This window comes from Musca vetustissima, unplaced genomic scaffold (assembly GCF_032173495.1).
Source record: "Musca vetustissima isolate MV318-11 ecotype Yass unplaced genomic scaffold, APGP_CSIRO_Mvet_v1 utg580, whole genome shotgun sequence".
Classification (NCBI taxonomy): Eukaryota; Metazoa; Arthropoda; class Insecta; order Diptera; family Muscidae; genus Musca; species Musca vetustissima.
In genome coordinates this window covers 192,872-264,960 of record NW_026882109.1, presented here as the reverse complement: position 1 = coordinate 264,960, position 72,089 = coordinate 192,872, and the positions used below count along the sequence as shown (strand labels likewise).

The window sequence follows — 72,089 nt, the reverse complement described above, 5'->3', positions numbered from 1 at the left end:
TGTTAAATCTTGGAAATACCAAAAATACAGAAATACCTTTATATGAGGATTATACCAAAGTATATAGTCCCCAATATCTCTATAAACATCCTCAAAATATTGACAATGTCTATAAACATCTTCAACCTTTTCATAACTATTGCGACCTTCAACGTAACGAACTTTGAACCCGATAACTTTCTTCTATAGAAAAAACACAGTGCCGAAATTGCGTAAAGTGTGGAAAAACAACTCTTATAGTTAGAAACAAATGTTTTCAGGGGGTTTTCTATACAAAAATCTCAGGCCTGATCCTTCAGACTCCTGTAGATTTTTTAAAGGACATCAGAGGCACACCATTTGACATTTAAATTATCATTTTCAAGTCCCATTCGAAATCGCAGTTTGAAAAAATTCAACTATGGCAGACCTTAAGAAAATATAGGTTGATCGGAGAAATGGTCGAAAAGTTGACAGGTGTGTTAGCAGTTGTAGCATCGCCCAGGACCATAAAACTTTATTCAACCATTTACAGAATATTAGATTAAAAAAGAAGCTCGTTGTTTGTGTGCCACACCAATTAACAGAAAAAATAGGATGGATCGAATTTCCTTGGCCAAACAGAATGAGATAGCACCATTTCTTAAACGGATGGTGACTGGAGATGAGAAATTGATCACATACAATAACCCTGTGCGAAAACGATCGTGGTTAAAGACCAGGCCAGGAAGGTTTTGCTTTGCCAGGAAGGCCAGGAATGTTCTGCTATGCATTTGGTGGGACTGGAGGAGGATTATTTATTATGAACTGCCTCCATATGGCCAAACGCTAAATTCTGATCTATACTGTCAACAACTGGACTGTTTGAAGATAGCAATTGATTAGAAACGGCAAGAATTGGCGAACAGGAAAGGTGTCGTGTTCAACCAGAACAACGCTGGATCTGCAGTGACTCGCCAGAAACTTCGGGAGCTTGGTTGGGAAGTTGTAATGCATCCGCCATATAGTCTGACTTGGCACCAAGCGGTTATCATCATTGTCTTGCATTGAAAAATTTATTTAATGATAAAAATCGACTACTAGAGTTTTTGCAAATAGAGACAGGACTTCTATGACAGATTCACTATGAAGTTACATTTAAAATGACAACAAATCATACACCAAAACTGTACATATTTGGCCCAAATCAGTCATTCTGAAGAATGTTAAATAAAGTCCTATAATTCATATAAAAATAATGGATTTCTTTTTCCCCAACCTATATTAAGTATTTTCTGTGTCCACTATGAAATGGACCAACTACTTTATTTTGTCTGTTTTTGCTGGTCGTTCTAGAGGCCACAGTTATGACCCGAAGATCACGAAATTTTAACAGAGAAAGGATTCTGATCATGGAATAAGCATGACTGATGAAAATCGGTCAATATTTAGCTGGTGAAATGGACCCCGAATTCTAAAAAAATATATATATATATATTCTATGGCGCATATATTTACTCCTGAAATACATAAACCCCAGAAGTTTCCAAGATAAGCTTTGAATTGATACCAATAATGATCATTTACGTACTCTAATTTGGGTGTTATACGTAAATACAAACCGCGGTCTACTTATTTTGATATTGATTAATATTACCATTGATGCTGGCTGATGGCTTTTGCAGGCGTTCCGATGTTTAACGGACCACGGCTGTATTTCGAAATCTTTAAACAATTCGTTTTAAAAAATCTTCTGGAAAACTGGTGCGGCAGAGGATCCCTTTAATCCAAATGAAAAAAAAAATTAATTTAAAAAAAATAGCTTTCTAGCTGTGAAAATTTTAAATTCCAAAAAAAAAAAAAAATAATTTAAAAAGACATGCTTCTGGCTGTGAAAATTGTTGGAAAAAATCTACGCCTCTGGCTGAGAACATTTTTGAACAAATCCACGCTTCTAGCTGCGAAAATCCTTAAAAAAACTGTACTTCTGACTGTGACAATCCGCGCATAATTGTTTTAAATAATCCAATATTCAGACTGTGTCCTTGAAAAAATTCCTTTATATCGGTGTCCTTATAAAGACTTATATTAAAAATTTATTATTTTGACTGTGATAGCCCTTGAAGAAAATCTTTTTCAAAATTAACGATTCTAGCTGTGATTGTCCTTGACAAAATTCGTTTAAAAAAATCACGTTTTTGGCTGTAACATTCCTTTAAAAAATCCACGATCCTGTTGATGACTATCCTCTGAAATGCCTTTAAAATATTCCTGCTTCTGGCTATGACAGCACTTCGAACCCCCCAATTTTCTGGCTGAGATAGTTCTTGGAAACTTGATAATTTTTATATATCTACGTTTTTTATTGATACTCCATATAAGGATTCCTTTAAATATCCACTCCTCTGGTTATGAAGTCCTTGGAAAAATTCTTGATTTTTAAAATATCTCCGCTTTGTATTGGTCCTTGAAACATATTCGCTGACAAATCCTTGTCTAGTTTTGGTCCCTTTCAAAAATATTCTTTACAAAAACACGCCTTCCTTTGATCCTTTACAAAAATGTTATTTAAAACATCCATACCTTGTGTTTGACCTTTTCCAAAATATTCTTTAAAAAATCACGCCTAATCCGGGTCTTGTATGAGTCTTGTATGAGTCCTTGAACATTTTCGTTAAAAAATGCATGTATAGTATTGGCCTTTGAAAATTCCTTTTAAAAATACAGGCCTATAGTGGTCTTTGAAAAAAAATCCACATAAAAAATCCACGTCTAAAATGGTTCTTAAATTATTCCTTTTCAAAAATTTTCACCTTATGTTGGTCTGTGAAAAATTCGTTGTTGAACATCCGCACCTTGCCCAGGCATAGATAATTTGTAAAAGATCCACGTCATGTTGGGTCCTACATTATTATTCTTGAAAAACCCACACTACCTGGTATGGTCCTTGAAATTGTTTCTTTTGGTTAGGGAAGCCAAATAATTATGTTGTAAAATTTCCAATTAATTTCGCCCCCCATTAACCCACTATTATGAACATCTCCCCCATTTTTGCCAGTAGCCAACATCATTCGACAAAATCCCTCTGACCCCAAAAACAAAATGTTGATTGTTACATTCCAATCCAATATTGAGTGGGTTTACCGAATAACAATTTATTTTGATTTGATTTTATTTTTAACAAAAGTAATAAATCCATAATTCCACTATAGCTTATCGGAAATTGAAAAAAAAGTAACGTCGATATCGATATTGAAAATGTGAATATTTTTCAATTGCAAAAAAAACCAAAAAACGAACGAAGAATCTGGCGTATTTTACAAGCAAATAATTGGGATTACAACCAAACATCGTTCAGATATGAATATTTTGTTGTTGTTGGAAAAATGATATTTATTTACACAAGGTAATCTCTTCAAATTTTCACTGATATTTTATTGTTCACATTCATATTTATTTGTGAGTGTCTTTGTGTGTGTTTATGTGTTTGTATTATTATTTTTATATAAACAAACATTGTAAATTGTATATTGTTATGAAAAATGGTGGGCAATTACAGGTATTTGAACTATTCAGAGGAGGAAAAAACACAAACCCTTCGAAAAAAAATCAGCAAATGAAAACAGAGGATTGTAGCGAAGCTCATGCAAAATGCCCTAAAGCCATGTAAAAAATTCAGTTCAATTTTCATTGAAGTATTTAAATTTCTATCAACTGAAAAAGCAACAACAAAAACAACACACACCAAACATAATAATAACAAGAACTACGAAATAAAAATATTTCAATTTTTTTCATCCTGGCCATTTTAAGAGTGTGTATGTGTGTGCGGGTGGGTTATGGGCCATCGTTAGCCACTGCATGAATGGCTAGATGGATGGATGGTTAGTTGGTCGGTCGGTTGGCTGTGAATGTATGAATGAATGTAAAAAATCCACAAGGGAAAAATAATAGACTTATTTCCTACCATTTCATTTGCCATTCTATTTAAATAAATAAAAAATTGAGCTATAAAAACAGTGTTTCCTCTATAAAAAAATAAACAACTGACACCGACACACATACACTCTCAAGCCAGAGAATATAGTGCAGAAAATAAAAACTCATCAAAACTCTGAAAAAAAAAACGAAAAACTATATATCGGCCAAGGCAATATAGTGCCTGAATGCCTGACGAAACAAAAAAATAGCAGCAACAACAAACGAATGGACAGAACATGAGCTGTTAAATTGAAAATTCAAATAAAAGCGAATCGAGCATTAACAACCATTGGCCAAAAAGGACAGACAGACAGACAGCTGGAGAGTCAGTCGAAGGTACCATTTGTTATTGATTTTCTGTTTATTTGAAATCACACCAAAAATGACACACGCAAAAGGAAGACGAATAAAAAGCAACAATAACAAAAACAACAAACTGGACACAAATAGTTAATATTAAACACAATGGGTAGAGAACAGAAATACAACCAATCCACGCCTCGAATACAGTTTGAAAAAATATTTTTAAAAAATTCACTCCTTGAGAACTACATCCAAGCCTTGTTTAGGTCCCTGAAAAAATATTTTTTTGAAAAATATTCTTTAAAAAATCCACGCCTTGTGTAGGTCCCTCAGAAAAAACAAAAATTCTTTAAAAAATCCTCACCTTGTGTAGGTCCCTCAGAAAAAAATTCTATAAAAAATCCAAGCCTTGTTTAGGTCCCTGAAAAAATATATTTTTTTAAAAAATCCACGCCTTGAGAACTACATCCAAGCCTTGTTTAGGTCCCTGAAAAAATATTTTTTAAAAAATCCACGCTTGTTTATGTCCCTGAAAAATTATTCTTTAAAAAAATCCACGCCTTGAGAACTACATCCAAGCCTTGTTTAGGTCCTTGAAAAAATATTTTTTAAAAAATCCACGCTTGTTTATGTCCCTGAAAAATATTCTTTAAAAAATCCACGTTGATAGGTCCCTGAAAAAATATTTTTTAAAAAATCCACGCCTTGTTTAGGTCCCTGAAAAATATTCTTTAAAAAATCCACGCCTTGATAACTACATCCAAGCCTTGTTTAGGTCCCTGAAAAAATATTTTTTAAAAAATCCACGCCTTGTTTAGGTCCCTGAAAAATATTCTTTAAAAAATCCACGCCTTGTTTAGGTCCCTGAAATAATATTTTTTAAAAAATCCACGCCTAAGATAGGTCCCTGAAAAATATTCTTTAAAAAATCCACGCCTTGTTTAGGTCCCTGAAAAATATTCTTTAAAAAATCCACGCCTTGTTTAGGTCCCTGAAAAATATTCTTTTAAAATCCACGCCTTGCTTAGGTCCCTGAAAAATATGCTTTTAAACTCCATGCCGTGTTTAGGTCTTAAAAAATATTCTTTTAAAATCCACGCCTTGTTTAGGTCCTTGAAAATTTTTCTTTTAAAATCCGCGTCTTGTTTAGGTCCTTGAAAAATTATTCTTTAAAAAATCCTTGAAAAAATATTCTTCAAAAAATTCGCGCCATCAATCATGAAAAAAATATTTTTTCAAAAATCCACGCCATCCAACCTGAAAAAATATTTTTTCAAAAATCCACGCCATCCACCCTGAAAAAATATTATTTAAAAAATCCACGCCTTGTGAGTACTAAAAAAATCACCTTTTGTGTGTATCCATGCCTTGTGTGTATCTTATCCTTAAAAAAATATGCTCCCATGGAATACCGTGAGACTTCAGATCGTCTATTAAGACCCCCTGAGGCTTCAGCTCGACTATTAATTGAGGCTTCACCTCGCCTTTTTAAACGCCCTGAGCCTTCAGCTTGTCTATAAAGACTCCATGAGGCTTCAGCTCGTCTGTAAGGACTCCCTGAACCTTCAGCTCGTCTATAAAAACTCCCTGAGGCTTCAGCTCGTCTACAAGGACTCCCCGAGGCTTCAGCTCGTCTATAAAGACTACATGAGTGTTAAGCTCGTGTATAAAGACTCCCTGAGCCTACAGCTTGTCTATAAACACTCCCTGAGGCTTCAGCTCGTCTATGAAGACGTCCTGAGGCTTCAGCTCGTCTATAAAGCCTGCCTGAGACTTCAGCTCATCTATAGAGACTACCTGAGGCTTCAGCTCGTCTATAGAGACTACCTGAGTCTTCAACTCGTCCATAAAAACTCCCTTATGTTTCATCCCTTCTATAAAAACTATCTGAACTTAAGCTCATCTATAATGACTCCCCGAGGTTTCAGTTCCCTCCTGAATCTTCAGCAGGACTATAAAGACTTCCTGAGCTCCAGCACGCCTATAAAGACCTCCTGTCTTCAGTTCCTTATACATACTACCCGAACTCCAGCTGGCATATAAAGACTCCCTGAGCTCCAGCACGCCTAAAAGGACTCCTTACCACCGACCATGAAGACTTTCGGAGCTCCAGCACCCTTGTAAGGACTCCCTGAGGATCAGCTCGCTGTTCTCTCTATTCTCTACTCTCTATTATCAGCTCGCATATAAAGACTTCTGTAACGAATATTTTTACTTAATTTCGCCTATAGGGTGGCGTAGGGTGCCTAGAAACAGCATATGACCGTTGCCCTGGCCATGACATTAAAATTCTGCTAGGTGATTTTAATGCAAAAATCGGAAGGGAAAATATCTTTGGCCCCACCGTCGGAAAATTCAGCCTCCATGAAGAAACATCAGGCAACGGCATGAGGTTGATTGACTTCGCGGCAGCAAAAAACATGGTAGTTAGCAGCACCAGATTCAAGCATCTCGATATACACAAGGCCACTTGGATTTCTCCCGATCGAACAACGAGAAATCAACCTCAGCATCCTGTGTCCTGTGCAAAAAAAAGGAGACAAGACGATATGTGCCAACTATAGAGGAATAAGTCTCCTTCACCCCATCGCATATGAAGTGCTATCCAGTGTACTGTGTGAACGACTGAAGCCAATGGTCAATGACATCATCGGACCATACCAATGCGGCTTCAGACCTGGCAAATCCACCATTGACCAGATTTTCACTCTGCGCCAAATCCTGGAAAAGATCCACGAAAAACACATCGACACATTTCATATATTCGTCGACTATAAAGCCGCATATATCAGTTCAGAGCTGCCTCAAAATTAATTCAGCTATGCAGGATAACTTTAACAGGCACAAGATCAGCAGTTAAAGTCGGAGCCCTTTAATACCGAACGAGGATTCAGACAAGGTGATAGTGTCGTGTGACCTTTTTAACATCCTGCTGGAAAAGGTCATACGAGAGGCAAAATTGTACAGTGTTCAGACCACTGTACACTCAATAGCAAGGCCACTTCTCGCCAGACCAAACTCACACTCTACAATACGCTGATATTATCCGTGCTGTTGTATGGATCTACAGCATGGGAACTTACGCAAGCAGATGAGGCAGCTCTTGGAGTATTTTAGAGAAAAATTCTCCGAAAGATTTATGTGCCGATCTGCGTTGATGGTGAATATCGCCGTCGAATGAACCATGAGTTGTACCAGCTATTCTCGGACATCGGCATTGTTAGACGTATTGAGCTGTAGCGACGACTACGTTGGCTAGGTCATGTTGTGAGAATGGATGAAGATGCCCCAGCCCATAAGGCATATAAAAGCGAACCAGCTGATGGTTCACGCAGAAGTGGAAGGCCAAGAATACATTGGAAAGATCAAGTCGAAGACAACATCGACGAAAATGGTCTTTCAAATTGGAAAAACTGCGCAAAAGTCCGTCGCGCCTGGAAATCTTTTCTAAGCTCGGCTTATGGAACGAAAGTTCTATCACAAGCCAGCTAAGTATGTAAGTAAGTAATTTCGCCTATAAAGATTGTCCGACATCTAGCCAGTGTACAGTAGACCACGGATATAAGAACATCTTATATAAGAAAAACACGGACATAAGAAAAGGTTACACCCATATAAGAATGCGGTTTATTATATAAAATACATTCATATAAGAAAAACCCGCTTATAAGAACAAATTTCTCGATTTTTTGGATGTTCTTATATCCGTGGTCTACTATATAAAGACATTCTGAGCTTCGCCTCTTAAGTCTCCCTGGCTTTCAGCTCGCCTATAAAATCTTCGTGATCTATAGGCAGACACTCGGAGCTTTGGTTCCCCATAAAGACTTCTATAGTATTCTGGTTTCTTCCTGCAGTTCTCCCTCCCATTGTGCGGGTTTGTCATGATGCCAGTCGTCGGCAAGGACACAGAAAAATAAACAGAACAAGCAAACCGAATGTAAAACACGACAGGAGCGAAAAATAAATTAAATAAAATCGTGTTAGTATTTTTAATAGCATTAAACGAAAGAACGAAAGCGTGAAATGAAATTGACATGAAACGCGAAACAAAAGCGGACTATGAAAGAAAAAAACGAAACAGAAAAAACAAATCAAACAAAACCCAAGGAAGAACAACAACTACAAAAAACATGGCCGATATTCAATGTAGCAAATTTAGCCAAAGTGTGAGTGAAGAACAAGCTTGAATAAGAGGAGCCACCGCCGCCGCTGCCATCAAGGCAAATAGCCAGCTCACGCAATAAATCGCTACCGAGTGGCAAAACAGAAAGAAAAAACAATAACAACGTTATGTCGAGTGTTAATGGTCAGCAAAGTTTCGTGTTCGCTTTTTTTGTCGAACATTTTCCCCCTTCGATTTAGTCCATCGATATGTATGGACGCGTGTCAAACCGACTGAAAGAGAACGAAATGAACAGAAATGATAATATTTATTATTTTAATTGGAGCGCATCATTTTGCTTTTATTGATACATGAATATATTTTCTGTTTTTTTTTCTGGTGTCCTTATGAATTCAATGAATGAATGAATGACTGCCCCAATAATACCTTCCTGCTTAATGTGCAACATATATGTGCATGTGTGCGTATGTGTATGTTGCCAATCCGTGGGAATTTTTTTGGCCGTATTGACCACACTGGCCATATGTGAGTATTAAGTGAATTTAAATAATTAATTTAAAACTCTCATCGGATGTTATTTTCAATGAAAAATTATTGAAATGTACTTTCGAGCGTATTCATTATTGCAATGCAACGTTAAGGGGTTGCGAGATCCTGGCATAATTAAGGTGGGAGGCTTTTTTGGGGTTTTCTCCAGAGTATGCCATGACACAAATTATAATTTTTGGCACGTATTTTTTAAATTTTTTCTTTTCAATTTTATTAAATTACAATTTAGTAGCTATTGTATTGAAAATTGGTGCAATGTTCTTATCAACTTACTTATATGGAATTCAAAAAAGGGTTCACATACCTGAAAAGAAAAAACAAATACTTATATTAATATGTTTTGCTAGCAGAAGAGTAATTTTTTAAAGCCTTAACAAGGTGTATATTTTTTAAAGAACATTTTTAAGGGACCTACGCAAGGCGTGGATTTTTTAAAGAATATTTGGTCAGGGACCTACACAAGGCGTGGATTTTTTAATAATTTTTTTGAAGGACAAACACAAGGCGTGGATTTTTTAAAGAATATTTTCTTTAGGACCTACATAAGGTGTGGATTTCTAAACGAATATATATATATATATTTTTTTGAAGAATATTTTTTCAGGCAACTACACAAGGCGTGGATTTTTTAAAGAATATTTTTTCAAGCCATTACAAAAGATTTTTGTCAAGCCATTACAATAAATTTTTTCCAAGGCCAAGCAAGGCGTCGATTTTTTAAAGAATATTTTTGCAAGCCATTTCAAAAGATTTTTTTTTCAAGCCATTACAATAAATTTTTTCCAAGGCCTTGCTTGGTCTCGATTTTTTAAAGAATAATTTTTGTCCAAGCCCTAGCAAGGCGTACATTTTTAAATAATTTTTCTCCAAGTCGTAGCAAGTCGTAGATTTTTAAATAAGTTTTTCCAAGCTCTAGCAAGGTTTAGATACAGACAGCGTGTTGAGGATATGAAAGGAGCATTTTGTAAGGCTTCTGGTATCAAATAGTGGCGGTGAAGAAGATGCCGCAGAACAAATAAGAGATTACGGTATAGAGTGTATACCACCTAGCCAAGATGAGGTCAGATGCTGGTCGGGAGCAAGCACCAGCTGATTAGTACAATTGACTAGAGGAATGCTTGCCCAATGATTGAAACTTTATATTCCTGTGTCCCGTGCACAAAAAATGAAGCAAGACGATATGCGCCAACTATAGAGTAATTAGTCTTCATACCATCGCAAGTGATATCCAGTGTGCTGTGTGAACGACTGAAGCCAATGGTCAATGACATTATTGGACAATACCAATACGGCTTCAGACCTGGCAAATCCACCATTGACCAGATTTTCACCCTGCAAAAGACCCACGAAAAACACATCGACACATGTCACTTATTCGTCGACTATATGGCGCATTCGACAGCCCTATCCATTCAAATGCGTTTAAAGTCATGTCTGCGTTCGGCATTCTTGCAAAATTAATACGGCTATGCATGATAACGTTAAGTGGCACTAGGTCAGCAGTTAAAGAAGGAAAGGAACTATCGGAGCATTTTAGTAACGAACGAGGATTCAGACAAGGTGACAGTTTGTCGTGTGATATTTTTAACATCCTGCTGGAAAAGGTCATACGAGAGGCACTCTGTACAACTAACAACACATCTTACTCGTCTATGCCGATGACATCGACGTAATGGGTCGAACATTGCGAGCAGTAACAGCCACCTTTGAACAAATTGAGGAGGAGTCTGCCAATGGGAGTCTGGCAGTAAATGGCGAGAAGACCAAGCTGACGGTATCAATGCGCAAGACGTCCAATAGACTCGGACCAACTGTGGAACTTGAGAACTACAGCTTTGAGGTAGTTAAAGATATTTATGGCTTGGTACCGCCATATATAAAACGAATGACATCAGTTTTGAAATTCGGAGAAGGATGCTACTATGGTCTGAGTAAGCCACTCAAAAAGAAGGCCACCTCCCGCCAGACCAAACTCACACTTTACAAGACGGTGATACTACCCGTGGTGTTATATGGATCTGAAGCAAGGGTACTTGTGCAAGCAGATGAGGCAGCTCTTGGGGTGTTTGGAAGAAAAATTCTACGAAAGATATACGGGCTGATCTTTGTCGACGGTGAATATCGGTGTCGAATGAACCACGAGCTTTACAATCTATACGTTGACATCGACATAGTCAGTCGTATTGAGCTGCAGCGACTACGATGGCTAGGTCATGTTGTGCGAATGAAAAGGCAAATAAAAGCGAGCCTACTGATTGTTCACGCAGAAGGGGAAGGCCACGAATTAGATGGAAAGATCAAGTAGAAAACAACATATCGGAGCATGGTCTTCCAAATTGGGGGAGATGTGCACAAGACCGTCGCGCTTGGAAATCTTTTTTAAGCTTGGCTTATGGAACAACCGTTCTGTAACAAGCAAGCTAAGAAGAGCAAGCGTAGATTTTTAAAGAATTTTTTCCACGCCTTAAACAAGGAGTAGATTTTTTAAAGAATATTTTTTTGAGGTCTTAAGCAAGGAGTAGATTTTTTAGATTTTCCAAGGCTTAGATAATGCTTGGATTTTTTAAAGAATATTTTTCCGAGGTCTTAAACAAGAAGTAGATTTTTAACGATTTTTCAAGCTTTAACAAGGCGTACATTTTTTTAATGATTTTTTCAAGTCCTAACAAGGCGTAGATTTTTTAAAGAATATTTTTCCAAGTCCTAACAAGGCGTAGATTTTTTAAAGAATATTTTTCCAAGTCCTAACAAGGCGTAGATTTTTTAAAGAATATTTTTCCAAGTCCTAACAAGGCGTAGATTTTTTAAAGAATATTTTTCCAAGTCCTAACAACGCGTAGATTTTTTAAAGAATATTTGTTTCTTATTTTTTTTTTCTGAAATTTATGATCAATGTACTGGCATTCAATATTAATATGTATGCATGTTTATGTCAAAATAATATCAATATTTACGACTATAATTAATAAGAGTTCCATTTGCGATTTTATTTCGGTGTGGCAGATAGAGAGGCTCATAAAGAATGTTTTCCATTTTTGTTGGTGTTCGAATTTTGTTCGCTTCCCAAGACTTATACACGTGTTTATTGAAACTTAATTCCTGCGTGGTTGTATTTTATTCGCCCTGTCGTTCTGTCACTCGCGCTGTGTGTAATTTATCATTTTCTTGTTCATATTCAACAAATGACACATAACTGCGAATGCCACTGCTACTATACAACTATTTTGATTGTAGATAAATAAATATGTACGTTTGTTGCTTGGTTGGTTGGCAGATAGAAGATATTAAAAACTTTGTTGCCATTGTTGTAACTGATGGGGATTTATTTATTATCTAGTGGTGTTTTTTTTGTCCCTGTCCCGCTGTTGTCAGTGTTTTTTTGTAACATTTTTTGATAGGACACAGGTTTACAGAGATTTTTTTTTTTTTTTTGCAAGCTGGAATATGTGACTGTGTCAGACCCACAAATAAATATTAATTACTTGGATATAGACCTGTTGGAAGACGAAATTCAGATTTCTGGCCAGAAGATTTTAATACAATTTTTTTTAAATGTATTCTTTGAAGAAAACGTCAAATCCCATGGCTTTCATTTCTGAGACGTCTCCCATGAATTATAGGGACAATAAATTGGTTAACTAGTGTAATTGTCATAAAAATATTGCCTGCAAGGTGAAATATAAATTAAGTTATATCAGATTCATAACGCTGATTTTTTTGCTCTCCTAGTTTTTATTCTGCTGATGTTTTTTTTTTTCTGTTCTCTTAAATCAGCTCTCAATGAATTTTCATTTTGCATTACAACGTCCTCAGGCCATGTAATCAATTTATAAAAATTGGGTTAACAATACAATTTTATGAAACATGCAACAAAAACAACAATGCATTGATGGAGTGTAAATATATGCGATTACTTTGTATAAAAATATATTGCATATTACATAGCTACGTAAATATCGACGTTATAAAAATTCATTAGCAACATTTATTAATAGACAACAAAAAAGGGGAACCAGGAAAAAAACAACAACATATTAGCTGACAAAATACTATTAGTTATAAAATAAATTGTTAATTGATATTAAGGATAAAAACAATGTTTTTAGGGAATATGTATATAGTGTAAATGAGTTTTTGACAATAACAAATTTGAGCGTTCAATTATTACGTTTTATGGAGTTTTTTTCGTTCAAAATTAAGTTGGTAAAGGATGTGGCAGTAGGACAAAAAGCTTTATTTAAAAATATGCAGTTTTTAATTTAAAATCATAATAACAACTAATTCTGTATAAAATCCAAGCCATTTGTAAGGCCTTGGAAAAATATTCTTTAAAAAATCCACGCCTTGTAAAAAATATTCTTTAAAAAATCGACGCCTTGTAAAAATATTCTTTAAAAAAACCGACGCTTTGTAAAAATATTCTTTAAAAGATCGACGCCTTGTAAAAATTTTCTTTAAAAAATCAACGCCTTGTAAAAATATTCTTTAAAAAATCCACGCCTAAGATAGGTCCCTGAAAAATATTCTTTAAAAAATCCACGCCTAAGATAGGTCCCTGAAAAATATTCTTTAAAAATCCACGCCTAAGATAGGTCCCTGAAAAATATTCTTTAAAAAATCCACGCCTAAGATAGGTCCCTGAAAAATATTCTTTAAAAAATCCACGCCTAAGATAGGTCCCTGAAAAATATTCTTTAAAAAATCCACGCCTAAGATAGGTCCCTGAAAAATATTCTTTAAAAAATCCACGCCTAAGATAGGTCCCTGAAAAATATTCTTTAAAAAATCCACGCCTAAAAAATATTCTTTAAAAAATCCACGTCCCTGAAAAATATTCTTTAAAAAATCCACGCCTAAGATAGGTCCCTGAAAAATATTCTTTAAAAAATCCACGCCTAAGATAGGTCCCTGAAAAATATTCTTTAAAAAATCCACGCCTAAGATAGGTCCCTGAAAAATATTCTTTAAAAAATCCACGCCTAAGATAGGTCCCTGAAAAATATTCTTTAAAAAATCCACGCCTAAGATAGGTCCCTGAAAAATATTCTTTAAAAAATCCACGCCTAAGATAGGTCCCTGAAAAATATTCTTTAAAAAATCCACGCCTAAGATAGGTCCCTGAAAAATATTCTTTAAAAAATCCACGCCTAAGATAGGTCCCTGAAAAATATTCTTTAAAAAATCCACGCCTAAGATAGGTCCCTGAAAAATATTCTTTAAAAAATCCACGCCTAAGATAGGTCCCTGAAAAATATTCTTTAAAAAATCCACGCCTAAGATAGGTCCCTGAAAAATATTCTTTAAAAAATCCACGCCTTAGATCGGTCCCTGAAAAATATTCTTTAAAAAATCCACGCCTTAGATCGGTCCCTGAAAAATATTCTTTAAAAAATCCACGCCTTGTCTAAGGCTTGAACAAAATGTTATTTAAGAAATCCATGCTTTGTAATGATTTGGAAAAAATATGCTTTAAAAAAACTCCACTCCTTACCTAAGTATTGGAAAAACACTCTTTAAAAATCCACGCCTTGCGTTGGTCCTGAAAAAAATATTCTTTGTCAAACCCACGCCTTGTGTTGGTCCCTAAAAATATTCTTTAAAAAAATCCAAGCCTTGTGTAGGTCCCCAAAAATATTCTTTTAAAAATCCATGAAATTCGTGTTTACAAAATCCATTCCCATTTTAAATCTATCATCGTGTTAATGAATTACCATTGTTTATTATCGCGCATTCCCATTTGAAATCTGTCAAATAAATAAAGTACTGTTGTTTATAACAAAAATCCGACATTCACATTCGTACAATTAAATTTTTCTCACATTTATTAACCGACACTTAACATTCTAGTTTGCCAACGAGCGAAGAAGAACCAGAACAATTAAACAAGCTTAACTTCGTTTAAGTACTCGAAGAGGAAGCCAATAATTCATAAGTAACTGGCGGCAAACGTCCCACATTAAAACAGCTAAACAGAACCCTCGGCGAGTCTTCTTACCTTAGTTAGGTAACTCTAACTACATACCGATCATCCGGCCATCATCGCCTCATACCCGAACGAACGACTCATTCGCATTTGTGATTTGGTCTTCTTCTTCTTGTTTTTCCTCTTCATTTATTTTCTTAATTTCAAACATTTTCTTTTTTAATTACTGTTTGTTGGAAATTTATTGCACTTTTTAGTTGAAATTACTTCTTTAGCTATTTCGCTGCGAAGCTATTTCGAAGACCTGGGCTGTGAATGGCATTGGTAGTTTAGATGAAGAGAGACAGAGAGGAGAGCAAAAAAAAATAGAAAAACAAAAACCAAAACCGTTTAAATGGAAAATCGTTTTGTGTAACTCCCATCCAGCCAGCCAACAATCTTCCTCTGGCCTGGCTTTTGGAATCGCAACTCCAATAGCGCTATTAACGCGCGGTAGATATTAGGTCACCGTTAAAATCCTACGCGTGGTATTTAGTTTATGACCATTCTCTCTCTGACATTCAAACATTAATTTACACAACAACAACAAAAATAGCATAACAGGGATTAACAACACTGATACGAGGAGGAGCGTATCGTTATTCGATGGGGCCATGGGATGTGTGGAGTGGTGGTATCTTAACATTTAATATTAGAACATAAAAAAAACACACACACATACATTCATCCAAACGTACATGAGAACATTGGCCATAACCATAATTCTTGGTATTATTTATCAACATTCAGAGAAAGCACGCAAATGTAATGAACTCCAAAGAATCTTATAATGACACGCAGGATACAGTGCAGTGACGATGGAAAACAACTTTTTATACCCTTCACCACACTGTGGTACAGGGTATTATGTCTTTGTGCATATGTTTGTAACAGGCAAAAATAATCGAGATAGACCCATGGTTCCTTTTGAGAATATGCATAGAATCACTTTCTGAATCGATTTATGCATGTCCGTCCGTCCGTCCGTCTGTCCATGTTAAATTGTAAACAAAGTACAGGTCGCATTTATGATCCGATTTGGATGAAATTTAGCACAGCTCATTTGTTTGGCCCAAGGACGAACCCTATTGAAATTGGGAAAAATCGGTTCAGATTTATATATAGCTCCCATATATAGTTTCGCCCGATTTACGGACTTTAGACCCTGAAAATCTTTCGATTTGCACGAAATTTGGCATAGCGTACTGAATTGAGCCACGAAAGATGTGTGCCAAGTTTCGTGAAAATCGGTTCAGATTTAGATATAGCTCCCATATATAGTTTCGGCCGATTTTTGGTAAATGGCGTACCAAAGTCCCTATATATCTTTCGATTTGCACGAAATTTGGCATAGCGCACTGAATTAAGTCTAGAATGATGTGTGCAAATTTTCGTGAAAATCGGTTCAGATTTAGATATAGCTCCCGTATATATCTTCCTCCGATTTAAGGTAAATGGTGTACCAAAGTCCTTATATATCTTTCGATTTGCATGAAATTTGGCATAACGTACTGAATTGAGGCTAGAATGATGTCTGCCCAGTTTCGTGAAAATCGGTTTTTAGATATAGCTCCCATATATAGTTTCGTCCGATTTCATGTTAATGGTGCCCCAAAGTCCCTATATATCTTTCGATTTGCAGGAAATTTGGCATAACGTACTGAATTGAGCCTAGAATGATGTCTGCCCAGTTTCGAGAAAATCGGCCCAGATTCAGATATAGTTTCGCCCGATTTCATGTAAATAGTGCACCAAAGTCCCTATATATCCTTCGATATATTTGGATAGAGCTTCCACATATATTTTCGCCCGATTTTAAGTAAATTGGACATCAAACTCTTCATGCTAGTCAGGTTGACATCAAATTTTGCACAACGTACAAAATTGAGCATAGAATTACGTAGTTGCGTTTTCTAGAAGTACAGACATAGCCCAACAGATAACCGATTTATATTTGATTGAAGTCGATTTATATAACTTATGGATATATAGGTAGATTCACATTTAGATAAATATTTCATATTTTATTTCATCCAATTTCATGTTAATAGTCCTGTTTAATATACCCATAGTGGTGAAGGGTATCATATAGTCGGCCCCGTCCGACTTTACTACTTTCCTTACTGCTTTGGTTTGAGGAAGGTTAGGGAGACTCTGATAAAAAAAAACCTTACAAAAATACTGAGTAGCAATAACGGGTTTGTGCGAAATGTTTTGAGTGGCGTGAATTTTTTAAAGAATACAAGGCGTGGATTTTTTAAAGAATATTTTTGAAAAGGCCATAGACTAGGCGTGGATTTTTTAAAGAATATTTTTCGAAGCCCTTGCAAGGCCTAGATTTTTTAAAGAATATTTTTCCAAGCCCTTGCAAGGCCTAGATTTTTTAAAGAATATTTTTGAAAAGGCCTTAGACAAGGCGTAGGTTTTTTAAAGAATAATTTTGAAAAGGCCTTAGACAAGGCGTGGATTTTTTAAAGAATATTTTTGAAAAGGCCTTAGACAAGGCGTGGATTTTTTAAAGAATATTTTTGAAAAGGCCTTAGACAAGGCGTGGATTTTTTAAAGAATATTTTTGAAAAGGCCTTAGACAAGGCGTGGAATTTTTAAAGAATACTTTTAAAGGGATATAAAAAATGGCTTGAGTGGGTTTTAAAGGGATAGACAAGGCGTGGTTTTTTTAAAGAATATTTTTAAAAAGACCTTAGACAAGGCGTAGATTTTTAAAAGAATATTTTTTAAAAGACCTTAGACAAGGCGTGGTTTTTTTAAAGAATATTTTTAAAAAGACCTTAGACAAGGCGTAGATTTTTAAAAGAATATTTTTTAAAAGACCTTAGACAAGGCGTGGATTTTTTAAAGAATATTTTTGAAAAGGCCTTAGACAAGGCGTAGGTTTTTTAAAGAATATTTTTGAAAAGGCCTTAGACAAGGCGTGGATTTTTTAAAGAATACTTTTTTAAAAGACCTTAGACAAGGCGTGGTTTTTTTAAAGAATATTTTTAAAAAGACCTTAGACAAGGCGTAGATTTTTAAAAGAATATTTTTTAATAGACCTTAGACAAGGCGTGGTTTTTTTAAGAATATTTTTAAAAAGACCTTAGACAAGGCGTAGATTTTTAAAAGAATATTTTTTAAAAGACCTTAGACAAGGCGTGGATTTTTTAAAGAATATTTTTGAAAAGACCGGCCTTAGACAAGGCGTGGATTTTTTAAAGAATATTTTTGAAAATGCCTTAGACAAGGCGTGGATTTTTTAAAGAATATTTTTGAAAAGACCTTAGACAATGCATGGATTTTTTAATGAAACGACCTTAGACAAGACGTGGGTTTTTTAAAGAATATTTTTGAAAAGACCTTAGACAGGGCGTAGATTTTTATGAATTTGAAGTACTGTGCCTTCATATTACAATCACATTTACAGTACCATCTATAAAATATGCCAACTGAATAGAGCGGTATAGATAACCGTAACTCAATGATGAAAAAACTCTATATTAAAAACTTTTCCAAATGATACATCGAAAAAACGAAGTAACAAACCAGGAATTGAAAAACAAATAAAAATTCAATATTTAGCTACCGCTGGAAGAAAGGTGGCGGTTAGGTTAGAAGAAATAGCTACAAGAAAAGAAAAAAACTAAGGCAACAAATTACAGCAGCTAGCTAGCGGCATCAACAGAAATGGTTAAGATATTTAGCAGAAAATTACCAACAAATATTACCGGTAAACCTCGGTGATGGCATGTCGTAAAGTGGCTAAAGAAGCAATGGAAACCCAATGACGACAACTGAATATTGTTGGAAGATTTTTTCTATTATTTTCTTTCAAAGACAATTGTATAATCGTCATAACTTATGAAATTAACAACGACTAGAAATGAAATGAACAAACAATCAGCCACGAAAAAAAGATTCGACACATTTGAAATGCACACACAGAGGTACAGAGAAAAACAAAGACATAACTAAAGAAAAGCGGGCCACAATAACAATAACAAAAAATAGAAAACAATCATCTAATGCTCCACTCCAAACGGACATGAAACACGCATCAGCCACAGATTCCAACAGATTAGTTCACATCGCCAAGAGATCGCCAAGCTAAGCAATGGCAACACATTGCCCCAACGTCTGACTACCCCCGTCCTCATTGCACAGCATTTTCAGTCATCATCATAAATACAATTTGATGATGAGTTCGGGAAATTCTTGGATGATGATGATGAGGAGGAGATGACGACCACGAGACGTTGCTGACGATGGAAATGGATTTTCTGTTGTGTGATGTGATTTGATGTGAGAAGATGACGAAGAAGAAGAAAGCCTCGAGTTGGAATGAAAGAATATCTTCCATAATTAGTCATTGCAATGCATTGCAGTGCAGTGCAAAGTTTTATGGTTTATAACCAGACAAATTACTAAGAGAAACAATTGCCTTGGCGTGAGGAGGGCGAGAGTAAAGGGGAAGAGATTTACAACAACAACCACAACATGTTTGGATGCTGGATGGAAATATTTCAAAGACATGTAACCGACTTGAAAGAGCTCATTCAGAAGCTATGCTATCAATATATATTCTGGTCAGTGATATAAGATTGAATTTATGAGACACAGGCACAGTGGTTTCATGTACAAATTGATAACCTCCATTTCCTGATGGAGCATCCCGCATATAAGAGTGAATTTTTAAAGAATATTACTGAAGAATCAACAGACCCATAATCATGGATCCTTAAAGAATATTTTTGGAAGGACCAACAGATCCAAAAGCGTGGAATTTGAAATAATATTTTCTGAAGGGCCAAAGAACTCGTAAGCGTGGATTTTTAAAGAATATTTTTTGAAAGAACAACAGAATTTCAAGCGTTAATTTTTTAAGAATATTTTCTGGAAGACCAACAGAACCTCAAGCATATTTTCTGAATGACCAAACGACCCATAACTGTGAATTTTTAAAGAATATTTTCTGAAGGACCAAAATAATCTTAAGCGTGAAATTTTAAAGAATATTTTTTGAAGGACCAACAGAACCTCAAGCGTGGATTTTTATACTAACCGCAAAATTTTTCTGAAGGACTAGAAAATCTATAAGCTTGGTTTTTACGGAATATTTTAGGTCACTCTTTAAAACTACCTTTTCAAGGATCAGCAAACAAAAATATTGGATTTGCCTATATTACAAAATTAACCTATAAGAAACATTTCGGCTAGGTATAAGCATGGACTTATATAGAAACATTTCTGGAAAGAATACCTAAATTTGTAGTACCATTAAATGGAGAATATGCCAAAATATGGACCCTTTTCTAAAACTTTTTTGAACATACCCCCCAAGAACTTCAACATATCGAAAATGCAATGAGAGGCTATGTCACACCATGGACTTATATTGATCATTTTTGTATGGATATATTTCAGCCCTCATAAACCAGGAATTTTAAATTTAAAAAATATTCTTTAAAAAAATCCACGCCTTATGTTGGGCCCTTGAAAAAATATTTTTTAAAAAATCCACGCCTTCTATAGACCCTTGAAAAAATATTCTTTAAAAAATCCACGCCTTCTATAGACCCTTGAAAAAATATTCTTTAAAAAATCCACGCCTTCTATAGACCCTTGAAAAAATATTCTTTAAAAAATCGACGCCTTTTTTGGACCCTCGCAAAAAAATATTCTTTAAAAAATCCACGCCTTCTATAGACCCTTGAAAAAATATTCTTTAAAAAATCCACGCCTGTATTGGACCCTTGAAAAAATATTCTTTAAAAAATCCACGCCTTATATATGGACCCTTGAAAAAATATTCTTTAAAAAATCCACGCCTTATATATGGACCCTTGAAAAAATATTCTTTAAAAAATCCACGCCTTATATATGGACCCTTGAAAAAATATTCTTTAAAAAATCCACGCTTTCTTTGATTTTTTTCTTTTTAATTTATCCATCCTAAACCCCAGTCTTGCCTGTTGTAATCTGCAACTACTACCGTCAAATTGCCTGCCGGGTTATTGCCGATTTTATTCTGCTGCTAAATTACTGTTGATGAGATTTTTCTTTAATACTGACATTGTCGCTTCTGCAAGTAACCATTGATGACATTGTCGAATCTTTGCAACGGAACGAGGGTAGATTTTCTTACTTTAGGGAAATTTAAGAAAAAACTGGGTCGGCACTAAATCCTGGGGAAGTTTTCAATAACCTAAGTGGCAGAAATAAAATCTATGTATTTACAAAAATTCCCAATTTTTCTGTTCAGTTTCTTTGTTTTTCTTCCCAAAAATTCCTTTGCCATCCCTCGTTGTAATAACACAAAACTGATTTGCCAAGGTCCATAACTCTTTACGGAGAATTTCTTATTTTTCATTTTGCAATAATTTTACCGAAGATTGTCTTCTTCTTCATTGTTCGCATGCAACTCGTGCCGGGCAATGTTTCCCCTGCATCTTCCATTCCCCCGTCGAAGAAGAGCCCGGCATCCGTACATTTATCTATTGACTGTAGAATATTTATTGTTTTAGATGATAGCGGAACAAATCGATGGATTTAAAAAGCGTAGCACACACACACATTGATTTCAGGCGAACACACACAGATCCCCCTCTCACCCCATTTAGGAATGAGAGTACGGAAGAAAAAAAAAAACAAATAAAAATCGTAAAAATTATAATGAAAGCAAAAAATGAAATTCTACGGATATTAGATTGAATAATGAATCATAACAATCGGCGTCGTCGTTCAAGTGTTTCTAAGAGGAGTCCGAACAATGGCTCACAAACACTTTAAGGGGCATCCGAGCAATAAAAAGACAATGACATTCAATTGAACAGCAGCAACAACAACAACAACCAGACCAACAATGAGCAGACGAAGAAATTGATGAGGAACAAGAACATCAGCGGTGGCAATTTTTAATGTGGATAAAAATTACTATGGACATGGGTTATTCGGGAAGTAATCATCCGCATACATTCATCTATCCAACCAACCAGTCATCCATCCGACGACGACGATTCCCAACATTTCAAATATGTTTAAGCCATCATCATCATCGACGACGACGATTACTGCTCCTGCTGCTGCTGTCGGTTACTTTCATATTGAACTCTTGCATTGAACTGCTACTCATCGCCAAAGCTTAAAAGCTCATTAAACAGCATTAATTACGTGCTTCTACTCAATTATCAAGGATTGCGTTGAGGATGTTTTTTTTCAATTCGTTTTGTTTTGTTTTTTCTTCTTCTTTAATTTTCATTGGAAGAAAAAATGGACTCACTCTTCTTCTTTTCAGGAACTTTAATCATTTTCTTAATGCAATTTACTTTGTCGCTGTCGTTTCTTTCCATTTCTTCCCTTTGTCGCTACTTTCTTCACATTTCTTTCATTCATTTGCCTAGGGTAGGAGGGGGCTTGAATATTTTTCTCTTTAAGTAAATTTTATTTAATTAAATTTCATATAAATCTTATTGACTTAAGAACGCTTAATAACAGAACTGTAAGTAATTCTGAGGAAAAAAACAAAAATCGTAAAAAATGCCATTCATCGCTGCAAGTATGTGGCGATGTAATTGAAATAAAATGCCAATTACTTTCTGCGGAACTCAAAAGAGATGAAAAGGTAGGAGTTAATTTTCTTAATAAGGTGTATGGATTTAATATCAAAATTAAATATGAAGAAAAAATATAAAAAAAAACTAACACAATAATAAAAATTCAATTTGTATTAATATACAATTTAAATTGAAATTTAATTCTATAAGGTCAGGGGTGGGCTTTGAATATTGATCCCCTTAGAAAGTAATTATGCTAATGTTTAGAATAATCTATGTTGCATTTTAAAACAAGGAATATTTTATTGAAGCAAGAGCAGAGGACATATAGATACATAATCATGGATTTTTTCATATTTTATATATATATATATATATTGCAAGAACGAGCAGAACAAAAGTTTTTAACGAAAATTTATCAAGGACAAACGGATTCAGAAGCTTATTTAAAACATAGCAATTTTAATGAAATATTTCTGAAGTACCATCAAATCCATCAGCGTGGATGTTTTATGGTATATTTTCTGAAGGACTGCCAGAGCTATAATTGTGAATTTTTTAAATAATATTTTTATCAAGGATTACCATATTCAGGAGCGTGGATTTCAAAAAATAAATAAATAAACAAAAATATTTTAAAAACTACAATTCAAACATAAATATATATTTGGCTTTTAAATTCCACTTTCTGAAGACAAAGGGTGACCAAAGTCTGAATTTTTTGAAAGAATATTTTTGAGGACGAGGAGAACCTGAAATTCGTCTTAATATTTTCTGAAGGTCGAGAATCGTCGATTTTCTAAAGAATAGTTGTTAAAACTAATTAAGATATAGACCTGGATATTCAAAGATTATTTTCCAAGGGCCTTTACGCTATAATGGATTTTTAAGAATATGTTCTTGTTGACGAAGAAAGATAGATACATGGATTTTTTAAGAAGATTTTTCTGAAGGTCGAGGAGATGCAGAAGTGTGCATATTTTAAGTACAGTGCTGTGGAACGAGAACAAGCAGAAATGTTGATTTTTTAAGGATATTTCTGAAGAATGAAGAAAATCAGACAAATGAATTATTTCATAGACAATTTTCTGCAGGTCGAAAGGAGCTGAAGATTGGATTTTTAAAATAGTAGTTTTTCAGGACTATTCTAGTTGTTAATGTCTTTTTTTAAATACTGTAAAATTTTCAATAATAGAAATATTTGGATCAAATTTTGAGGAATTATTCTTGATGGGTTTTTGCTCATTTTCGATGAGAAAATTGTAATATTTCCATATATAAGTTTTAGAAGTTTCTAAAATTATTACCTACGTAGATGAATAATCTTGGTTTTCCTTCGGTATAAGGCGACTAAAACAATGATTATTCTCGCCTGTGGCTTTGAACCCCCTTATTATAAATCCACTTTTTTGCTGATAGTTCTCAAGGCTTATAGTTTCGGTAGTTCAGAAAATATTCTTCAAAACATCAAAATGTATGCTATATATCACATAGTCCATGAAAAATAAAATAAAAAATACTCGCTCAAGGATCGGAGGTTGCATTTATTTTCATGTTTAAATAATATTTCCTAAAGGGCCATCGGAGCTGTCAACTTGCATTAGAACTACCAAAGCCAGAGGTATGGATTTTAAAATTTCAAATCCAAGGTAAAATTCGTTTTTCCTATGCCCACCTGTCGTTATAGCTAGTATAGAGATTTTCATAGACATATCGGTCCTTGCCCAAATAATCTTTATAAATTCAAGACTTTTATAGACCCTAAAAAATAATCTTTAAAAATTCAAGAATTTTGTAGACCCTAAAAAATAATCTTTTAAAATCCAAGCTTTTTATAGACCCTAAAAATAATCTTTAAAATCCAAGCTTTTTATAGACCATAAAAATAATCTTTACAAATCCACGCCTCCTATAGAACCCCAAAAAAATAATCTTTACAAATCCACGCCTCCTATAGAACCCCAAAAAAATAACCTTTAAAAATCCACACCAAAAACTAACTAACCAAAAATTAACCATATTTGCTGATATTTGAGTTCTTGAATGATATGATTACCTTTATTATAGAATTTTTTGTATTTTGATGATCGTAATTGATGTGACTTTCAATACGTAATTCAGATTTTCATAAAATAACAGACAATGTCCCGGGAGCTGTTCAATACAGGTCGATGTTTGAAATATACCCCATATAAAAATTACAACCCATTTTCCAAATTATATAGTCCTGTTTAGACAGATCTTAAATTTTTAGATCTCAAATTATTTTTAATCTGGGTCCGTTTTAGACATTTTGGTGACTCTATATGGTTTTCCCAACCGAAAATTTTTTCATGTCCGCATTTTGACATAGATTTATGTAGGATCTACGTCAACATATTCCGACCTAATTTAGACATGTGGCACCGTAAGTATTGAGTGGTCAGAAAGAGCTAGCTGTTTTCTCCAAACAGTGTTTTTGCGAATGGCGGGCACTATAACTCAAAAACTAATAACACAATCGATTCCAAATTTTTACACGTTTCTCTGTGAGCTTTTTTGGGCCTTTACACTCAATGGTTTCATTTTAGTTCTTCACATTGAGAAAAAATGTGGCCTCAAATGTGGGCATTAAATTTAGTAAATACATTACAAGATCCCATGTGCGGATTTTTCCAATACTTAATTCCATTTTTATGACCCTGTAGTCAAGCAGAGAACCATGTATCTCTATGTCACCACCTATTTTATAGCAAAAATGGTACTAGATAAAATGTCAACAACTTCCCTTTATTGCGGGAGTATGTAAACGTTGTAGACTTTATCTGTAGTGTATTTGTGGCAACATTGTCAACGATCGCGTCAACAGTTTTTTACCGTTAGACTTTGATGTCAATAGATACACATTTTTTGATGTTTGCTTTGCTTCTCATTTCATTAGTTTCTTTTGTGAAAAACACACGTGTTGCTTGAAATTGTGCATTGTGCGAAAAATATTGTTGGAGTTATTGTGCGAATAAGGTATTTAAAGTGATTACAAATAAAAAAAATTATAAAATATGAGTAAAAGACAAAATATAAGTAAAAGACATTATAAAAGACTTGTTAAAAAACAAGCCACAATCTATATAAACAGAAGTGTACAAAATGAGCAAGAAAATGGTGAATGTGAAATTCTAGAAGACCATGAAGATTTTGTGGAGAATTCGGAGGATTGTGCTATTCCGAAATTGACGTTGCGGGACAAATTGAGGAAGTGGTACATCGCAACAGCTCCTTCTAGGAAATGTGCGGAGAAGCTGCTATTAATACTAAATGAGGAAGGTCTAGATGTTCCACTTCGTATAGAAAGTTTGTTGGGAAAAAAAGCACAGGTTTTGGTGAGAAATGTTTGCCCTGGAAGCTACTGCCACATTGGAATTGAAACGCAGCTAAAGAAGTTTGAACACGTTTTGCAAAACTACGACGAGGTCGTTTTGGATATAAACATTGACGGGATTCCCCTGTTTAAAAGCTCGCGAGTCCAATTGTGGCCAATTCTTTGTAAAATAGTCAACATAAAAGAAAAAACTCAACCTTTTGCTGTTGGTATATACTTGGGAACCACTAAACCGAGTTGCATTAAAGATTATTTAAAAGACTTCGTTAAGGAAGCAACTTCATTAAAGGAAATTACGTTAAATGGAAAAATAATGAAATTAAAGTTTCGTTGCTTAACATGCGATACTCCAGCCAAAGCTTTCATTTGCGGCGTTCCTGGGCATACCTCAAAGTATGGTTGTACGAAGTGCACACAGGTTGCGACAAAAGTGAACAATGTACTGACATACAGTAGCGCTGTTGGAACTTTGATATCCGATATTGATTTTACTTTGAGAAAGTATCCCAACCATCATTCTGAACTGTTTAAGAAAGAGAGAAGTCCGCTTGAAGAAATAGGATTTGGCATGGTATCACAGACTCCGTTAGATAGCATGCATCTTATTGACCTTGGAGTCACAAAAAAAATGCTTGTTAGAATAGTGAACAACAAAACACAAGAAAAGACTCAAAAAAAAAAAAAATATATCAGAAATATCTTCTGACCTAGTGAAACTAAAAAAATGTATTCCAAAGGAGTTTCCTAGAAAACCTAGGTCTTTAGATGACCTTCATCACTGGAAAGCGACTGAATTTCACCAGTTCCTCGCATATACGGGCATAATTGTCCTTCATAATAAAGTACACCAGGATATATTCTACGAGTTTTTAACTTTACATTGTGCTTATCGGCTACTTAGCTCCCCGCGACACGTTGCTGAAAATATTAAACAGTCTAATGATTTGCTTCAATTATTTGTCGAGAATTTCTCAACTGTATTCGGGCCAAACAGTGTTTCTTTTAATGTTCACAATCTGCTGCATTTGGCTTCTTGTGCAGAAAAATACGGCCCCCTTATTTCGTTTTCTGCATACGACTTCGAAAACAAATTGCAGATTTTGAAAAGACATGTCCGAAAACCCTCATTAATCCTTCAACAAATTGTACGAAAAGAAAAACTCGCAGCCTATATTCAAACTAAAAACGATGACATTAAATACGAACGAGATATAATTGTAGGAGCTTTTGTTAATGACTGTTACATATCTTGGAAGGAGCCCGATAATATTTGTTCCACGACTTCATTTACTGCCATAAAAATTGAAAATATAAATCAAGTCGATTAAGTTTATATTGAAGGTCGGGCATTGCTGCTCTTAGAGAGTTTTTACGATGAACCCGTAAATTCTTGCGAACTAGGCATCTTCAAAACAAATTTAGCTTTGGGCGAAAAGCAAAAATTTTCAATTAGAGATGTGCAATATAAATTTGTATGCCTGCCATTTCACTCGGATTACGTAATAATACCCATTTTACACTCATGCATTCCAGAAAAAGTACAAGCCAATATTCCAAGATCTTCCAGTAAATAGCACATTGTTAATATTAATTTTGTACACCCGCTCTACACAACAATGTCTGACGAAAGAGCAATACCATCCAAGGGAAAAATGAAATATTATTCTTCAGAAGGTAAGTTTTAATATAACGAATTCGCATTACCGAAATTGTATTCATTACAACATTATATATTTTTCCAGCAACTTCAAAGTATACTTCGTGTGAAGATATAGGAAAAAAAATGGACACGATACTGCAGATTTTGGGCGAGCATAAAATTTTGCTAGATCGCATTGGTTCCCAAAACTCGATTGTGCAAAACATTATGGCCATCTTCCCAATAAACACGGACGAAAGTCTAAAGCAATTAGAAGACTTATTAGCAACTCAGTCAGACCCATATGTAAGCTTTTTGTATTCAGGAAATAGAATGTATAATTAATTAATAAAATTTATAATTATTCTTGCAGATTCGCCAAATGAAAAATCTCATTGGTGGCAACGTCGCACGCAATTTACACCTTGTATTTGGGAAATCTATTATAATGAATTACAATGTGGATGGAACTTTTGGCAAGAAAAGTTTATCTAAATATGGAAAAGTCCATGCAGCAATAATAGGTACAAAGCCAAAAAACCTTTCAAAAATACCAATAATTAAATTTAATCTTTTTGTTTCAATACTTAGATGTAATATCAACGTACGACAAGTGTGCAGACAAGGCTCTAAGAACAGCTTTTCAACGTCAAAAAAAGAAATTCTTTAAAGAAAACAGCCGCAGGAATGCAGAAATAAATGATAAGACCAAAGAAAATGAATTTAATTAATTTAATCTTTATGTACATATATATTTTTGCCTTGTGTTTTTTCTATTGTAAGACTGAAGAAAATGAATTTAATTAATTTAATCTTTCTGTACATATATATTTGTCCCTTATGTTTTTTAATTGTAAGACTGAAGAAAATGAATTTAATTTATTTATTCTTAACTGTAAAGCTGAAAATGAAATTAATTGATTTAATCTTTATCCAGATATACATTTTTCGCTTATGTTTTTAATTGTAAGACTGAATTGAATTGCTTTAATCTGTGTATTTATTTAATAATATATATATTTATATATATAGAATAATTAATGACATTAAATAAATCATATGAATTCATAACTAATTTTCTTTTCAATTTGAATACAATGTCGTTGGTAATCTACTACAATTCACAATAATATTGTAGACTCAATCTGCTAAGAAGTACTAGTGAATCTTTGGTGTCAATGTCGCCATATGGCGTCAAAGTTAATACCTAGTCAGTAGAACTTCTGTCTACTGGTGGATTTCCTATGACATGGTAATGTTAATTGTCAATAGAAGATTACATTAAGTTGGGTACACTTAGTCAGTAGTACTAACGACAATGTCAGTATAAAATTACTACAATTTTACTATTTCCATTCCCTACAGGGGAGATTTGATAACATTCAGAGAGGGGTCTCAGAAGTAGAAGCTTGGTTACAATTTTTTTTGATTTGGAAATTTGTGTTCAAAATTGATTCAAAATTTTAACAATGTGTTGGAGGATGATCTGTAGTCTCCATCTCTATAGCTCTATAGACCACAAAAAGAAATCATTTACTCTCTTCGAGAGATTTCGTGGTCACCTGCCAACCATATTTGTAAATTGACTCCAACTTATCCAAAGAAACATGGGGTCTAAATCCAATATTTTGATGAAGCACATTTTTCTTTTGCAATGTGTAAATGCCCTCATTAGCAATAATATGACATTTACATTAGAACTTTTTACCGGGTTAACCTACTTTATGAGGTTTTATTTGGCATATATTCAACGGAATTGAAAACTTAAACCCACTGGGTTAACCAAATCCGGTTCAATGTAAACGACCTTTAAGGCTGATGGTATTAAACATATTTGAGATTTATGAATTTCCCCATTTATTGTCAAATTCCACCACGATATTGTCCATCTATTGGGTGGTCTTCTGTCAAAACCAAAATATCGTAACTCCACTATAACTTCGAAAGAAAATTGACCGAAATTCATCTTCAATAGAATTTCACTTTTGATTTTACCCCATATGGGCGTTATCGCACGATTTGAAAATTTTTAAAACGGATTTGCATTTATTTGTCATTATATTTATCGAATAGCCTACAATATGCATACATATTGATATTATCTCAGGCTATCTTATCGTATATTTCGAAGTTTTCATCATACAATGAATTGCTTAATATCATGTAGGATATGAGAGTTTAAAGCTCGTTTTTCCATCTTTCAGTTATTTAGTTATAATTTCTAAATGACTGCGTCAAATACCACACAATGATGCAGTTATTTGAAATTTGAAAAAATAAACATGATAAGCAATTCATAATCATTGAATAACCCAGCGGGATTTTGTGGTATTTATGTGTTTAACGTTGTAGACCGTTTTGTACGGGATATTTAAATTGAAAGTATTAATAAAAAATCATTTTTATTTTTTTACTTCTCAGCACGACAATTTTGTAGTGTGTGTGTTTCTTTTAAGAAACAATGAGTGTTTATTTTATTGTGGCTGTTGTATTTCTCATTGACTTTGCCCCATGTGACATGACAAGAAAACAAAAAAAACTTTGATCGATTTCAGCTAAACTTTCTTTTAACAAGACACATTTCTGTCGTCTCGCCTCATTTGAAGAAATTAAATAAATTTTCTTGCTTCACCCCAGCCAGCCAGCCCTCCAGACAGTCAGTCACTCGCTGCCAGCCGGCTGACTGCTTTGCAGGAACACTTAATGTAACTAATTAATTTTCACACAAACAAATTCACATCCATTCAGAAGAGACAAATTGAATAGTCTTGTCGCGAGGTTTCAATGGTTAATAGGACTGGAATGTAGCAATCATTTCAATGTCCCCCCTTTTTTTGGTTTTTGTCAAAAATAGAAATTTGTCATGTCATACTTGTCATCTATTAGTTCTACCCAAAAAAATAAAATGTTGAGTAAAATATATTTTTAAAAACATTATGTAAAATTATAGTACTTTGAATGATTAAAGGTTGGGCGTAGATATTTCTTGGTAAAAATATAAATTGTTTTAATAATTTAGATGAATGGGGGTAATATTAAGTTGATTAATTAAATTGACTGAATTGAATGACAATCCAAATATTATAGAACAAAATATAAAACCAGTGAGTGGAGTAGTATAGTCGGAAGGGATCGACCATATGATACCCTACACAACTACCACAAAAAGCAAACTTTCTGCGGTTCTATATTTTGATCCTGGGCAATATTTCGTGATATTTGCACCCTTTTTACCGATTATAGATCAATAACTCCAATTTCTAAGCTTAGCATATTTTCTTTCTTGAAGTGATTTTTTTCGCCATAAAATAAAAAATTGGTCACTTTAGGTTTTGGTTGATTTGACCCTCGGAATATTGACCGATCATCATCTAAACAGCCGCTCTAAGTATTTGGTCAGATCCCCTTCACCTTGTAAAATATGCGATGTTCTGCACATATGTTCTGCATTGCCTCAGGAGCGACTAGAAAATCTGACAAAATTAAAGTTTTCGGTTCAATGCACACCCTGAATGAAATCTCAACTTCACCGAAAAGTATAAGCGTCGTCCTTGACCATAATCGGAACTTCATGTAAAATTTCAAAGAGATCAACACGACATTTCCGTCTGCTAATGGAATAAGAGTAATACTATGCACATAGTCACCTTTACCTAATTACGTATAACTGCCACATCGGAGTACATACAGCCATATAATTAGTATCAATTTGAAGGTCAAAAGCACCTCTTGGATATACTATCAACTTCCAGGGTATATGTCCTTCAGGAGCAAGTATATACGCCCCAGAATAAACATTTTGTAATTTTTCACACAAAAGTCAGTGTCCATTTCACCCGCTAAATATTGGCCGATCTTTATCAAAACAGGCATGCTTATTCTTTGGCCCGATCCCCTTCTCCATGTAAAATTTCACGATGTTCGGACCATAATTGTGGCCTCTGGAGCGACCAGAAAAACCGACAAAAATTAAGTATTTGGTCCATTTCATCCCCTAAATATTAACCGATCTTTACCAAAAACAATATGGTTTTTACAAATTGTATGGTGTTTACAAATTATAATGGACAGACGGACGGACGGACGGACACACATGTCTAGATCGTCTCAGCTAGTCGAGATATGACGATTGGTATACTTAAAGGTGGGTCTAGGACTAATATTTCGCGGCGTTACAAACTTTTGGGGCTGCACAAAGCTACAATACCCTGACAACATAGTTGTGTTGGGTATAAAAATTAAGTTTTCGGTCCACTTCATTCCAAAATTATTATCTGATCATCACCGAAAATTATAGCCGTTGTCCTTGACCATAACTGGAACCTCATGGAACATTTCAAAGCGATCAGCGCTATAGTTCCGCTCTCCAAAGTGATAATGGGTTACTAAATAATATACGAATACGGAGATACCTGTAAATATTTAGATGTAACTCTCACATTTGAGCACATACAACAATATAATTGGTCTTAATTTAAAGGTCACCCAATCCTCTTGGATATAATATCAACATCTCGGCTCGATGTCCTTCAGGAGTAAACATATACGCCATAGAATACAAATTTTGTAATTTTTAACACAAAAGTCGGGGTCCATTTGACCCGCTAAATAATAACAGATCTTTATCAAAACATACATGCTTATTCTCTGCCCCGATCCGCTTCTCCATGCAAAAATTCGCGGTGTTTGGGCCATAATTACGGCCTCTGGAGCGACCAGAAAAACTGACAAAAGTAAAGTTTTTGGTCCATTTCATCCACTAAATATTAACCGATCTTTTCCAAAAACAATAGGGGTCATTGGCCAGAACCCATCCTACATGCAAAATTTCGTGAAGATTGGTCCATAACTGTGGCCTGTGTCGTGTTTACAAATTATAATGGACAGACGGACGGACGGACACACATGTCTCAGCTAGTCGAGATATGACTATCGGTATACTTAAAGGTGGGTCTAGGACCAATATTTCGCGGCGTTACAAACTTTTGGGGCTGCACAAAGCTATAATACCCTGACAACATAGTTGTGTAGGGTATAAAAACACGCCTACATAGTTGGTCTGGAAAAATATTAAACCAGTAAGGAAAGTTCAAAAGTCGGGCGGGCCGACTATATGATGATACCCTTCACCACTTTGGGTATATTCAACAGATGAATCCTAACAGACGTCGAATTTTTGTAGGATCATTAACATGAAAATGTATGCATAAGCATGTCATTCGGCAACCTATACAAGTTTTTTCATTGGGTCAGATATACGGTTGCTTCTTACAATGGGACAAAATTATCTAAATCAAATGAAATAGTTGTGCATATCGGCTACATTTTGAGTTCTTGGCGCATCATGTACTTAAAATCGAGAGAAAATATATATAGGAGCTCTATCCAAATCTGAACGGATTTCAAAACTTTCCACACGCTAGGTTATATTAACTTTAGTGCGTTGTGCACAATTTTGTGTCATTTACTTAAAATCGGACGAAACTATATATGGGAGTTATATCCAAATCTGAACCGATTCTTACAATACTTAGCACACGGTACGCTATACTAAATTCAGTACATTGTGCCTAACTATGGGTCTTTGGTGAACCATTTACTTAAAATCGGACGAAACTATATAGGAGCTATATTTAAATCTAAAGCGATTTCAACTAAACTTGCCACACGTTATGTTATAGTAACTTCAGTACGTAGTGCAAAATTTTGTACCGATTGGACCCACCTTGGTAAAGCATTTATATCCAACTTCAAGGTTAAACTACAGTTCATTGAACAAAATTGTGTGGCAATTGGACAAATTTCGGGTCTTTAGTGCACAATTCTTTTGGAAGAAAAAATATGTAGGATATATTTCTAAATCAGAACCGATTTCCATAAAACTTATCACACATCATTCTGGGCTTAAGGGGACACCCCCCTTCTCGGGGTCAACATTTTTTTTTTTTTTTTTACTTAATTCGAAAATTTCAAGTGAAAATCTCAAGAACTCTTGAAGATATAGCCGATTTTTTGTGTCAGCATCAAGTGACGGCTAAAGGGCTTCTCAAACTTTAAACGCGTTTTTCTCTTTTGCGAATGGCGGGCACGATAACTCAAAAACTAAAAACCCAATCGATTCCAAATTTGTACACGTTTCTCTGTGAGTGTATAGCTATCGTATGAACTAGGATAAAGCCAATCGGTGAAGATCTTCCTTATTTTTTAACTTATTTTGTGGTCAAAAATCGGCGATTTTTCTAAAAATATTTTTTCAAAGGTCCGCCATTCCCTTAATTCAGTATGTCATGCCTAATTTTGTGCAAATCGAAAGATATATACACAATTTATATTAAATCGGACGTAAATATATATGGAAGTTATATATAAATCTGGACTGATTTTCATGAAACCAAACACACATCATTCTAGACCTAATTCATTGCGATATGCAAAATTTCGTGAATATCGAAAGATATATAGGGACTTTGGAACACCATTTGCCTTAAATCGGACGAAAATATATATGGGAGCAATATCTAAATTTGGGCCAATTTTCAGGAAACTTAACATCATTCTAGACCTAATTCATTACGCTATGCCAAATTTCGTGCAAATCGAAAGATATATAGGGACTTTGGGGCACCAATTACATTAAATCGGACGAACATATAAATGGGTGTTATATCACCAATTTCATTGAATTGGACGAAAATATATGGGAACTATATCTAAATCTGAACCGATTTTCCCAATTTCAATAGGGTTCGCCCTTGGGTCAAAATCCGACGTGTACGAACGGACATGCATAGATCGACTCTGAAAGTGATTCTATGCATATTCTCAAAAGGAACCATGTGTATCTCGTCCCCTTTTGCCTGGTACAAATTTATGCACAAAGACATAATACCCTGTACCACAGTGTGGTGAAGAGTATAAAAATCCACGCCTTGCTAGTTAGTCCAAAACATATATTTTTAACCAGTGAGCGGAGCAGTATAGTCGGACGGGACCGACCATACGATACCCTACACAACTACCACGGAACTCAAATTTTCTGCGGATGTTTATTACGAGACTGGGCAATATTTCGTGATATTTGCACCCTCTTTCCCGATTAGAAGTAAACAGCACCTCTTCCTAACACTGACATATTTTCCGAATATTACGAGTATTCAGTACAGCTATTGTCCAGATTCCCTTCACCGTGGGTTGTGTTGTGATGTTCGGCTTTCATTTGAGGTCTATAGATCGACTCGAAAATAACACAAAAAATTAAGTTTTCGGTCCACTTCATTCCAAAATTATTATCTGATCATCACCGAAAATTATAGGCGTTGTCCTTGACCATAACTGGAACCTCATGTAACATTTCAAAGCGATCAGCGCTATAGTTCCGCTCTCCAGAGTGATAATGGGTTACTAAATAATATACGAATACGGAGATACCTGTAAATATTTAGGTGTAACTCCCACATCCGAGCACATACAACAATATAATTGGTCTTAATTTAAAGGTCGACCACTCCTCTTCGATATAATATCATGTATATGTCGGGTATATGTCCTTCAGGGGTAAATATATACGCCATAGAATACAAATTTTGTCAATTTTTCACACAAAAGTCAGGGTCCATTTGACCCGCTAAATATTGACCGATCTTTCTCCAAACAGGCATGCTTATTCTTTGGCCCGATCCGCTTCTCCATGCAAAATTTCACGATGTTCGGACCGTTGTTGCGGCCTCTGGAACGACCAGAAAAACCGACTAAAAATTAGTATCATCCCCTAAATATTAACCGATCTTTCCCAAAAACAATAGGGGTCTTCATTGGCCAGAACCCATCCTACATGCAAAATTTCGTGAAGATTGGTCCATAACTGTGGCCTGTATCGTGTTTACAAATTATAATGGACAGACGGACGGACGGACACACATGTCTAGATCGACTCAGCTAGTCGAGATATGACGATTGGTATACTTAAAGGTGGGTCTAGGACCAATATTTCGCGGCGTTACAAACTTTTGGGGCTGCACAAAGCTATAAAACCCTGACAACATAGTTGTGTAGGGTATAAAAATCCATGCCCTGCTAGTTAGTCAACAAATATTTTTATTAAAACAACTATTTATTAGTGGGGAAAGTATGCCATTGTCCATCGAAACATCTTCGTCCTAAATATTCCTCTCTTCTCGAATATGACATTTGACAAAAACTTGCACATTCTTGCCATATTACCAAAACACTTTGACAAATCTTCGAGTCATTCCTTTGCCAGTGTCTGTCCTTTTGTCATTAGTTTTAGTGTTTTGTTATGTCTTTGAATCTCGGTGAAATAGTAGCGCACGGACGGATGAATTGACAAATTCGGCGTAACAAAAAAACTGCCATCAGTCCACCACAGTTGAGTGAAAGTAATGATGTTGTTTTTGTTGGAATTGCCGTGCTGCTGCTGCTATGCTGTGACCATGTTGCCTTGCTACATTAAAATTTCTATGCTCATTTACCAACAACTAATTGGTTTTTAATGGGCCTTTGTATAACCACACAACGAAATTCAGCAGCAACAGCATCATTGGTCTCAACACGAAGAAAAGTAGCCACAGTACCGGCATTCGCGGTAGAGCGGTAACAGCAACAAAATGATATGTGTGTTAAATGTCTCTGAGAGAAAAAATCGTGTTTAAATATTAATTATAAATTACAGTGGACCCAAAAATACATGATTGAAAATAGGGGCTTCGAGGGTACAAATTCCGAGGGAGAGAAATCTGATTTACCATCCACTGAGCCACTGTACAGACAAACAAAACTCCACGGGTGGGGGAGGTCTGTGTCATAACTTCACGCTGTGGCAACATTAAATGAAACATAACGACACAAACACACGTACATACGCACAGACGACATATCATATTTATAATTTTTTTGTTAGTGTTTATTTTTTTGGACTTTTCATTTTGTGGTAAATATTTTATAATAGTACAATAACTCATAACTCTTTAACGGATTGTATGTTTTTGTTGTTGTTGTTGTTTTTTCTACAGCTTCTATACTAATGGTGCGTATTTTTCCTCCAATCCCCTTGCCCTGCTCACACACACACATTGAGTCAAGAATTTTAATGAAATGTGTTTTGGTTTTAATTGACCCTAAAAAAATAAAAAAATAATATGAATCGGAAAAACAGTCAACGACGTGACGAGAGGAATGTGAAACATATTTGTGGGGGCATGTGAAAAATCGTGCTGATTGAGGGAAAAAATTATGACCAATTAAAGTGAAATGAAGTGTAACACTAACATTCATACATATTTTATACAAATGCGCGTATGTGGGGTAGTAGTGTAGTCGAGAGCAGGTCGGTCATCAACCTGATGTGCTAATGGCAGCACAGAGTTTAGTTAATAACGTTAAAGAGGCTATAAAAATATATATATGTACACGATATGCTTAATTGAATATGTGTTACAGCTTCCTGTGTGTACCTTTCTCAAGCTTAATGATCAGAACTATTAAAATTGTGTTGATAATAAATACAAGATTTTGGAATTGTCTTGGAAGAAAGAAAATATCATGCAAGGGGTGAATTGAAACATCTGAGAGGTTATAAAATTTGTTAAATTTTTTAAAAATATTTTTTTGGGTTTGTATGGATTTAAAAAAATATTTTTTTTTTGCCTCACTAGCAAGGCCTGGATTTTTTTATAAATATTTTTTGACCCACTAGTGAGGCTTAGACCTTATAAAAGTATTTTTTTCACACACTTCACCACATTGTGGTACAGAGTATTATGTCTTTGTGCATATGTTTGTAACAGGCAAAAGGAAACGAGATAGACACATGGTTCCTTTTGAGAATACGCATAGAATCACTTTCTGGGTCGATCTATGCATGTCCGTCTGTCTGTAGATGTTAAATTGTAAACCAGTGAGCGGAGCAGTACATACGGACGGGGCCGACCATACGATACCCTACACAACTACAGCGGAACTCTAAATTTCTTTCTGTCTGTGGATGTTTATTCCGAGCCTGGGCAATATTTCGTGATTAGATTAGATGTCAACAGCACCTCTACCTTACACTGAAATATTTTCCGAAAATTACTAATATTCAGTACAGCCCTTCAAATTACTTGTCCAGATTCTCCTCACGGTGGGTTGAGTTGTGATGTTCGGGTTATATTCGATTAGACAACATACAAAGAAATTAAGTTTTCGGTCCACTTCATCCCAAATTTTTATTCAGATCATCACAGAAAATTATAGGCTTTGTCCTTGACCATATATTTCCGCCCTATAATGTGGTAATGGTTTACTAAATAATATCTGAATACGTAAGCACCTGTAACTATTTAAGTGTAACTCCCACAGCTGAGCACATACGACGATATAATTGGTATTAATTTAAAGGTCAACCACTCGTCTTCGATACACTATCAACTTACCGGGTCTATATCCTTCAGGAGTAAATATATAAGCCATAGAATTCAAATTTTGTAATTTTTCACACAAAAGTCAGAGTCCATTTGATCCGATAAATAATGACCGATCTTTATCAAAACAGGCATGCTTATTCTTTCGCCCGATCCCCTTCTCCATGTAAAATTTCGCGATGTTCGGACCATAATTGCGGCCTCTGGAGCGACCAGAAACACCGATAAAAATGAAGTATTTGGTCTATTTCATCCCCTAAATATTAACCGATCTTTACCAAAAACAATAGGGGTCTTCATTGGCCAGAACCCATTCTAATGGACAGACGGACGGACGGACACACATGTCTAGATCGACTCAGCTAGATATGACGATCGGTATACTTAAAGGTGGGTCTAGGACCAATATTTCGCGGCGTTACAAACTCTTGGGGCTGCACAAAGCTATAATACCCTCACAACATAGTTGTGTAGGGTATAACAACGTACAGGTCGCGTTTATGATCTGATTTGGATGAAATTTGGTACAGCTCACATATTTGGCCGAAGGACGAACCCTATTGAAATTGGGAAAAATCGGTTCAGATTTAGATATAGCCCCCATATATATGTTCGTCCGATTTAATGTGAAGGGTGTGCCAAAGTCCCTATATATCTTTCGATTTGCACGAAATCTGGCACAGCGTACTGAATTAAGTCTAGAATGGTTCGTGCATAGTTTCGTGAAAATCGGTCCGGATTTAGATATAGCTCACAAATATATTTTCATCCGATTTAATGTAAATAGTACACCAAAGTCCCTTCGTATCCTTCGATTTGCACGAAATTTGGCATAGAGTACAGGATTGAGTCTAGAATGATGCGTGCAAAGTTTCGTGAAAATTGGTTCAGATTTAGATATAGCTCCCATATACATTTTAATCCGATTTTAAGTAAAATGTGCACCAAAGTCCCTTCATAGCCTTCGATTTGCACGAAATTTGGCATAGCGTAATGAATTGAGTCTAGAATGATGTGTGTTAAGTTTCGGAAAAATCGAAATTTGGCATCGCGTAATGAATTGAGTCTAGAATGATGTGTGTTAAGTTTCGGAAAAATCGGTCCAGATTTAGATATAGCTCCCATATATATTTTAATCCGATGTTAAGTAAAAGATGCACCAAAGTCCCTTCATAGCCTTCGATTTGCACGAAATTTGACACAGCATAATGGATTAGGTCTAGAATGATGTGTGTTAAGTTTCCTGAAAATCGGTCTAGATTTAGATATACCTCCTATATATATTTTCGTCCGATTCTATATAAATGGTGCACCAAAGTACCTATATATCCCTCGATTTGCACAAAATTTGGCATATCGTACTGAATTAAGTCTAGAATGATGTGTGCCAAGTTTCGTGAAAATCGGCTCAGATTTAGATATAGCTCACAAATATATTTTCATTCGATTTTATGTAAATGGTACACCAAAGTCCCTTCGTATCCTTCGATTTGCACGAAATTTGGCATAGAGTATAGAATTGAGTCTAGAATGATGCGTGCAAAGTTTCCTGAAAATCGGTTCAGATTTATATATAGTTTCCATATATATTTTCATCCGATTTGAGGTAGAAGGTGCACCAAAGTCCCTTCATATCCTTTGATTTGCACGAAATTTGGCATAGGGTACAGAATTGAGCCGATAATGATGCGTGCAAAGTTTCGTGAAAATCGGTCCAGATTTATATATAGCTCCCATATTTTTTTCGTCGGATTTTATGTAAGTGATGCACCAAAGTTCCTATATGTCCTTCGATTGGCACGAATTTGGGCATAGCGTAATGAATTGAGTCTAGAATGATGCGTGGTAAGATTTGGGAAATCGGTTCTGATTTCGATATAGCTCCCACATATATATATATATATATATATATTCATGCGATTTTACCTAAATGGTGCACCAAACTCCTAATGTTTGTATCAAATTGAGATTTGAATGACGTTATTGGGTTTTGTTGAAATTGGTACGCAGACGATTCTAAATATGCTCGAATGAAATTGAATTTATCAGAGGTTGTAGAAAGACATGAGTATGTTCCTTCGTGGGAACACTGACATGCAATTGTAAGGATACATTTGTACAATATACCCAAAGTGGTGAAGGGCACCATATAGTTGGCCCAGTCCGACTTTACTGCTTTCCTTACTGGTTTAAGATTATTTTTTCGACTAACTACCAAGACGTGGATTTTTAAATTTTTTTTGCGAATAACTACCATGACGTGGATCTTTTCAAATATAGTTTTTTGTCCCCCTCGAAAATATATACCAATTTATTGCCGAATTTTTTTCCATCCTGTCGTTTCTGCCTCTATTACCTCATTTTAAGTGGAATCGAAAATTCAGGCCATAATAATACGGGATTGGCCTACATATTGTATTCGGGGTATTTATTCCATTTTTATTTTCTTTCTCCTTATTAAATTTTAACGAATTTCAAACTTTGAATCCTCATATATTCAACGAGAGCAATCAATAAACATTTAAGGATTTAAAAACGAATACAAATAAACAGCCAGTAATACCAAATAAGGACATAGACCTTTTGCGATGACCCTTTTACACAAAAATAAGTTGCCGAGTTGCTACTGTTGCTGCTGCAATCGCAAAGTTTAAAACAAAAACTAATAAAGGCTGGCTGTATGTCTGTCTGTCGGTTCGTTCGGTTGGTTGTTTATCGTTTTGTTGGGACATAACAAAATATGACGTCAATATTAAATATTATTTAAGCCCACCATCATCATCGACAGCGGCAACATAGCCACCACACAAGTCATTATTATTGCCAACATAAGCGAACGACAGCGACAGCAACTTGTTCCCCTACCATCACGATGGAGTATGTGCGTTGACCACGATGGAACGGCTTTGTCTTCACAGCATAAGTAGGCTATTCTGTGGCAAAACTTGATTAATATTTAATATTGGCGGTTATTATTGTGAGGTCGAATGAATTGTTCGGTGGCAGTAACCGAAATAAATAGCCTTGGTCAAGTCTTGGTTGCATAAAGACAGACAGAACTGAAACTAGAAGAGATTGTCCTACAAAAAAAAAAAAAAGGCGTGGATTTTTAAAGAATATTTTGTCAAGGCCTTATACAGGCGTGGATTTTTTAAAGAATATTTTGTCAAGGCCTTATACAGGCGTGGATTTTTTAAAGAATATTTTGTCAAGGGTCCAATACAGGCGTGGATTTTTTAAAGAATATTTTGTCAAGGGTCCAATACAGGCGTGGATTTTTTAAAGAATATTTTGTCAAGGGTCCAATACAGGCGTGGATTTTTTAAAGAATATTTTTTCAAGGGTCCAATACAGGCGTGGATTTTTTAAAGAATATTTTTTCAAGGGTCCAATACAGGCGTGGATTTTTTAAAGAATATTTTTTCAAGGGTCCAATACAGGCGTGGATTTTTTAAAGAATATTTTGTCAAGGCCTTATAGAGGCGTGGATTTTTTAAAGAATATTTTGTCAAGGCCTTATACAGACGTGGATTTTTTAAAGAATATTTTGTCAAGGCCTTATACAGGCCTGGATTTTTTAAGGAATATTTTGTCAAGGCCTTATAGAGGCGTGGATTTTTTAAAGAATATTTTGTCAAGGCCTTATACAGACGTGGATTTTTTAAAGAATATTTTGTCAAGGCCTTATACAGACGTGGATTTTTTAAAGAATATTTTGTCAAGGCCTTATACAGGCCTGGATTTTTTAAGGAATATTTTGTCAAGGCCTTATACAGGCGTGGATTTTTTAAAGAATATTTTGTCAAGGCCTTATACAGGCGTGGATTTTTTAAAGAATATTTTGTCAAGGCCTTATACAGGCGTGGATTTTTTAAAGAATATTTTGTCAAGGCCTTATACAGGCGTGGATTTTTTAAAGAATATTTTGTCAAGGCCTTATACAGGCGTGGATTTTTTAAAGAATGTTTTGTCAAGGCCTTATACAGGCGTGGATTTTTTAAAGAATATTTTGTCAAGGCCTTATACAGGCGTGGATTTTTTAAAGAAGGTTTTGTCAAGGCCTTATACAGGCGTGGATTTTTTAAAGAATATTTTGTCAAGGCCTTATACAGGCGTGGATTTTTTAAAGAATGTTTTGTCAAGGCCTTATACAGGCGTGGATTTTTTAAAGAATGTTTTGTCAAGGCCTTATACAGGCGTGGATTTTTTAAAGAATATTTTGTCAAGGCCTTATACAGGACCAGACCAATCCAAGCCTTGCTAGCAACCACGAAAAATATTTTAGAATTTGAAAAATATTCTTTAAATATTTTAAAAATGTCACAAATGTATATATGTCATATACATGTCAATTTTTGTGGCCCAACCATCCACGATGCTATATCGCAACTATTAACCACATAACCAAAACATTCAACTACTACAACTACTACCATTCACATCAGACATTCAGTCGTATAGTCACATTAAAACTTGACGGTTACTGTTGCACCCCATCCATCCATCCATTCATCCATCCGACCCGACCATCCATCTAGGCATCCACTACTCCGGCAGCATAACAGCGAGTCGAAACAATATGAAAGACGCCTGCATGTATAAGTAGTATATAATGCTAATTTATGTCATGTATGTTTCATAATAAGATTTAACTACACATACTATAACTCTGGCTGTTGGACTGACTGCCTGACTCACTCACTGACAGACTGGCTGGTAATATTCATCGCCATCATCATAGTAGTAATTCCTCCAGTATGTGAATATTTCGTTATTTTCATGGTTTTTATTTCTTTTTTTGTTTTTCCTCATTTCATATCTCATGGAATGGAAACCGCAGAAAAAATTGAATTTCTCAACGCCACAAACGCATGATGTTGTTTTTGTAGTAGTTGCTAGTTATTGTGATGCCGCTACTGCTGCTGCTGCTGGTGATGAGGATACGCGAGTTGATATGAACAACATTAATAGCATATATTCCGCTGAAGAAATTATGAGGCAAATACGAGGACCCAATTGGAAAAACATACAATTCTGTCAAGGCCTAGAATATTTTTTAAAGGCCTACATAAGGCGTGGATTTTTAAAGAATACTTTTTAAGACCTAACGACCTAAAGGCGTGGATTTTTTAAAGAATATTTTTTCAAGGCCTTTCCAAAGCGTGGATTTTTAAAGAATATTTTTTCGAGGCCTAACAGAGGCGTGGATTTTTAAAGAATATTTTTTCATGGCCTAATAAAGGTCTGGCGGCAGGTGGCGTTGTTTCTAAATTGCTTACTTAGACCATAGTAGCATCTGGTGGCCATCACAGTCCTTCTCCGAATTTCAAAACTGATGTCATTCGTTTTATTTATGGCGGTACTAAGGTATATAAAATCTTTAACTACCTCGAAGCTGCACTTCTCAAGTTTTACAGTTGGTCCGAATCTACTGGACGTCTAGCGCGTTGATACCAACCGCTTCGTCCTCACGCCGTTTACTGCAGGACCCACTTTGGCAGACTCCTTCTCAATTTGTTCAAAGGTGGCTGTTACCGCTCGCAGTGTTCGACCCATTATATCAATGTCATCGGCGTAGGCGAGTAAAATCACCTTGTCTAAATCCTCGTTCGGTATTGAATGGCTCCGATAGGTTCTTTCCGAGTTTAACAGCTGAACTTGTGTCACTTAAAGTTATGCCGCAAAGCGGTATTAATTTTGCAGGAATGCTGAACGTAGACATGACTTTAAACACCTCTGAACGGATAGGGCTGTCAATTGCGACTTTATAGTCGACGAATAGGTGGTATGTGTCGATGTGTTTTTCGTGGGTCTTTTTCAGGATTTGGCGCAGAGTGAATATCTGGTCAATAGCGGATTTGACAGGTCTGAACCGCATTGGTATGGTCCAATAATGTCATTGACCATAGGTTTCAATCGTTCACAGAGCACACTAGATAGCACTTTATATGCGATGGGAAGGAGACTAATTCCTCTATAGTTGGCACATATCGTCTTGTCTCCTTTTTTGAGCATGGGACACAGGATGCTGAGGATGCCCAATGATTGGCATGCATTCCTTTAGCCAAATTGTCCTAATCAGCTGGTGCATGCTCCTGACCAGCATCTGAACACCAGTCTTGAATAGTTCGGCTGGTAATCCATCGGGGCTCCTGCTGTAGTGTTCTTAAGCCGATTAATTGCTTTTATGACCTCATCTTGGCTAGGTGGCATACATTCTATGCCGTCATCTCTTATTGGTTCTGAGGTATCTTCTTCACAGCCACTATTTTATACCAGAAGCTTTTCAAAATGATCCTTCCAGATCCTCAACACGCTGTCTGTATCTGTCACCAGGTTTCGTTCTTCATCTCTACCAGAGGATGTGCCTGTACCAAAACCTTCGGTTTGGTGTTTTACTCGTAGGTAAAATTTCCGGACTTCATTCTGACTCCTGTACATCTCGATTTGCTCACGCTCACGTTTTTCTTGTTCTTTCTTCTTTTTTCTGAAAACACGTTCCTCTTCTCTCCTTCTCTACCGATAATTCTCCATCACATTACGTGTTGCTGCAGGGTTGCCCTATACGCTGCTTTTTTCACATCAGTAGCATTACGACACTCCTGATCGCACCATGGGTTTCTTGGTGATGGTTTTTTGTACCCAAGTGTTGCTTTTGCTGCAGTTTGTAGGGAGTGTGCCCAATTCTTTGCCATTGCTCTTCTATACTATTATCGGGATAAGGAGTGCTTTCGTCAAGCAGATGGGTAAGTTGAGCGGAGTAGGCCTCGTCTACCTGTTGTGTTTGCAACTTTTTGACGTCGAGTTTCCGTGTTGTATTAGATCGAACCTTTGCTGCAGCATTAAGACGAGTGCGGACCTTAGCTGCTACAAGGTAGTGGTCCGAATCAAGGGGTATATAAGGCGTCAATTTTTAAAAAAATATTTTTTTAAGGTCTAAATAAAGCGTGGATTTTTAAAAAATATTTTTTAAAGGCCTAAATCCAACCTGGATTTTTAAAGAATATTTTTTCAAGGCTTATATAAGGCGTGGATTTTTAAAGAATATTTTTTCAAGGCTTATATAAGGCGTGGATTTTTATAAAATATTTTTCAAGCCCTATATCAAATTTGAATTTTGAAGAATACTTTTTCAAGTCCTAAATCAGGCGTGGATTTTAAAAAAAATATTTTTTTCAAGGCCTAAATAAGGCGTGGATTTTTAAAGAATATTTTTTCAAGGCTTGTATAAGGCGTGGATTTTTTAAAGAATATTTTTTCAAGGCTTGTATAAGGCGTGGATTTTTAAAAAATATTTTTCAAGCCCTATATCAAATTTGAATTTTGAAGAATATTTTTTCAAGGCTTATATAAGGCGTGGATTTTTAAAAAATATTTTTCAAGCCCTATATCAAATTTGAATTTTGAAGAATATTTTTTCAAGTCCTAAATTAAAACATGGATTTTTAATGAATAGTTTTGTCTCAGGTTCTTTTTGTGGATTGTCTTCCCATCCCATCCTCGTAGTTTTGCCTTTTTTTATTTCATGAAAATATCTTGAGCATAACTGATGATGATTACAATAAAAAATAATAATACTCTGCTGTTTCATAAGATTGCATACATTAAAAGTCGGCTTTTGTATAAGTTACTGTTACAATATGTAAGGACAGAAAAACAACAACAATAAAAGAATGCCAGCAGGAAGGAACTACATATACAACTACAACATAGTTGTGTTTTAAACCAAATACATAAAAAATGTACAACAAATAAAACTACATTCATATGGTTATTTTTTGTTGGCCTAGAAAAAATTCAAACTGAATTCTTACCACCATCCACCCACTCTCTGCTAGTAATACAACACAAAAAACTGAACAATTTACAATATCCTTGTTATAATCCTACCAAATAAAAACAACACACACACAGTTAGTCACACATAATACCCACATGACCATTATTATTAGGCCATCTATTCTAATGTTTGTTTATATGTTTGACTGTCTGTCCGTCTGTGATTTTTTGTTGTTGTTGTTGTTGTTGTTGTTGTTTTGTTCGCCTACACAAATATTCAGTTTTGTAATAATATTTGGCCACTTTTGGTTGACCTAGTTTTTTATTCCAGAAATGATTTAGACTACTACTCCACATAACTATATATCTGCAATAAAATAAAGTCATTTGGTAGAGGAAGTTCCCCAAAAGACCCACCCCCCTCTCTTTCCAACTTGTATAAATAATTTTTCATAGACTTATCAATAGAAATGAGTACATCAATGGCTATAACTGTTATTGCCAAAGACAGAGAATTATCATATGGAAGATAGGCTGGTGATAACTTCACAGACATACTACACTACTACTTTTGGGTATAGTCAGTCGTCGAGTCCAAATCTTTAATATTTTATACGACAAACATGAATATTGGAATACTTCGAATACATTAGCATAGAATTGTCATTATTTACATTTTTGGGAAATTAATACCAATGAAGTAGAATAAGAACAAGAAGAAGAAGCAGAAGCTTTTTGTTATGATGTTGTGTGACAATATTGTGGTCGTTTGGATCATCATTCGATATCGGGACAACATAAGACATAAGGCATACAAATGTATGTATATGGATGGATGTGTGTAGGTGTGGATGTGTGTGTCTGTGGCTGATGAAAGGAAATGGAATTTTTCATGTCAAGGAAGGATTCAGTAATAAAACGGAAGTAATAAGGATTTTATATTGAGCTGGAATCACTTCATCTATTGAAAGGGAGAATAGAAATGACTTTATTTTTGGGATTCATAAAATCAATAGAGACATAAAATATTGAGGAATAACTTGACACAATTTCCAAAGGTATTTTAAGGATACAAGGAATTTCTATTCAACATTTTTTGTAATAAACCAACACATATATAAACATATAACATTTATTAGGACCTGGAAAAATTATTCATCAAACATCCATGCCTTCTATAAAGCCTTGAAACAATATTCCTTAAAAATCCATGCCTTCCATAAAACCTTGAAACAATATTCCTTAAAAATCCATGCCTTCCATAAAACCTTGAAACAATATTCCTTAAAAATCCACGCCTTAAAAAAATATTCTTTAAAATGTCTATAGACCCTTGAAAAAATATTCTTTAAAAAATCCACGCCTTCTATAGACCCTTAAAAAATATTCTTTAAACAATCCACGCCTTCTATAGACCCTTGAAAAAATATTCTTTAAAAAATCCACGCCTTCTATTGACCCTTGAAAAAATATTTTTTAAAAAATCCACGCCTTCTATTGACCCTTGAAAAAATATTCTTTAAAAAATCCACGCCTTCTATTGACCCTTGAAAAAATATTCTTTAAAAAATCCACGCCTTCTATAGACCCTTGAAAAAATATTCTTTAAAAAATACACGCCTAAAGAAATCCTTGAAAACTCTTTTTTAAAAATCCAAATCTGATACAGTTAACACCCGTTTAAATCCTCGAATCAAAAATCTGCCTTGGTAAATATTTAATTGAAATTCAGTGAGAAATGGGTGCTGCATAACCACAGAATAACACTTTTTGTTAGTTTATTACTATTTTTTGCGAGTTCGATTGTTAAATGTGCGCAAGCGGGTGTGTGTATGAGTGTACGTAAGAATTTTATTCAAATGTTTGCCCGCACATCCGCTTAGCATATCACCAAATTTATCTGAAAATGTATTTTTTTTTTTTTGGTATGTAACCATACCACAGCCACTGGCAGGATGCAAGCTATGGGAGATGAGTGGTGCATCAATGCAGATTTTTGACGAATGAAATTTTGTCAATATTTTATGAAACTTTCCAACAAAGTATTCCATTTTTTGTGTTCATCGTTTTTCCTATTCACACTCATAATATTGATATGCCGGCATATAAAAATATGACGATATCAAGAGTTGCACAAGATATATACATATATGGGGTAATACAGAATGATAGATACCAATGAACGGCTATGATTAGCTTTAAAAGGCAAAACGCATGCATATCTTGGTCCCTCTTTCATTTCAATTGTGGACACTGACCTCTCCGGGGTGTCACCTGGGTAGCTATTTTAAACACCCATTGGAATAGTGAGCTGATATGGGCCGCAAGTTCACCCATTAGAACTATAAAAAAACGGTTGGAGGCGTCGGGGTAGTTGCTCACACTCGGAAAACACCACATACTATGGACAAGCAACGAAAAAGAAAACAAAACATCCCTAATATTTGGCTGCGGATTTATGGTTAACAGGTGAATAAAAGACCTCGTATCCAGATTCACTACAGTAGATGAGCGAATTGCTACAATCCGTATAAAAGTGAAATTCTTCTACATCAGTTTCATTTGCCCACATGCTCCGACCGAAGACAAAGATGGAAGGACCAAAGACATGTTTTACGGGCACATAGAAACAGCATATGATCGCTGTCCCGACCATGACATTAAAATTCTGATAGGAAATTTTAATGCAAATATCGAAAGGGAAAATATTTTTTTGACTCCACCGTCGGTAAATTAAATCTCCATGAAGAAATATCCGACAACAGCAAAACACATAGTAGTTAGCCGCGCCAGATTCAAGCATCACGATATACTCAAGGTCACTCGGATTTCTCCCGATCGAACAACGAGAAATCAAATCGATCAGGTTGTGATAGACGAAAGGCATCATCCAGTGTTTTAGACGCTCGATCGATCGAGGAGCGAATATCAATTCGGAACACTAACTTGTATCGGCCAAAGTTCGTACTCGTCTTAATGTAGCACCAAAGGTGCGATATAATGTAACACGGAAACACGACGTCCAAAAGCTGCAAACACAACAGTTAGCAGAGGCCTACTCCGCTCAACTTACCCACCCGCTCCTGTCCCGATAATAGTATAGAAACCCAATGGCAAAGAATTGCCCACTCCCTAGAAACTGCCGCAAAAGCAAACCTTGGGTACCAAAGACCACCATCAAGAAATCTGTGGTACGATCAGGAGTGTCGTAATGGTACTGATGTGATGGCGTATATGGCAACCCTACAGACAGTAGCAACACGTAATGCGATGGAGAAATATCGAAAGAAAAGGAGAGAGGAGAAACGTATTTTCAGAAACAAGAAGAAAGAACAAGAAAAACGTGTGAAGTCCCGAAATTTTACTAACGAGTAAAACACCATACCGAAGGCTTTGGTGCAGACACATCCTCCTGCAGAGATGAAGATGGAAACCTGGTGACAGATACAGAGAGCGAGTGTTGATGATCTGGAAGGAACATTTTGAAAATCTTCTGGCATCAAATAGTGGCAGTAAGGAAGATACCCCAAATCCAATTGGAGATGATGGTATAGATAGCCAATATGAGGTCAGAATAACAATTAATCGGCAGAAGAACAATACAGCAGCAGGTGCCGATGGATTAGCAGCCGAACTATTCACTACCGGTGATCAGATGCTGGCCAGGAGCATGCACCACTGATTAGTACAATTTGAAAGAGGAATATGTGCCATCTATAGAGGACGATATGTGCCACCTATAGAGGAATAAGTCTCCTTCCCATCGCATATAAAGTGCTATCCAGCGTGCTGTGTAAACGACTGAGGCCAATGGTCAATGACATTATTGGACCATACCAATGCGGCTTTAGACCTGGCAAATCCACCATTGACCAGATTTACACTCGCCAAATCCTGGAAAAGACCCATGAAAAACACATCGACACATAATACCTATTCGTCAATTATACCGCCGCATTTGACAGCTATTCGTTTAAAGCCATGTCAGCGTTCGGCGTTCCCATAAAACTAATACGGCTATGTACGATAAATTTAACTGTTCAGCAGAAAAATCGGAAAGGAACCATTCAATACCGAAACAGGATTCAGACAAGGTGACAGATTGTCGTGTGACCTTTTTAACATCATGCCGGAAAAGGTAATACGAAATGCAAAGGTGAACAGAAATGGGACTCTGTACACCAAACAACACATGTTACTCGCCTACGCCGCAGACAACGAACATTGCGAGTAGTAACACTTACCTTTGAACGCATTAAGAAGGAGTCTGCCAAAGTGGGTCTGGCAGTAAAAGGCGATGAAACGGTGTTACTACCCGTGCTGTTGTATGGATCTGAGGCATGGATACTTGTGCAAGCATATAAAGCAGCTATTGGGGTGTTTGAGAGACAAATTCTCCGAAGGATCTAAGAGCCGATCTGAGTCGACAGCGAATATCGGCGTCGAATGTACCACGAACTATACCATCTATACACAGACATCGACATAGTCAGACGTATCGAGCTGCAGCAACTACGGTGGCTAGGCCATGTTGTGCGAATGGATGAGGATGCCACAGCTCAAAAGGCATATAAAAGCGAACCAGCTGATGGTTACGCAGAAGGGGAAGGCCACGCATTCGATGGAAAGATCAGGTGGAAGACAACATCTCAGAACATGGTCATACAATCCACACCTACTTAAGCCCTAAACAATATTGTTAGAAAAATCCATGTCTATTGATGGCACCTGGAAAAAATACTGTTAGAAAAATCCACGGCTACTAATGACCTCTAGAAAAATATTCTTTAAAAAATCCACGCCTATTCATGGCCTCTGGAAAAATATTCTTTAAAAACCCACGTCTACTGATGACACCTGGAAAAAATATTATTAGAAAAATCCTCGGCTATTGATGACCTCTGGAAAAATATTCACGACTATTTAGCCCTAAAAATATACTTTAAAAAATCCACGCCTACTGATGGCTGTTGAAAAATATACTTTAAAAAATCCACGCCTACTGATGGCTGTTGAAAAATATACTTTAAAAAATCCACGCCTACTGATGGCTGTTGAAAAATATACTTTAAAAAATCCACGCCTACTGATGGCTGTTGAAAAATATACTTTAAAAAATCCACGCCTACTGATGGCTGTTGAAAAATATACTTTAAAAAATCCACGCCTACTGATGGCTGTTGAAAAATATACTTTAAAAAATCCACGCCTACTGATGGCTGTTGAAAAATATACTTTAAAAAATCCACGCCTACTGATGGCTGTTGAAAAATATACTTTAAAAAATCCACGCCTACTGATGGCTGTTGAAAAATATACTTTAAAAAATCCACGCCTACTGATGGTCCTTAAAAAAATATTCTTTAAAAAATCCACGCTTATTGATGGCCCTTGAAAAATATTCATTAAAAAATCCACCCCTTGAATAAAATAATATTTTAAAATCCTCGCCTGTTCCAGCCCTTGTCCGGATTTTTTGAAAAAATTATTATTAAAAAATGATTTCTTGTGAAATACCCCATATGTAAATGTTGCCGAACACTTCCTAGAAGGATATGTAAAAATGTGCCATAGGACATATTTATTTGACTTCCTTTTTTCCTGTTTATATCCTTGTGTATGTTTGGTCGTTTGTGTGAATATTTGTCACACTTTAGATGAAGAGGTTACGAAGGCACATTACATGTGTGGGTGGCCTCGCTGCATGACAACGAGACGAGGACGCCATCAATGATGAGGATCCACAGACGCACACACACATGCCGTTAAAAGTATTTGTAAGGATATTGAGTTAAAACTATCTCTTGATGTAAATGTTGGGCAAAAAAAAGGATATTCGTAACACAAATACAAATCATGAATGTTTTGAAGAGGACCAAAAGAGAGACAGAAAATGCGAATGTGTTTTGAATTGAGTGAGGCTGTGTTGAATGTGGTATCCTGGCTGTGTTGGGTTCGGGGGCTGGCTCATATGCATCACATTACAAATCTGTGTTAGCTGACTGACGGAGGATGATGCTCCTGCTGTTTGGAATGATGATGTCATGTTTTACATTTTAATATGATTTAATGCAACACACTTGGCACCCACCATGAGCAGGAAAAATGTAGAAGAAGAAGAAAAAAAGAGGAATTTCAATAATTCAGATTTGTCGCCTACAAACGAACGAATTGTCGTCTCTGCTGCGTGTGTGAAATGATACTGTTGTTAAAACTTATAACTGTATTGAGTGACTGACTGACAGACTGGCTGTTTGCCTGCCTGTTTTTCGGAATGAATGTATGAATGACTGTACGATTTTGATTTCGAAATATATCTATGCAAGTGTGCGAGTGAGTGTTGGCTGTGATGAGTTTGGTTATGATGTGATTATTTTATGTTTCCATGGCACCAGCAGTAGTAGTGTCGCTCTTAATCCCTACCCTACCCCTGTACACCACCCCCTTCCTTCTTTCAAATGTAAGGACCACCATCGCTACTTGATTTTATTTATGTTGCCGTTTTATTAGTTACGCATATCATTAATAACTATTGGAATTTCCTTCTGGGTTGCATTAATTTATGGATCTGGATCTTGGTTTGGGTTGGGTTCGCCACAGATTGAACGAACGATATGATGTTGAAGGGTATGTATGTGGAGTGGCGACAATGGTTTGGCTTCTGTGTGTGTGCGCGCTAAGAAACAACATGTCGCGGCTGTGGCCTACAGCAAACACTGAAGTGGCGTTGAGCTGTTGCCTAGGCATCACCACCTCCTCCTCCGATGGAGAATATATGTTCTTCGAGGGGAAAAGGTTAAGATAAGCATATTTAATAGGAAGTTGTTTGGAGTTTCCATTACACAAAACTAACATTATAATTATCTATGACGAAGAGAAGAGCATGAAATAATTTCCAATTGGAAAATAGCAGCATTACCATCCTCCCCTTTACTCTACACACACACACAGTTTTCCACGAAATATACATACGCCAATGCGGAAGTAAATTGGAAAATATGCTCTGAATGAACTTTGTTTTGACAACTGGGTGGGCTGATGCCAATGGGGTCCATTCTTAAGTAGAACAAATTGATAGATTATTTTTATTTGAAGTAACAAAACTATTTTTAAGAATAAATTACTGAAAAAAATATCCAGCCCACAACTAGTGGCGTCTGATGAGCGTGAATTAATGGCATACCACCAAATGCCCTGCTAACAAAATATTATCTTTTTTCAGAACATCGTTCCTAGACAAATACGAAAATTGTGTGGCCATAAATTTCCCCAACATGTCTGTAAGAATTAATCAAATCATCGAACTGTTTTTTGGTATCTAATATAAATTACAAATTTGTATTTTCCACATCAATATCCGTATTCGATTTGAAGAAAAAAATCAAATCTTTTTGGGGGAAAATATGTGATGAATATTCGATTTTATTGGTTAAATTAAGAAGAAAAAAAGTTCAAACCGACAATGACATTGTTTAGATTTATATTTGTCCTATTTTTTTTCGTATGAGGGGGAGAGTAAATATGTAGTTTTTTTCGTGGCATCACTTTAGCAAGTAATAAATCACTCAATAAATTCGAAGAAAGGAACTATATACTATATATATATACATATGGTGAGGGGAAGGGAATAACAAACAATGGTATTATCAGATTCGAAAAGTTCGAAGGCAAATACAATATTTAAAAAAAAATTCTAGAAGGGTGTCTGACCAATGGCCCAGATTTAAGACCACCACCTATGATCAGATGTAAATCTTCAATGATCGTACTAAATCCTTTAGCATTAAAATTGAAAATCCCTCGAAATGTTCGGGAAAAATCCTCCATGTCTAAAAAATATTCATTATACCCACAATGTGCCGGAATATAGAAAGAAATCGATTTTCTTGCAAGTGTTACTGAACTTCGATCATGTTTTTTTGTGGTTCAATGTGATCATTGGCATCTAGACGAAGATGTGTAGTGCAATGACTTCGCCTGCATGCTAATTTATTTTTATTTTATTTTATTTATTTATTTTTTTTTTTGTTTTGATTCATAAAGCTAATGTGCATTTTCACCTGATTATTGTCGAAAACATTAAGCCAAAAAATTAACATAGTCACTGAAGATGATATTGCGATGATATTCACAATCTTTCCCAAGCCCAATCGGAGACGTGCACACAGAAATTTTTTTTATAAAAATATTCATAATTTCATTCAAAGCTATATCTTTATTTTTTATACCTTTACCACACTGTGGTACAGGGTATTAAGTCTTTGTGCATATGTTTGTAACAGGAAAAAGGAAACGAGATAAATCCATGGTTCCTTTTAAGAATATGCATAGAATCAATTTCTGAATCGATTTATGCATGTCCGTCTGTCTGTCTATGTTATATTGTAAACAAAGTACAGGTCGCATTTATGATCCGAATTGGATGAAATTTGGCACAGCTTATTTATTTTGAAGAAATCTATTGAAATTGGGAAAAAATCGGTTCAGATTTACTTATAGCTCCCATATATAGTTTTCCCGATTTTTAGTAAATTGTGCACCGATGGGCACAAAATTTTCCACAACATACTGAAATTAGGATAGCCTAGAAAGTGCTAAGTTTTATTAAGTCGGTTCAGATATAGATATAGCCCCTATATATATATTTTCGTTCGTTTTTTAGCAACAGGTGCACCCAAGAGTCAAATTTAAATTGTAAACAAAGTGCAGGTCGCATTTTTTATCCAAATGAGATGAAATTTGACACAGATCATTTATTTGCCCTAGCAAGCTCGAAAACTATTGCAATTGGTGAAAATCGGTTCAGATTTATATATATGTATCTCCCATATAAATTTTAGGATACCTAACGTGTACCAAGTTTTATTAAAATCGGTTTAGATTTATATATAGCTCCCATATATATTTTTGTCCGATTTTTAATAAATTGAGCACCAAAGAATCAAATTTAGGCCAATTTGCACAAAATCTGTAAACCTGACGTAATGAAATGGAATTTGGCATACGTTACCGAGGACATGTACTACCTAGTTTCAGCGACTTTGATAGAAAAGCGTGCTCAGGAACGAAAAATACCAAAAATTTGGGGTACAGTCATACAAGGGCTACCGGAAAAAGTGGGTCGATATTTATAATTTTTAGTGGATACATTTGGTGCCCAATATGAACTGATTGCACCATATCCACTGAATAAAGTAAACCAATGAGCGGAGCAGTATAGTCAGAAGAGTCGAACTATATAATACCCCACACAACTACCACTGAGCTCTAATTTTTTACGGATTTATATTCCGAGCCTGAGCCTCTGGACCGAATAGAGATCAACAACTCATCTGGGGCATCAATATTGATCATTTTCGATAGGAAGATTTAATACCTAATGAGAACTAAATGTAGCAAATTGCAGCCAATTGAAAAGCGTGTCAAAAATCGCCATAATATCGAATATTTGGGGGTACACTTATATGGGGGTTTTAACAAAACGTTCTTAAGAGGGCAAAAAATTTATTTGCAGAATATTTAAAAAATACGTTCCAATTTTTACATATCATCCACCGAAAGAATTTTATTTAAAAAATTAAGTCCCCAATGTGACAAATTTTTCTTAAGTGCTGAATACAATACTGGACATTTAGACGAACTTTAAGGTATGGATTTTTTAAAGAACGTTTTTGAAAGGACCTATTTAAGGCATAGATTTTTTAAAGAACATTTTTCAGGGATCATTCATTACTGGCTTGGATTTTTAAGAATATTTTTGAAAGTACTTATTCAAGACATGCATTTTTATGGTCCAACAAGGCGTGGATTTATTAAGAAAACTTTTTCAGGTCCCAATACAGGCGTGGATTTTTTAAGAATATTTTTTCAGATCCCAACACAGGCATGGAGTTTTAAGAATAATTTTTCAAGATTCAACACAAGGCGTGGATTTTTTAAGAATAATTTTTCAGGTCCTAGGTTGGGACATTCAAAAAATTCAGCTTGAGCCCGGCTGGGATTTGAAACGTGGTTCCCATGGCATCTATTGATGTCCGGCGCCTTAGCGTTCAAAGCCACCTCCTTACCTCTTGTTTGAAAGGAAAAATTGTACTCTTCGAAAGAAAAAAAGAATAATATAAATCCGTTATAAAGTAAATAAGTTATTCAAGTTTCAAATGGGAAATCCATGAAACCACGTTTTTCTCTATATTTACCGTTATAAAATTAATTTTCGAAGTGACCCAGAATATATTTATGTAGTCGACATAAATATAACTTATCAAGTAAATACATTTGTAAGCCACATTGCCCAATATGCCTGATGAGCCGCTTAACCAACGGCGAAACGCGTCGCATAGTGTTGGGAATGTAGATTGCCGAAGGCGGTCACTTTGACCGTTTTTCAATTTCTAGTACAAAAACAATTGTGTATATTATAACACCGCTATTTAAAATTTGGTGACTTTTTGTACCACATAGAACTATGTTTATTAATCATAGTAGCTGCTTCCCCCCTCTTTCATTCCCCGTATTCACACGTGCTTTACCTATATTGCCTAAAATTTGTAATTTTGACCTCGTGTGAAATATTAAATTATCAAACTACTTTTATTTTTGTATAAAGTAAATTTCCTACATGACCAGATCAGTACATCAACATCGAAAACCGTTTGCTACTCTAGAAACACAAACGAACACACAAATCGGAGAAAAATAAATTTTATATTTCCAGTCGATTTAACTCTTAGAGTAAACACTTACTCCTTTTTCCAACATTTTGTCCGTACAGTCGGACGCAGCCGACCATATGATAACCTACACAACTTCCAAGAAAATATAACTTTCTGTGGTAATATATTCTGAGCCTGCGATATTTGCACCCTCTTGACCGACTAGAAGTCAACAAATATTACTAATATTCAGTACAGCCCTTCTAATTAATTGTCCAGATTCCCTTCACCGTGGGTTGTGTTGTGATGTTCGGCTTTCAATTTTGGCCTATAGAAAAAAATCAGACCAAACATAAGTTTTGGTTCCACTTCATTCCAAAATTATTATATGAACATCACTGAAAATTATAGGCGTTTTCGGTGACCATAACTTGAACCTCATGGAAAATTCCGAAGCGATCAGCGCTATATTTCCGCCCTCTAGTGTGGTAATGCGTTTTTAAATAATATATGAATACGTAAACACCTGTAAATATTTATGTGTAAGTCCCGCATCCGAGTACATACGACAATATAATTGGTATCAATTTCAAGTCCAAAAACTCCTCTTGGATATACTATCAGTTTCTCGGGTCTATGTCCTTCAGGAGTAAATATATATGCCATAGAAGACAAATTCGGTAATTTTTCACACAAAAATATGGGTCCATTTGGCACGATAAATATTGACCGATCTTTATCAAAACAGTCATGATTATTCTTTGGCCCGATCCCCTTCTCCATGCAAAAATCGCGATGTTTGGGCCATAATTGCGGCCTCTGGAGCGACCAGAAAAACCGACAAAAATAAAGTTTTTGGTCCATTTCATCCCCTAAATATTAAACGATCTTTTCCAAAAGCAATAGGGGTCTTCATTAGGCCGAACCCATCTTACATGCAAAATTTCGCGAAGATTGGTCCATAACTGTGGCATGTATCGTGTTTACAAAATATAATGGACATACGGACGGGCGGACGGACACACATGTCTACATCGACTCAGCTAGTCGAGATATGACGATCGGTATACTTAAAGGTGGATCTGGGACCAATATTTCGCGGCGTTACAAACTCTTGGGGCTGCACAAAGCTATAATACCCTGACAACACAGTTGTGTAGGGTATAAAAATCCGAAAATATAATCTAACTAGCATAACGCTTGTTGCTATTAGACCTCGTTCATTAATATTTGAAGTCCCTTAAACGACACCACCCTATTTTAAATATTTCGAAGGTCCCAGCGGCATTGTTCCGATCTGTGATTTACAGGTCCTTGAAGTGCAAAGAACTTATTTGCATTAATTTTTTAAAATACCCTGTTCTAACAAAGCCTACACCGAAATAATTCGTCCATTTTATGTAATATAGATAATATGTCCCCAATTTGAAATTTGCCGAATATTTGATGAGGGATCATTACAAAATTGAATTTATAGAATTATTTTTTTATACCTTCCAGGGATCATAACCAGTCAAAAATTGTATAAGAATTTTAGCTTGTTTTCCAGGATCATTACGGACGTGCATATTTTATAGAATACTTCTTTAGGGGCCATTACAGGCGTATATTTTTTTAGAGAATATTTTCTAGGAGACCATTACCGGCGTAGATTTAAAACCAGTAAGGAAAGTAGTAAAGTCGGACGGGGCCGACTATATGCTACCCTTCACCACTATGGGTATATAAAACAGGACTATTAACATGAAATTGGATGAAATAAAATATGTGATATTTATCTACCTAGATCTATTCATAAAGTATGTAAATCGTCTTCAAACAAATATAAATAGGTCATCCGTTGGGCTATGTCTATACTTCCAGAAAACTCAACTACGTAATTCTATGCTCAATTTTGTACGTTGTGCAAAATTTGATGTCAATCTGACTACATGAGGAGTTTGATGCCCAAATTACTTGAAATTGGGCGAAAATATATATGGAAGCTCGATCCAAATATTAAGCGATTTCAAACAAACATGTCACAGGTTAGGTTATAGTAATTTCAGAACGTTTTGTTAATATCAGCCTTTGGTTCCTTGGTGCGTCAATTACTTAAAATCAATCTATAATAAAAGGGAGCTATATCTAAATCTGGACCGATTTTCACGAAACAAGGCAGACATCACTCTAGGTTCAATTCAGTACGTTATGCCAAATTTCGTGCAAATCGAAAGATATATAGCGACTTTGGTGAACCATTTACATGAAATCGGACGAAACTATATATGGGAGCTAATAGAAATCTGTACCGATTTACACGAAACTTGGCAGACATCATTCTAGGCTCAATTCAGTACGCTTTGCTAAATTTCGTGCAAATCGAAAGATATATAGTGACTTTGGGCACCATTTACATGAAATCGGACGAAACTATATTTGGGAGATATATCTAAATCTGGACCGATTTTCTCGAAACTTGGCAGACATCACTAAACTTCGTACAAATCGAAATATATATTGGGACGAAATATATATTACGAAACTATATATGGGAGCTATATCTAAATCTGGACCGATTTTCACGAAACAAGGCAGACAGCACTCTACGCTCAACTCAGTACGTTATGCCAAATTTCGTGGAAATCGAAGGATATATAGTGACTTTGGTGCACCATTTACATGAAATCGGACGAAACTATATATGGGAGCTATATCTAAATCTGGATCGATTTTCTCGAAACTTGGCTGACATAATTCTAGGCTCAATTCAGTACGTTATGCTAAATTTCGTGCAAATCGAAAGATATATAGTGACTTTGGGCACCATTTACATGAAATCGGACGAAACTATATTTGGGAGCTATATCTAAATCTGGACCGATTTTCTCGAAACTTGGCAGACATCACTAAATTTCGTACAAATCGAAAGATATATTGGGACTTTTGGGCACCATTTACATGAAATCTTACGAAACTATATATGGAAGCTATATCTAAATCTGGACCGATTTTCACGAAACAAGGCAGACAGCACTCTACGCTCAACTCAGTACGTTATGCCAAATTTCGTGGAAATCGAAGGATATATAGTGACTTTGGGCACCATTTACATGAAATCGGACGAAACTATATTTGGGAGATATATCTAAATCTGGACCGATTTTCTCGAAACTTGGCAGACATCACTAAACTTCGTACAAATCGAAATATATATTGGGACTTTTGGGCACCATTTACATGAAATCTTACGAAACTATATATGGGAGCTATATCTAAATCTGGACCGATTTTCACGAAACAAGGCAGACAGCACTCTACGCTCAACTCAGTACGTTATGCCAAATTTCGTGGAAATCGAAGGATATATAGTGACTTTGGTGCACCATTTACATGAAATCGGACGAAACTATATATGGGAGCTATATCTAAATCTGGATCGATTTTCTCGAAACTTGGCTGACATAATTCTAGGCTCAATTCAGTACGTTATGCTAAATTTCGTGCAAATCGAAAGATATATAGTGACTTTGGGCACCATTTACATGAAATCGGACGAAACTATATTTGGGAGCTATATCTAAATCTGGACCGATTTTCTCGAAACTTGGCAGACATCACTAAATTTCGTACAAATCGAAAGATATATTGGGACTTTTGGGCACCATTTACATGAAATCTTACGAAACTATATATGGAAGCTATATCTAAATCTGGACCGATTTTCACGAAACAAGGCAGACAGCACTCTACGCTCAACTCAGTACGTTATGCCAAATTTCGTGGAAATCGAAGGATATATAGTGACTTTGGTGCACCATTTACATGAAATCGGACGAAACTATATATGGGAGCTATATCTAAATCTGGACCGATTTTCTCGAAACTTGGCAGACATAATTCTAGACCAAAATGATTAGGCTGTACCAAATTTCGTGCAAATCGAAAGATATATAGGGACCGTTTACATTAAATCGGTTAAATATATATATATATATATATATAGCTATATCTAAATCTGAACAGATTTTTCCCAATTTCAATAGGGTTCGTCCTTTGGCCGAATAAGTGACCTATGCCAAATTTCATCCAATTCGGATCATAAATGCGGCCTGCACTTTGTTTACAATTTAACATGCACAGACAGACAGACGGACGGACGGACAGGCATAAATCGACTTAGAAAGTGATTCTATGCATATTCTCAAAAGGAACCATGTGTCTATCTCGTTTCCTTTTGCCTGTGACAAACATATGCACAAAGACATAATACCCTGTACCACAGTGTGGTGAAGGGTATAAAAATTTATTTCTGATAATCCCAACACAAGGCGTGGATTTTCTACAGAATATTTTTTCCTAGACCATTAAAGGTCGTAAATTGTTTAAAGAATATTTTTAAGGTCCAATATAGGGCGTGGATTTCTTAAGGACCAGTGCAAGGGGTGGATTTCTTAATGAGTATTTTGTTAAGGATCAATACAGAGCGTGTATATTGTTAAGAATTAGGGCGCAAGGAATTGTTTTAATTACCAATGAAAGGCGCAGATTTTTTAGGGACAAATACAAGTCGTGGATTTTTGAGGAACAAAAACAATTTGTAAGATTTTTATAAGGACCATAGAAGGCGTGTAATTTTTAAAGAATATTTTCAGGTCGTGGATTTTCAACGAATATTTTTTTTCAAAGGCCCATAAAAAGTGTGGATTTTTATAGAATAATGTTTCAAGGACCAACACAAGGCGTGGATTTTTAAAGAGTAATGTTTGAAGGTCCAAAAAAGAGGCGTGGGTTTTTTATTAATATTAAAGGTTTTTGTTCCATGAATATTAAGGTCCTTGCCGCATTCACTCACACAATAACAACTGATTATAAAATATATACGTATGTATATTGACACAACCTAAATATATACAATGGCACAAAATAATACTAGGAAAATCCTTTGGGGTCATCTTCAATGTCTCGCATTGTCATTTGTGTGGTTGCTGTTGTTGTTGTAGCATGTCACTCAACTTTTTGGAAGTGAAATCATAGATAAAGTTGTGTTCAAATATTTGAACATTAATAAGACGAACAAGAAGCTCAACAAATGACAATAGGAATAAAGACAACAACAATCGTGTTATTATTAATAATAATAACAAACAAAAATAATCATTATTATAATGATGATGATAATAATAACAACATTTACACACACACAAATGGAAAAGTTTTCCTTTTTATCAGCAAATCAAAATTCAAATGAATTGTTGATGTGTGTGTACGTGCGTGTGTGTGATGTTATTCTCAAATAACTACACTACTACTAATGGGTTTTTCTGTATAGGACACAATTCATAGAATTTCAATTTGTATATGTAGTAGTTGTTGTTGTAGTAGCTGCTCTGAATCGAATAATTGTTGTCTTCAAACATTTCGATTAAATTGTAAACAACAACAACAGCAACAACGATTGTGATTGAACGACATGACAAAGAAAGAAAGAAAGGCAATCTTGAAAAATAATCACTCCTCATCATCATGTTGTTACTGTTCTTTCTGTTCGTTCAAAGATATGAATTGGAAATTTGAAAATGTTGTTAATCATAAGTGTATTTAATCAAAATCTTAAAACTGAAAATTAATTATGGAGACTTTTGTTATTTGGAATGACAATAGCAACAACATAAAGAACAACACAACCACACACATAAAATACATTTTCAATCATTGTTTGCAATCAAATTACACTTGGATTAATTTTAATGTTCGAGTGAATTTTTGGGGGAAAATTTGTATTTTACATTTGAACATCCAACCATCCATTGAATCATCTATCAAATTTATTTACTAATCATACATGTATTTAGTTTAGATTTTAATGTTCGATGTTATGGAATGGATTGGAAAATAATTAGGTCAGATTTAATTATTCTATGGAATATTAAGGATTTTCGATTTTTGAGGCAAGTTTAAACACAACACGGCAATTGATTGGTTTTCCATAGGAATTACAAAAGGATTTACAAAAATTGTATGATTTTACAAATGGGATTTATGAGCAGCATATAATTGCCATATATAATGTGGAAGGTAGAGGTATGGTTGAAGGTATGCAAATATTAGTAACATGAAAATCGACCTAATTTCCTATTCTATCCATAATATTTATTAAATAAATTATAGAGTGTTGTGTAGTAGATTTCAATTATACAACAATTTACATACCAGCTTTTGTATGGAAAACGTATACAATTTACATACCAGCTTTTGTATTGAAAACGTATACACGTAATTGTAACAAAATGCAGTGACTTACCTGAAAAAGTGAAAAATAATATTAGAATAATAAATTATTATACAAAAATATGGGTGATGCGATTAAAATAATTAAAATAATTAAAAACCAGTAAGGAAAGTAGTAAAGTCGGACTGGGCCGACTATATGATACTGTTTAAAATTTAATCTCAATCAGACACCCATTGATTATTTGGTGTACAATTAACATAAATTAGTCGAAATTATATATGGAAGCTAAGTTATATCTATCACTGAACCGATTTATATTAATTTATATTAACTTCAGTACGTTGTGTCAATCGGCCTAGCTATGGATATTTAGTGCACAATTTAGTTAAAACCATCACATCATTTAGACAAAATTCTTGCCAAACAAAAGATTTGCAGGGACTTTGGTGCACCATTTACCTAAAATCGGGCGATACTATATATAAGAACTATATCTAAATCTGAACCGATTTTCACAAAACTTAGCACACGACATTCTTGACTTAAATCAGTAGGCTACATATAGGGACTTTGGTACACCATTTACCTAAAATCGGGCGATACTATATATGGGAGCTATATCTAAATCTGAACCGATTTTCACGAAACTTGGAACAAGTCATTCTAGACTTAATTCAATACGCTATGCCTAAATTCGTGCAGATCAAATCATTTTCAGGGACTTTGGTGCACTATTTACCTAAAATCGGCCGAAACTATATATGGGAGCTATATCTAAATCTGAACCGATGTTTCCCAATTTCAATAGGGTTCGTCCTTGGGTCAAATAAGTGAGCTGTGCCAAATTTCATCCAAATCGGATCATAAATGCGACTTGTACTTTGTTTACAGACGGACGGACGGACATACATAAATCGACTCAAAAAGTGATTCTATGCATATTCTCAAAAGGAACCAGGGGACTATCTACATTCCTTTTGGCTGTTACAAACATATGCACAAAGACATAATACCCTGTACCACAGTGTGGTGAAGGGTATAAAAAAAACTATAAGATCATTGTTTACCTTCCAACATAAGGTGGACATTCCAAATACTAAAAACCAGTGAGCGGAGCAGTATAGTCGGACGGAGCCGACCATACGATACCCTACACAACTTCCACGGAAGTCTAACTTTCTGCGGATGTTTATTCTGAGCCTGGGCAATATTTCGTGATATTTGCACCCTCTTGCCCGATTAGAGGTCAACAACACCTCTAACTTACACTGACATTCGTTTCGAATATTAATAATATTCAGTACATCCCTTCTAATTACTTGTTTAGATTCCCTTCACCGTGAGTTGTGTTGTGATGTTCTGCTCATAATTGTGGCATATAGATCGCCTCGAAAAAAAACACAAAAAAATAAGTCTTCGGTCCACTACATCCCAAAATTACTATCTGAACATCGCCGAAAATAAAAGGCGTTGTCCTTGACCACAACTGGGAAATTTCAGAGCCACCAGCGCCATATTTCCGCCCTCTAGTGTGGTAATGGGTTACTAAATAATATCTCAGTACGTAAGCACCTGTAAATATTTAAGTGTAACTCCCACATCTGAGTACGTACGACCATATAATTGGTATCAATTTAAAGGTCAACCACTCCTCTTGGATATACAATCAACTTCTCGGGTCTATGACCTTCAGGGGCAAATATATAGGCAATAGAATACACAATTTGTAATTTTTCACACAAAAGTCGGGGTCCATTTGACCCGCTAAATATTGACCGATCCTTATCAAAACAGGCATGCTTATTCTTTTGCCCGATCCCCTTCTCCATGTAAAATTTCGCGATGTTCGCGCCATAATTGCGGCCTCTGGAGCGCCCAGAAAAACCGACAAAAATTTAGTATTTGGTCCATTTCATCCCCTAAATATTAACTGATCTTTACCAAAAACAATAGGGGTCTTCATTGGCCAGAACACATCCTACATGCAAAATTTCGTGAAGATTGGTTCATAACTGTGGCCTGTATCGTGTTTACAAATTATAATGGACGGACAAACATGTCTAGATCGACTCAGCTAGTCGAGATATGACGATCAGTATACTTAAAGATGGGGCTGCACAAAGCTATAATACCCTGACAACATAGTTGTGTAGGGTATAAAAAGCTAAAAAATCATTGTTTACCTTCCAATATAAGGTGGACATTCAAAATACTAAAAATCGATCGGGGCTATACCTTGGTAAATTGCTGCCAGGAGAAAACGCAATAGCAGACCACAGCTGAACTATACGTTGACATTACACATTGGCTGTAATAAACGTAATTCTACATTATTGTCACTGCGGTTGTATACTGGGCCTAGAACCAGGTATGCAGATGGTCCTGGGAACCTAGAACTCCATATGGGAGCTATATCTAAGAATCAACTTACATTTATTTATTTCAATTATGAAATACCCAGTTTTTTGACTGTGCAATTCAACCTAAACTTGCTTTTATTTCGGGGGATGGGGTTCAATATGAACATTTTCAATGCAGATAAACACTTTTTGTAGGAAGGAACGTAGGGAGGCTATACCAAAGCCAGGATTAATTTTTATTATATCGTGTAGTTATTACCGATCACTAGGAGTTTCATTATATGAGGTGATAGGCATAATTGATACCTCAAAATACCTTCCTGCAGACTAAATATTAAAAATGACGAAAATCGGTAGATATATGGGGAATAGGCCTGAATGCGTTTAGCTCACCTCGAACCTAACATTCTATTTTTTATCTCGATATCCTACGAAGGTAGAACGATTAAAACAGATGGTTAAATCGTCTTAGAATTCCATACTATGTGGAGTATAAACTGAAAATTTCGAGTACATAATTATGGTGGAATATCATGTATGGGGACAACCCCAAAACCCGGAACAAATCAGTTAACTATTTCAATATAAAACCAGTGAGCGTAGCAGCCTAGTCGGATAGAGCCAACGATATGATACCCTACACAACTACCACGAAAATCTAACTTGCTGCGGTTCTATATTATGAGCCTGGGAAATTCTTCGCGATATTTGCACCCTCTTGACCGAGGTATACAGCTCCATTTTCTAATCCTGGCAAATTTTCCAAATCTTGGTTTTCCCGAGGTGAATATTTTAGCCATAGGATACAAATTTAGTCACTTAAAGTTTTGGTTGAATATTGACCAATCAATCATCATCTAAACAGCCGTTCTAAGTATCTAAGTATTGTTAGAAAATCTAACAAAAATTATGTCTTCGGTTCATTGCACTTCCTAAATATCATCTCAACATCACCCAAAATTATTGGCGTCGTCCTTCACAATAAGCGGAACTTTATGTAAAATTTCTCTTGGACTTCTCGGGTCTATGTCCATCAGGATTAAATATATTCTCCCCAGAATACAAATTTTGAAAATCAATCACCAAAGTCTGGGTCCATTTGATACCCCAAATATTGACCGATCTTCATCATCACTCTTCTCTCTGTTTAAAATTTCGTGGTGTTCGGGTCATAATTGTCGCATCTAAGGTGAACAGAAAACCGTCCATTGGACCGTACGTTGGTCCACTTCATCCCCTAAATATTAACCGATAACTGATAACGTCTAAATCATTTGATATATGGTGTTGAAACTTTGCACAAATTATGGTTATTAGTGGACCGAATATAAAGGATAATGCTAATGCTCCCAAATAACGTCACCCCGATTCTCGGTATTTTTCGGTATTTTGGCATTTTTGAACAAAATTAGCTGTACTTCGATATTTTTGATACACTGGCTATCAAATCTTCCTGCCAAAAATTATTAATATTGGCAAAGTTTTTAGGGTAGCCCCATATATAATATACGTAGCCCTGTATAATAAAAATGAAATCGAAATCTGAGTCAGGAAAGTTTCCGTAATCGATGTAATGACAAAAAATCCAAATTTTTCAAAACGACCGCTATGCGTCGGTTAGAAATTTAGAAGAGAACTACCAAAATAACTATATTGAGGGGGTATATTCTAAAGATGCTAAGCCAAAACCATTCAAGCCCCTTTGGTTGGAAAATACTCTTAAAATGGTACTTGAACTTTATATGGGGTCTATACAATTCCGACAAAAATCTATTTCAGCTCCAAGATTCCAGAAATTTGGCAGTTGTATAATGATTTCCAGGCCCAATATTAAGATATCCTGCAATAATTTATCAAAAAATATCTCATTCAAGCACAATCCGCCTGTATAAATGGTTCAGCTTCATATATCAGAACCTCAGCGCTAAAACTCTCGCTGGCATTCAGTTTGTTTATGAAAACTTTCTCCTATTATTAAAATATGCTTTCAAAATTGTCTATAAAAACTCTGTATGATTCAGCTAAACTCTAGCTTCATCTTATATACATAGCTTAAGAGATCCCTTTCAGTAGCTCCCAGAAATTCAGTATTTTCATTGAGCTTCAGTTCGAGACTTCGGCCTGTCTATGCAGAACTCCCTAGCTTCGATAAACCCTAAAATGTTTCTGCTCTTCTCTCTGTGCACATCCATAAAGATCTCTTCCAGTTGGCCTATAGGATATCCTATCATCAGACTAAAACAGACCGACCTTCTGCTCGTCAAAAAAAAAAAACTCTTACGTCATTTATAAGGTCTTCCATACTGTCCATTCGTCAAAGTTCATGATTGTCAATGTTTATAACGACACCTTGCCCTTCAGCTCGTTTGTTCATCCACATACCTACAGCACACCTATAACACTCTCTGAGTTCCAGTACCTCTATAATGGTGCCTTGACCTTAATTAGATTCTCTTTAAAGACAAACTAGGCATGATCTAGACTATTCATATTTCTGACAGTTTCCTGTAAATATAATTTGATCTTCAGCCCTATAAAAAATTTCTAATCTTCCAGACTTTCGGTTGCCCTATAAACATTCCTGACCTTCAGCTTATCTATAAAGGAATATCTGAAGCTCAGAGAGTCTTACTATGACTACCTATGCTTCAGCTCGCCTATTTGGACGCCACTTAACCGACTAAGAGTCATTGGGCTTCACTTCCTTAAAAAAAGAAAAAAAAAACTCGAGGCTAAAAGCTCGCCTATATAGACTTCCTGATCTTCATTTCAACAATGAAAACTCCCTGACCCCCAGCTCGTCTTTAATGATATTCTTCAAGAACATGGTCTATAAAGACTCCATGACCATCGGCTCGTTTTTGAAGCCTACCTTACCTTCACCTCGTATATAAAAACTCTCTATTTTTCAGCTCGCCTACTTAGACTGTTTTTGAATTAAATCGCATATATAATCACTGTCTGAATTTCAGTTCCTTCATAATGATCCCCTATGCATGATCTACGCTATAACTATTCCTGAAAATGTACTGTAAATACAATCGGACTTTAAGCTCCATAAAAGACCTCTAACCTTCCAGACTTGCAGTTGGTCTATAAATATTCCTGACATTTAGTTTGCCTTTAAGAGATATGCCATTAGTTCGCCTACTAACCCTCGAAATGTTCGCCTGCATGGACACCAGGGTCAATAGGCGTCAGCTCATTTATAGACACACCCTTCGTCTATATTCTCTCACTCCACTCTCTTCAGCTCACATCTACTGACTCTCTTTAGACCCACAAAGACTTCACACACTCTAAAGACTCCGTCTAGCTCGTCCAAAAAGACTCACACCACCTCGCCCCTAAAGATTCCCCCAGCCATCAAACCGTCTCGAAAGACTATCTTCAAATCTCAGCATTCAGCTTGTGGCCGTTTAACTGTACGATAACTATCATGTAGCCAATGTCGCTTTTTCAAAAAATGTAAAAAAGTAATAATGACAACTAAAACCAAATAATTGTGAAATTATGAAAAGTTTAGCATTTAATATATAAAGACTCAGTACCTATTCGGTTTCCAAAATTACGAAATAAGCCGTTAAACTTCTCTTAAAAAATAAGAAACCCATAATTCAATCCGGTAATTTCCATTTTGAGGGCTATTATTGTGGTAATGGCGTTTTCAGCTGGGGTTTCAACCACATTCCATTGCAGCAGCAGCCGCAGCAAGAGCAACATATTTTTGACATGAAAAACAAGAGGTCTAATAGACCTCTGTTAAATAACTGACGAAAATGAAATTAAGGCCTTTTTTACAGCATTTTCTTATTATTACTTATAAAATTATTTCAGTTTTTTTTATTTCGAATCGTGCAACGACAACAACCAAAAATTAGGTTAAAATGTTGTATTTCTTTTGTTGTTTGTTTTTGTTTTATTCGTTTGTGGTTGTTGACGTTCTGTCTGGTTTGGAAATTGGTGATGGATTTTTTCGTAGTATTTCTTCTTTTTTTCTACCAATGCTTCTGTTGCTTCCTATGTTTCTCCTACTTCTTTTTTCCTGTTCGTCTTTGGTTTGGAACTGGCTATTCGTGTGTTGTGTTGCGCTTGTGGTTAACCGCAATAATTGCCCTATCATAAAAATGACTCAATTTCCTATCAAAAGACATTCATTTGGACATGAAAACTCAATGAACAGAAAATAAAAACCAGAAAAAACAACGAACAGAGACCATAACAAACAAATAAATGTTATGAGGTCTTTTTTTTTTGGAAAAATTATACACACATATATACTATTTAAGTGGTAAGGTGCAGTGTGGTGGTATAGATAAGGACAATCGACAACAGTGGTAGATGGAGCCAAATTAAATTCGATTTCCACACCTATATAAACATTTTTTATAATATATACTACTTCCAGAAGAATTTATACAGGGACTAGTCAAAATTTGGAAATATACATATGTGTTCGCATTGAAAATGCAACCTTCTGCCCTCTAGAAAAACTTGACCGAAGGGGGTCTAAACATACACATAACTCCCTCGCACATTATAGCCTATAAAACCGTTTTTACAATTTATATACGATTTTGAAAATCAACTCTAACAATCTTATCAAAATATCTGTGAGCCACTGTAGTCGGTCTGCCACAAAGGCAGACGCCAACTATAAAAGACGAACTTCACATCAGTATATTCGTAGCCACAGTGGGAATTGTCTAATAAAACAAAAATTCTTCAATTATTTCGACAAATGAAATAATGACTATCCTTGGAGGCATCAGCATGCATTGCGGTGTAGAAGGAGTACCAAGATAATGTTTGAACATGAAACCGAATAATGACAGAGTAATAAGAAGACATCTTAACTATATATCAATAAGGGTTGCCATCATAGTAAATTTCATACCTATGTACCGACCAAAAAATAATCAAATACTGATTTATTATCAGAAATAACCTGACCATCAGCTCGGCTACAAAGATTTTCAAATCGTTTGTGAGCATTTCCAAATTTTCTAGGCGGCTACAAGGATTCTCAGATTCTCTGGCCACATATATTTATACTGACACATTGGCCGGAAAGCTCGTTTGCTGCCCAAGAGACCTACAGTTCGCATATGAAGTCTTTCTTGTCTTCAGAAAGACACCCAGGCGTTTAGTTCCTCTATAATGATCCTCAGACTCTGATTAGAACCCTTATACAAATCACAATGCATAACATAGCTTATTACCTTGATCTTCCGCTCTTCTATAAAGGATGTAGAGGTCGCATATAACCTTAAGAACCTTCAGTTCAGAACCTTTAGCTTGTCTAAAGCGCTCCCATAGCGTCAGCCAGCCTCTATGAACTTGGTGGCTTCCAGGTCAGTCATAACAACTATCTAACCTTCAGATCGCCCTCCCAGCTATCCTACAAAAACTCCTAGACCTTCAGGTTGCCTATATAGACTCTCTAACCATAAACTCAAATATAAGTACTTACTGATTTTCAGCTCATACATAAAGACTGCCAAGCTATAATTTCGAAGGCCCTGGGTCGTTAATAACAACTCTGTTCGCCTACTAAGATTTCCTATTCTTCAGCTCCATCATAAAAACTCCCAGACTTTCAGGTCGCCAATAACGCTTCCTAAATTACAGGAAACCTACTAAGACTCATCTGATCGTCAGATCCCTATACAGACTCCTTGAACTTCAACTCGATACCCTGACCTTCAGTTAATGTGTAAAGAATCGAGCTCGTCTCCCTTCAGCACGTTTAGCCATAACAACCCTCTAACCATCAGATCACCATCTCAACTAGCCAATAAAAACTCCTAGACCTTCATGTCAACTCAAATATAAGTACTTCAGTAGAAAAACTTATAGACCTTCAGGTAGCCTACATAAACTCCCTGACCTTCAACTCAAATATAAGTACTTAATGATTTTCAGCTCATCTTTAAAGACTTCCTGATATGTATCCCGTCTATATAGACCCCTATAAACTAGAAGGCCTTCGAGTCATCAATAACAACTCAGATCTCCTAATACTAACGGTTCCTAAATTTCAGGGCATCTACTAAGACTCACCTGATCGTCATATCCCTATACAGACTCCCTGACCTTAAATTCGTTAGAAAGATACCCTGACCCTTCAGCTCGTCTGTATCTAATTCAACAGTTCGTCTATAAAAACACCTCATCTATAAAGACTCCCTTCAGCTCGGCTATGAAAGACTCCCTTCAGCTCGTCTATAAAGATTCTTTTCAGCTCATCTATAAAGACTCCTTTCAACTCATCTATAAAGACTCCCCACAGATCGGCTATACACTCATTTCAGCTCATATATAAAGACATCCCACAGATCATCTATAAAGACTTCCACATATCGTCTATATAGACTTCCTTAAGCTCGTTCATAAAGGCTCCCTTTAGCTCGTCTATGAAAGACTCCCTGCTTCAGATCGTCTATGAAAGACTCCCCGCTTCAGCTCGTCTATGAAAGACTCCCTGCTTCAGATCGTCTATGAAAGACTCCCTGTTTCAGATCGTCTATGAAAGACTCCCTGCTTCAGATCGTCTATGAAAGACTCCCTGCTTCAGATCGTCTATGAAAGACTCCCTGCTTCATATCGTCTATGAAAGACTCCCTGCTTCAGCTCGTCTATGAAAGACTCCCTGCTTCAGTTCGTCAATGAAAGACTACGTTCATCTCGTCAATGAAAGACTCCGTTCAGCTCGTCAATGAAAGACTCCGTTCAGCTCGTCTATGAAAGACTCCCTTCAGCTCGTCTGTGAAAGACTCCCTTCAGTTCGTCTATGAAAGACTCCCTTCAGTTTGTCTATGAAAGACTCCCTTCAGTTTGTCTATGAAAGACTCCCTTCAGTTTGCCTATGAAAGATGTCTTTAAAGACATCTGTGACCACTTTTGGTCGACTTATCCCAAAATGTGAAATAAACCCCAATTTCGCTATCCCGCATACACAACAAAATTATCCTGCCAACCCAAGAGAAACTCACAAGTCATTGAAGAAATCGGTCACGAATTTGTGGTAATTCGTTTGGATGGCAGTAACTCAATGTTCGAATTATGTTGTTGCGTTGTTGTTGCTGTTGTTGATATAATAAAATACAAATACGACAACAATAACAACAGTGTTAAACATTTGGAATAAATGACAAGTACAGCAACAAAAACAACAACAGCAGCGGCAGCCTATAACAGAAGTAATGACACTAAAAACCGCCAAACCAAAATGTCACAAATG

The 72,089-nt window shown here is 35.6% G+C and overlaps 1 protein-coding gene across 1 annotated transcript; it reads left to right on the top strand.

Annotated features, from left to right (window-relative positions):
• The first annotated feature begins 27,553 nt into the window (after positions 1-27,553).
• Positions 27,554-28,202, top strand: LOC133328316 (uncharacterized). The gene is made up of 3 exons (XM_061536882.1): positions 27,554-27,729; positions 27,797-27,947; positions 28,015-28,202. The coding sequence occupies exons 1-3, from the start codon at positions 27,568-27,570 to the stop codon at positions 28,152-28,154; spliced, it is 453 nt and encodes a 150-aa protein (XP_061392866.1). The 5' UTR covers positions 27,554-27,567; the 3' UTR covers positions 28,155-28,202.
• Positions 28,203-72,089: the final 43,887 nt, after the last annotated feature.

What these genes read in the sequence shown, in the direction of transcription:
- LOC133328316 (XM_061536882.1), top strand. Translation starts at nt 27,568, where the DNA reads ATGGACACGATACTGCAGATTTTGGGCGAGCATAAAATTTTGCTAGAT. An exon ending in CAACTCAGTCAGACCCATAT is followed by an intron (nt 27,730 to 27,796) that starts GTAAGCTTTTTG and finishes TTATTCTTGCAG; the next exon opens with ATTCGCCAAATGAAAAATCT. An exon ending in AGTCCATGCAGCAATAATAG is followed by an intron (nt 27,948 to 28,014) that starts GTACAAAGCCAA and finishes TTCAATACTTAG; the next exon opens with ATGTAATATCAACGTACGAC.